The 72,089-nt window shown below is 38.8% G+C and overlaps 5 protein-coding genes and 3 pseudogenes across 5 annotated transcripts; all 8 read left to right on the forward strand.

The window, feature by feature from the left end:
- The first annotated feature begins 19,644 nt into the window (after positions 1-19,644).
- LOC104420847 lies at positions 19,645-21,215 on the forward strand (annotated as a pseudogene).
- A 3,262-nt stretch (positions 21,216-24,477) lies between these two features.
- Positions 24,478-27,861, forward strand: LOC104419893 (ABC transporter G family member 1). Its single transcript, XM_010031722.3, has 8 exons — positions 24,478-24,920; positions 25,212-25,291; positions 25,495-25,965; positions 26,056-26,142; positions 26,248-26,373; positions 26,469-26,663; positions 26,790-26,876; positions 26,984-27,861. The coding sequence occupies exons 1-8, from the start codon at positions 24,593-24,595 to the stop codon at positions 27,665-27,667; spliced, it is 2,058 nt and encodes a 685-aa protein (XP_010030024.1). The 5' UTR covers positions 24,478-24,592; the 3' UTR covers positions 27,668-27,861.
- Positions 27,862-29,475: 1,614 nt separating this feature from the next.
- LOC104419895 (polyadenylate-binding protein 2) lies at positions 29,476-33,080 on the forward strand. The gene is made up of 6 exons (XM_010031725.3): positions 29,476-29,636; positions 29,797-29,899; positions 31,054-31,124; positions 31,771-31,962; positions 32,188-32,312; positions 32,401-33,080. Exons 1-6 carry the CDS (start codon positions 29,589-29,591, stop codon positions 32,447-32,449), a joined length of 588 nt encoding a protein of 195 aa, XP_010030027.1. The 5' UTR covers positions 29,476-29,588; the 3' UTR covers positions 32,450-33,080.
- Positions 33,081-39,784: 6,704 nt separating this feature from the next.
- On the forward strand, positions 39,785-41,203 carry LOC104430578 (annotated as a pseudogene).
- A 3,260-nt stretch (positions 41,204-44,463) lies between these two features.
- LOC104419896 (7-deoxyloganetin glucosyltransferase) lies at positions 44,464-47,898 on the forward strand. The gene is given in 4 exon segments (XM_039301693.1): positions 44,464-44,841; positions 44,844-45,009; positions 46,713-47,573; positions 47,576-47,898. Coding segments are annotated over 4 exon segments (1,446 nt in total). The 5' UTR covers positions 44,464-44,490; the 3' UTR covers positions 47,644-47,898.
- Positions 47,899-54,530: 6,632 nt separating this feature from the next.
- Positions 54,531-60,963, forward strand: LOC104420849 (7-deoxyloganetin glucosyltransferase). The gene is given in 6 exon segments (XM_039302638.1): positions 54,531-54,904; positions 55,611-55,615; positions 59,479-59,573; positions 59,575-59,623; positions 59,846-60,604; positions 60,950-60,963. Coding segments are annotated over 6 exon segments (1,296 nt in total).
- Positions 60,964-62,320: 1,357 nt separating this feature from the next.
- Positions 62,321-64,392, forward strand: LOC104428560 (annotated as a pseudogene).
- Positions 64,393-68,284: 3,892 nt separating this feature from the next.
- Positions 68,285-70,493, forward strand: LOC104428558 (7-deoxyloganetin glucosyltransferase). The gene is made up of 2 exons (XM_010041527.3): positions 68,285-69,072; positions 69,293-70,493. The coding sequence occupies exons 1-2, from the start codon at positions 68,547-68,549 to the stop codon at positions 70,228-70,230; spliced, it is 1,464 nt and encodes a 487-aa protein (XP_010039829.2). The 5' UTR covers positions 68,285-68,546; the 3' UTR covers positions 70,231-70,493.
- Positions 70,494-72,089: the final 1,596 nt, after the last annotated feature.

Consider the following 72,089-nt stretch of genomic DNA (forward strand, 5'->3'; position numbering starts at 1 on the left):
GGTCCTCAAGGAAAAATGGATCATCGTGTTGTTTGATGTGTGTTCATGGGATACCCCTCTCTACAAAATGGTTATAGGGTTATGGAAATATCCATGGGTCAATTCTTTGTTAGCTGAGATGTTGTTTTCCATGAAGATATATTTCCGTTCTAGGAATCGAAAAGTTCATCTTAAACACTTAGATCGGAGCCTAATCATCGGCAATTCTTGTCAAAAGGGGATTTATTTACAACTTCACAAGATTTTTTTTTGGTGCCATTGGGGCACATAATCCCAAAATACTTCGATCCAGTAGTTGAGTCACTAGCACTGGTCAATGAAATGGACGATTCACCAATTTCGTCTCTAGAGCAAATTATAAGTGAATACTTTTAAGCATCATCTCCATAGCAAATTGTCAAGCCACCTCTATTGAGAAAACTCCTACCAGGTTTTAAAGTTGACAAAACTTTCTTGTTCTTATTCTTATTTTGAAGAATAGTAGATTTTTGAAGTCAAATCGCAGACTCTTGTCAAAGTCTATTCATTCCGGAAATCTTTCCCACTCTAACACAATGTAGACTGAAATCAAGTCCAGAATGAAGATATAATCAAACTCAGATTTATTGATCTTATGATAAGGATTCAATATGAACATAATAGAGATCTATTCTTTAATATCTAGCTTTCTAGCGAAGAATCTCACTTACCTTTTATAAATACATTGATGGAATCAACTACGAATTGATGAAATCAATCTTGAAGACAAGTTCCTTTTTTGGAAGCATCTACTTATGGAAAACCTAAATTTTGAATATATGAGCGACCATAATCAACGAATTTTCATCACAATCTTCAAATGGCTATAAGATTTCTTTAATTATTTTTGTCCAACGGATTGATGGGAAGAAATTCCTCTGGAGAATGCCAACGGCTAGTAAGGTGTGGAGGAGTATTTAAGGAGGTCATTCAGTCTATTTGAAGTGTGCATGAAAATTGAAATTCCAAAGTCTGAAGTCTTTCCAACCACTTGTTCTTCAACGACAACTCTTATAAATTATACTTAAGAGAGAAAATCACAACAAGAGTGACTTAGTGTAGGAAAAAGAAATCTTCCACTGAGTATTTGCACTCGAAATATTGTAATTCTCTATTGATACTTTAGCGAATTTCAGCCAAAATGCTATCAGCGTGGGAGAGTAGACGTAAGCTTGATCTAAGCCGAACCACTATAAATTCTGTGTGCGATCTTCTCTTTCCTTAACTCTTTACAGCTTTATTCGTTGCAATTTCTTTTTAGGTTCCTCAAAAATCTATTCCATCTCTTATCTGATTCTGAATTTTCTCTAGAAGTCTAGTGGTGCTTTTAATCAGACTTTGACTCTTTTTCAACTTTGCTCACAACCTTTTTATTTCATATTTATTTGTCAAATTTTTTATTTAACACCTATTTACCCCCATCTAGGTAATAGTACTAGCATTTTTAATTGGTATCAGAGCTGAGTGGTCATTTTATTGAAGCGTTTTTACATCTGAGCTAAAGATCTTCTATGGTTAGTATCTTGTGTGACAGCCTGAATTTTCAAATTTTGTTTTTGATTAAATAAATAGGGCATTTCGTTGACGCGCCGATAGTGCTATTCTCTGAGTTGATCATTCACGAGATAACTAGACTAACTAGGGAAGTCGTTAAGGGATTTTAACGCGATAGACTTGAGAATTTGATCAGGAATTGACTGTTTGACTGTGTTGATCTGCGAGGTCATTATGGCACTGTCGAAATCGATTAGAGACCGGAGATAGGTCGATTTTATTGAGATATGTGATCAGAGTGTGGGTGATTCCACCTGATTGCAAAATACTCATTGATCGACATTAGACTGATTTTTCTATCATTTTGGTATCATTGAATCATCGAGTGTGGGTGATTCCACCTGATTGCAAAATTTTCGACATTTTTCTATCATTTTGGTATCCGTCTTATGAAGTGGAACGAATTAATGAAGACGAAGATCCAAGAGGTAAGAAATCCATTTCACGTAGGTTCGTAAAGTTGAATTGAATCATCGAGATTTTGGAGGACTCAAATTGCTTCATAAAGCTTGTTCAAGTGAATGGTGGAAAAGTTTCATTTGGAGGAAACAAGAAAGGAAGCATTAGGTTTTTGAACTCGTGAAAATTGGAAATCTCACAATAAGCAATGTCTCTCTAGTGGAAGGACTCAACTACAATCTTCTAAGCATTAGCCAATTGTGTGATAATGGTTTCAAGATCTCCTTTCAAGAAGGCATATGTTCTCGAATTAGCAAAGACTCAACTCAAGTCCTTCATAGGTCAAGGCATGGAAATATCTACCTCCTTGATGTAAAACCAAATGAAGCACAATGCCTAATCTCAATTCAAGATGAAGCAGTCTTATGGCACGTAAAGCTTGGCCATGTCAACATGAAACAATTAGCCAAAATCTCATCAAAGAAGCTTGTTCGAGGTCTACCTAAATTGCCATACCAAAAAGTCTGATTCATGCACTCCATGCATTCGGGAAACGGGTAAGAAATTCATTTAAGCAAATAAACCATGTTTCTACTAATCATGTTCTACAATTGCTTCATATGGATCTCTTCGGACCAACCAAAACCCAGAGCATTGGAGGTAAGAAATATTGCCTAGTAATTGTGGATGATTACTCCCGCTATACTTGGGTATATTTTCTTTTAAGTAAGTCGAAACCTTTTCGTATTTTGAAAAATTTGCCAAAAAGGTTCAAAATGAAAAGGATGTGCAATCTCAAGCATAAGAACAGATCATGGAAGTGAATTTGAAAATAAAGATTTACAAAATTTTGTGATAAATCTGGTTTTAATCATATGTTTTCCTCTCCATATACTCGAGCAAAACGGAGTTGTGGAAAGAAAGAATAGATCTCTTCAAGAAATGGCTAGAACACTTTTAATTGAAAGCAAAATTTCTTCACGATTTTAAAGTCATTTCAACAAAGATGCTATATTATAAATAGAGTCTTTTAAGACCTATTTTGAGAAAACCCCTATGAATTGTTCAAAGGTAAAGAGCCTATTGTTTCATACTTTCATGTGTTTGGTTGCAAATGCTTTGTTTTGAAAAATGCAAATGATCGAGTTGGTAAGTTTGAAGAAAGATCGGATGAAGGCATCTTCCTTGGATTTTCTACATCAAGCAAAGCCTACGAGTCTACAACAAGAAAAAGCCATTCAGTGGAGGAATCAACGAATGTTAAATTCCAAGACTCAATGCAAGATGAATCCAAATCCCGGACTCAATTATGAAGAATCTCGAACCTACCCGGCACCTTCCAATGCTTACAACTCAAGAAGCATCTCGGTCTCTGGAAGTCCAACATCAAGAAGCACATGAAGATTCAAACAAAGAAAGAGATCATCAACTAGGCAGAACAACCAAGAATGGAAGCATAAACCAGTCATCCTAAAGATCTCATTATTGGCGAAATCAATGAAGGAATCCGCACCGAGATCAAAAAGGCATGAAGAATCTAGTGTCAGTGGCTCTCATCTCCGAAATCGAACCAAAAAGCATAGAAGAAGCTTTATCCGATGAAAGTTGGATCGAAGCTATGCAAGAAGAACTCGAGACAATTCAACATCAATGATGTCCTGGGAATTGACATCTAAACCAAAAGGTAAACGTTATTGGAACCAAATGGGTATTCGGGAACAAGATGAATGAAGAAGGAAAAGTCGACGAAACAAAGCAAGACTCGTGGCCAAAGGATATACGCGAAAGAAGAAGGAATAGACTATGATGAGACTTACGCTCCCAAGTAGCAAGGTTAGAAGCTATTCGTCTATTACTTGCGTTTGCTTGTTATAAAATTTCAGGTTATTCCAAATGGATGTCAAAAGTGCATTCCTAAATGGATTCATCCATGAGGAAGTCTATGTGGAACAACCACCTGGGTTTGAAGACCCAAAGAAGCTAGACTCGTCTTCGGGACCGAAAAGGCCTTGTATGGTTTAAAGCAAGCACCTCGAGCTTGGTACGTAGACTAAGTAAGTTCTTATTACGAGAATGGTTTTGTCAAAGGTAAAGTAGATACTACTTTGTTTATCAAAAAGGAAAGCAAAAGCTTTTTACTTGTTCAAATATATGTGGACGATATTATTTTTGGATCATTTAATGAAAGTCTATGCAAGAAATTTTCTAAGTCTATGCAGGATGAGTTTGAAATAAGTATGATGGGAGAGTTAACATTCTTTCTTGGACTCCAAGTTAAACAAATGAAGGAAGGAACTTTTATTCATCAAGAAAAATATGCGAATGACCTTGTCAAAAGGTTTGGATTGGAAACGTGCAAAAAGACCGACATACCAATGTCATGTTCTCAGAAGATAGACAAGGATGAAGAAGGGAAGAAAGTAGATCAAAAGCAGACAGAGCATGATCGGCTCACTTTTATCTTACACGCTTCTAGACCTGATATTTTGTTGAGTGTTTGCATTTGTGCTAGGTTTCAATCAGATCCCGAGAGAATCCCATCTTTGTCCGTAAAACGTGTTATCAAATACGTTGCCTCATCTTCAAGCATCGGTCTCTCGGTATCCCAAGAAGGAGACTTTAATCTTCTAGGATACTCGATGCAGTATCTGGCGATTCTGGTTGCAGAGTCGATAGAAAAGCACCTCGGGAACTTGTCAAATACTTGGAAACGTAACGGTGTCTTGGTTTCGAGGAAGCAAAGCACTCGTAGCTCTTTGTGTGACAGTATGTAGCTCTTGGAAGTTGCTGTTCACAAATTCTATGGATAAAACAATGCTACAAGACTTTGGAATTGAAGACTCATGCACAAATCAGATGACAACACCGTGCGATCAATCTCACCAAAAATCCAATCCTTCATTCAAGAGCAAAGCATATTGAGATTCGACATCACTTTATTAGAGATCATATTCAAAATGGAGAAATCTCGATTCAATTTGTTGATTCAAAGAGTCAACTAGCGGATATATTCACAAAGCCTTTGGAGAAAAATCAATTCGACCTTATCCGTTCAAGACTCAACATTTTGAAGCCCGAAGAAGTTAAAAGTCTAGAGACTCACCAACTCGAGACTCTAATCTTTCGACTTTAAAATTCTCGACTCGTACATTCGTGGCTATAGACTCGTAAGTTGTATTTCATCTAAGAGGTACGAATTTTCATTTAGTTATTTTAACTCGAAAAGGTACGATCTTTTATTCATTATTCTATAATCCGAATGAAATTTGGAGATTTTTTTTAAAAGAATAATTTTGGCAGTTGTTGATTTTGAATAGAAGTGATCGTTCACTTTCCTTGCACCGATTGAACTTCCCTTTTCAAAACTCGAGTATATATATATATATATATATATATATATATATATATATATATATATATATATACAGTTTTCTTTTCTCCAATCTTCAAAACCCTAAAAGGCACTCTCCTCCCGATCTTGTTTCTACCGCTTGTTCGTCTTCGAGAAAGTGGTCATTTTTCTTGGGAAAGCAAGTGAAGGAATCTTCCAAATGACAAAGAAAGATGTCTTCTTCAAGGAAATCATCAAGAATCGCAAGCAGGGGACACAAAGAATGGAGAAGGGACCGACTCACTTCGATCTCACTGAGGAAGAAGACTTAACAAGTCAGCGACAAAGTCCGATTCGTTCTCATCCACGTCATTCATCGCCTCCTGCCCCACAAGGTGCAAGTCATGATCTGGAAGAAGAGATAATCGAGGATGCCGACCCAGTAAGAGTTCAAAAGCCCTCCTTTTTGTATAAACTTTATCGTGCGTTGAAAAGCACAGGTACTCCATTGAATTATATAGATGACTTCCTTAAGGACAAAAATTATGGGAATGAGTATCTTTTCTGAAGAAAATGGAGGAATGGGGAATTGCCCCGAAAGGAAAAGCAGAGGAAGCACTTGCGAACATTCCAAGTGATCCTCGTATGCCGGGAGACAAAATTTAATGAAGGGAACGATGATGACGGAGAATGTTCCTTGAATTTCAACAAAAATGGGAGTGGCAGCAAAGGTGAAAGGAAATCGGATGGATTTGTTCAAACTCCAAGGATCAAGAAAAGTATATTCCTGTGCTGTTGAAAAGAGGGGTGATAAACCCTAGAAGTGTCGATTTTGACTTCCTGGACGCCATCAACATTAACTTAAGAGAAAAGTTGAATTTATTTCAACTTGAGAATTTTTGCTCTGACTCTACGGACGGGTATGCTCATCTGATCGCTTATTTCTATTCAAATCTTAGCTTTCTGGATGCGAATAGAATATCATTTAGTGTACGAGACAAAGTCTACGTGGTAGATGTGAATATGTTGGCTGATATAGTTGGAGTTGAACGAGGACGCTATCTACCAATCAAAGTCTCACCGCTCGCACTACACCGGAACTCGGTCAAAGATAGGGACGCGAGAGAAGAAAGTTACCTATTCAGTAATGAATGCCATCAACATTGTGCTTCATAAGATTGTGATCAAGCTGTCTTAGACCAAAGTCTACGTCAAAGACTTCGTGTCTCTTTCAAGCAAAGTTGATGTACGCGATCAACACGGGACGAAAGTTCTCTCTACCGCACACTATTCTCTTCCATATGTACAGATCAATGTCAAAAGACAAAGGACAATTGCCTTATCCTCGGGTCTGGGTGACAAAAGATCTTCGACACATGAATATTGAACCGCCTCAATCTCTTTGTGTTCAACCGTGTGATAAGATGGTGGTAGGTTTGAAGATGTTAACGAAGATGCGTCTGCAAGAACTTTCCAAGGTAATGGAGAAATTCAGAGTGAAATCTCCTATTGATCGCTTCAAAGAGAAAAGGAAAGGAGGCCATTGGAGCCCCATCAAAAGGAAGAAAAGATCTCTCATCCTAGAGGATGAAGATGAAGAGGATGAAGATCCTACTATCCAAGCACCGACAAGAACCGCACGTTTCGTGTCTCAGCCGAGAGAATTTCAGAAGAACCAGAGAAGAAGAAGAGCGAGAGAGAAGGAGAAAGAAGCTGAAGAAGAGAAAGAAAAATCTGCTCTGCTGAATCTGAGAGAAGGAAATCTAGAGCATGATCATCACTCTTCCCTTCGGATGTCCTAGAGACAGGGGAGTTGGCGAGCAAGTAAAGTCTGCACCTCATGCCGCAAATAGTGAAGGTCCAAGACAATCTCCAGCAGACCTAGAAGAATTTCAGGCTTCTCAATTGGGTTCGAAGAAGGTGATACGTCGACACCAAATCTGCAAGACTATACGTAACGCCTTCATATACTCTTACCCATCTGAAAAAGCTCAAGCGTACAAAGATAGACAGATACCCTGCAGATTTTCATCGTGATCATGGATATTCTTTTGAAATGTGGCCAAATATATGCACTCGGAATGTGAAATTCAAGCCATGAAGAATGCTGGACAAGCATCTTCGTCAGCCCTAGAGGACAAGATGAAAGACCTTGCTCTGCAAATTCAAGCCAATGCCAAAGGAGAGGAGGTAGCTCATCTAAGAGAGGATTTCAAGAGGCTAGAAGGTGTAGTGCGCTCAATGGAGAATTCCAGATCGTGCGCATTCCAAGCGTGCATGACTTCTTTCTCACTCTCTTTTTAATGATGACAAAAAGGGAGAGAACCAATTTGAACAAACTATTTTAAAACTTTATTTGACTTTTGTGGTTATGTTTATTTTTGAGTATGACTTGAGAACTTGAACTTGAGTGTGAGACTGAATTGGCTGTGGATTTTGATGCTTGACTGGTTGCATTTATATCAAGTATTGTTATATGGTATTACTCATGAAAGACTAACCAATTTGTCTGTGGATGCAGAAACGGTTGTTTATTAATCTTTATGAGTTAGCTATATTGCTTGAGAAATGTTTTTGCAGGTCAAAGTTGTTCAAATCTACAAGAAAGTTTTGTCACCATCAAAAAGGGGAGATTGTTGGAGAAATCTTTCCAGAATATTTTGAAGTGACAAAACATTTCTATCAGCCTAGTCTGGATATCGATAGTTAAAGTCTCAAGACTTTGTAATCTCAAGACTCAAGACTCAAGACTCAAGATTATTCTCACCTACGCAGTTTTCTAATCCAAAGGGCGAAGGATATCCGAAGTCGAAGTATATGGTTGGGGATTCGATCCAAATCCTCCGGAATAGATCCCTTGGTTGGATAATCATTTCGGATTCTTTGATTCTTATCTAAGATCAATTGAAGATCTCGATGGTCGACGAAACATTCTTGGAATGTTCTATTCTTGGAAACCAAAATCCCGATTGTATGGGCGAACAGATTGATGGGCTATCATCGATTCCTTAAATAGCTCGGATGATCTTCTTAATTGATTCCGACCAACGGGTAGATTGGTGGAATTCCTTTGGTAAGTGCCAACGGCTATGATGGCATAAAGGAGTATAAAAGGAAGACGTTCTAGTTGTTTTAAGTGTGTGATCGAGAGAAAATTCCGAGTCTGAAGAACCTTGATTGTTAGTCGACATGGTTCGAGCGAAATTGTACACACAGAGAGTGTTTTTACTTTGTGATACCTTGAGCGAGTGTAGTAGATCATCTACATCAAGAAATCAAGGAAGATCAACACCGTAACATCTCTTTGTTCATAGTGGAATCCGGTCGCCAATGTGTCGAAGATGTACAGTGTGACTCGAGATAAATTGATCACAAGTCAATTGCACCAAAAATTCCTAAAAGTTATCCGGTAAATTATGTCACGCTAAAATCACATCAGATTGAAATTAACCGTAAATTTGAACTCGATTTCAGAAATGGAAAATTCTGTCATGTCACTATCTATTTTAGAAACGTCGACTCATCCTCCGAAGAATTTTTGGAGATTCCGAGATTTTTACGGAAAATTGATTCGGATGTCGCGGAAAATTAACAAAAATTCGGATCGGCTGAATTGAAGGGATTTTCGACTTGCAAACCAAGCTACTTGATGAAAGGGACTAGTAGAAAGTTTGTGGGACTTTTCTTCGGCAAATTTGGACATCGATTTGGAGAATTGAATGAAGAAATTGGAGCCAAAATTTAAGGAAATTCGGAGTTGGATTTTGGGGCAGCAAAATTGACTTCAATTTAGTTAATTGGTGGGAAATTATTGTTGGAAAGTATTAGGGGGACATATAGGATAATATTGAAGACCATTGGAGACAAACATTTAATTAGATGGCTAAGTTTCATTGACTTTTGTCCATCTCTTCTTGCGCACACCTTCTTTCCCCCACCGTCTGCTTTGCTTTGGCCTCATTTCCTTCGAGCATCCCATTCCCTCACGCCTCAACTCTTCTTCATCATCACCGGTTCTTGCTTCTGCTTTCATTTTTTATTTTCATTTCTCTCCAATTTCGCATCTCTCTGTCCACTGTCTACCCATTCCCCACTCACTGAAGCTTCACGATTTCTTCAGGGGTCAATTGACCACAAGTGGCCAACGCCAACAGCTCCGAAGCAGCCATGTTCCTCGGTTTTCCCTGCTCCCCACTTAGTCGAAGCCAATGAAGTTTTCTTTCCCCCAAATTGAGTCAACGTTCAACCCCTCACCCCTTCAGTCTCTCCTTCACCTATTTCCACCAGCTTGCCAACCCACATTCTCTGCCCCTCCTTGTGTCTTCCATGTGTGCAATCAATCGAAGCAGCTCACACGCAGCAGCTTCTTCAACGTTCCTCAAAGACCCAGCGAAGCCAAGTGTCTTCGTCTTCAGCAGCTTCCATCAACCACTCATGAGAAACCCATCCGCAAGTCAGCCCAAGCCAATGAACTTCGGGCCCAGCAAAGCCCATCTTCGAGCTTTCTTGTTCAGCCCACGATCAGCCAGCTGTGTCTTTGGCCCAACAACCCAAGAAGCCAGTGAAGCCTAGCAAATTTGGGTCCAATGAAGCCTAGCAAGTTTCTGTTTTTAGCAAGCCCAAGTGTTTAGCCCGTCGAGTCCAGCTTTGAGGCCCGCGACTTCAGCTCACCTCTAGTAAATTTTCGGCCCACTTGAAGTCCAAGAAGCAGGCCCAAACCCAAGTCTAAGCCTAGAAATTTCTGTGGGCTTGCAAGGCTTTTGGGCCCGGTCCAAGTGTCTGTCGACGCTGTTGAAAATTCGGAATTCGGCCGCCGTCGTGCCGCCGTTGCGTTGTTTCAATCTTTGCATTTAACAAGTGAGTTTCACTCACTAATCCTCGCTTAGTAGGTTAATTATGCTTAGGGGTTGATTAATTTAGGCTAAGATGGATTAGGTGGTTAGATTAGATTAAATTAGTTAATTTAATTAGTTGTTGATGCATGTTAGGTGGTTAGTTAGTGCCATTAGTGAGTAGATACGTTATATAATTTATTTAACGGACCTTGAAATTTTTTTGAGTCTGTTTTGACGTTCAATTAGGCATTACGGGCCCAAATTGGATTTATTGATATTTATTTATTAATTTCCATATTTATTTATTTATTTATTTATTTTTCAAAAATTCAACAGGATGGCCGGTGACCAGAATTTCAGTGGTGCTTTCTATTCATTTAATTGAGCACTGGATTATGAAAAATTGATTAGTGTCGGTATTCAATTGGGAATTGATCGTGAAAAGTTGTGAGTGGATCTAGAAAACGGCTGAAGTATGGCTGTTAGTTGGGCTGTGATTCACCATCGAATTTGGAGTCGGTCATGCCCATTGGGCCATGATTTGCCACCTATTAAAAGTTGTGCCCGTCGAGGCCATGATTCACCACCTGATAGAGGTCGTGCCTAATAGGGCCGTGATTTGCCACTTATCAAATGTTGCGTCCATCAGGGGTGAGCATGGTTCGGGTTGGTCCGGGCCACCCCCTAACCCTAGGACCAACCCGTACAGTTTCGGTCCTCAATTTTTAGGACCGATGAATGATCCTATTGAGCCTAGGACCAAGGATCGGACCGACCCAATGGGTTCAGTCCGGTTCTAGGGTCAACTCGGGGCTGATCGATAATTTTTTTCGTCTTATTTTTTATACTCACTAAAAAAGCAAATCTACAAATTCAAATTACACATCATTATGCAACTAAACTATAAATACCAATACATATTTAGCAAATTTAAGATGACACAATAATAGAAATTTCGTACTTGCTAACCGCTCATCGAGATATGGGACAAGATGGAAAGTTCTTGTAATCATCTATTTTTAATATTCATAACACCATATGCAAAAGTGTTTTCCTGCATTTGATCATGCAGAGTCCACTCAACCACAAAATGAGCTTCACACCACTTGACTAGCAAATCACCGTAGCAACTGTAGTACTATTCTACTCTTCAAAAACTTATACCATTTGACACAAATTGAAAAACAAAGTGCAGCTGAAATTCATTAGTAAAATACAATTAAACCATAAAAAGTTCAAAATACTTAATATAAACCATGAATATATAACTTCACATCTCGTTAATTCACTTGAACTTCTAAACACCCGAAAACAAAACAAACGACACATAATTAATACTCAACAAAAGTTTTAAATTGAAATTACCATTAGTGCTATTGATAGAACATCTCAATATAATATAATATAACAGACATTTTACTTAAGTTTGAATATATAAAAGAATTATAAATAATATAATATAATATAATATACAGGGTTGGTCCAGGGTTGGACCGACCCAAAACTCTTAGGACCGAGGACCAACCTGCATAGTGTTGGTCCTGGAATTTCAGGACCAAGGACCGACCCCTAGTCCCATTGGGAACCGGACCAGGACCGGCAGGGTTAGGCCGGTCCAGGGTCGGTCCAGGGTCGACCCTAGACCGTTAGACCCTGGACCGTTGCTCACCCTTAGCGCCCATTAGGCCGTGATTACCACCTAAAGATAGGATGTGTTCTTTGGATCGTGATTTGTAGCCAACAATTTGGTAGACTATGCTCATTGAGCCGTGAGTGAGAATTGAGATGGAATAGCTGAAATGACTAGAGAGTGGTCTTGATGACATGTAATCGACCGAGTCGATTGATCGTGAAATCGATCTGATTGATTGGATGATATGATTGTTAGTATCTGTTATTTGAATTGACTTGCAAGAAGGAACCGAGATCAAGGTAAGCCCTCTGACCCGTGGTTGTGCTTAGGCAACCCCTATGGGATATTTTCTTCCTAATCGGGTTTTAAGGGGTAGAACTCGTTGAAACGTTATCTCATTGATTATTGTATAACCATTTTCAAGTCCTTAGATGATGTTGGTGGAGGACCAAAAGTCCCAGAGTTTAGGGAAGTGAAGGAAACGAAATTGGCAAACTTGTTTGACTTGTTAGTCATAGGATAGTCCCTTTTGATTAAGCCGATATTTTTGTAAGTGACCCGATGTTGTAAATAAACATGTGTGTTTATAAAAGGTTACTTTTGGTTTGAAAAAATTATGACCCTACTTTCCTATCCCATTATTTTATTGTATGGGAATTTATATCTACTTCCGCATGTGTATATTAAAATCGAATGGGTCGGCAATGCGTCCTAGGACATCGCTATTATATTGACCAAGCAGGGATGGGCACGTGCTCAGAGGATCGGGGCGTGACATCTTGGCACCAAGGTTGGTTAAAGGGCAGAGCAATACCGGGCCACCTTATTTTGATGGAAAAGAATACAATGTGTGAAAGAATAAAATGAAGGCGCTATTGAGATTCAGAGATCCTTTGGAATGGGATGTTGTAGAATGAGGAATCAACCCAAAGGCAGCTTTAGTTTCAGACAAGGGAAAAGAAGTTTTAGATAAAGATGTTGAGGAATCTAGTCAAGCCGAAATTATCAAGAGACAAGCAATTGATGCAAAAGTTATTTATTCTTTATACCGCACCTTGTTTACTGAATATAACATAATTTCTTTGTGTGAAACAACTAAAGAAGTCTAGGATAGACTTCATGTTACTTATGAAGGAACATATCGTGTAAAAAAGATAAAAATAAATATCTTACTTGGCCAATATGAATCATTTAGAATGAAGCCTAGAGAGTCCGTTGGAGATATGTTTAGTCGATTTACAGAAATTGTAAATGAGTTGGCATATTAAGGCCAACCTATTTCTGCTGCAATTAAGGTCAACAAACTTCTGCGATGACTTTCAAAGGATTAGAACCACGTGAAAACATCAATTCGGGAGACATAAAGAATCATGGCTCTTTCTATTGAGGAACTGATACGCACTCTTCAATCATATGAAGTGGAACAGATCAATGATGAAGATGATCCAAAAGGTAAGAAGTCAATTGCGCTTAAGTCTAATGTTGATGATACAAACACAGACGATGATATGGACGATGAGGAGTTGGCTCTCATGATAAAGAAATTCAGGAAACTAAATAGGAAAAGAAGATTGAACTGGAAAAAGCAAAGCAAGCAAAATTCCTAGAAAAGATCGATGGAAAATGTTGAAACCAGCAAGGATATGATATGATTTGAGTGCAAGAAAAAGGGACACATCAAGCCTAACTGTCCCTTGCTTAAAATGAATAAAAGAAAGTATGAAAAATATAAAAAAGCTCTAAAAACATAAATCTGAAGTGACACAGAATGTGAGAAAAATGTAAAGGAGTTTGCAAATATTTGTCGATGGCTCACTCAAAATGAGACTTAGAATTAGAGTCAAAAACTAACATAGACTCAAAATCCGATAAGAAAATCGAGGTAAGTCATTTAGAAATCCCTATCAAAGTTTTTAAATATGTAGACAAACTTTGCTTGAATCTCAAATATTTTCTTAAAAAGATCTCCGTATTAAAAAAGGAAAATTCAAAACTCAAGCGATGGGATAATTCCTGGAGAGAAAAGCTTGAGAATCTGAAAAATGATTTTGATGATTTGAAAGAAAATACTTATTCCCTTTCAAAAGAAAATGAATGTTTGAAAAAAGAGATTTCAGATATTTTTACGAAGTTCTCCAAATGATCAAAAACTTTAGAGAAAATCCCTTCAGCTTAAATACCCTATTATAACAAATTTGGTTTGGGTCTCAGTAAAGAAAGCACTCTTTTGATCTATTCTTAAAGTCAATGAGAGATTTAGACAAAGACCTCTAAAATCTTCCTACAAAAATCATTTTCAAAATTTTTTTGTAAAATCTGTTGGCCGAAGTGCTCTTAAATGTTCTAAGTGTAACAATTCATAATATTTTGAGAATGAGTGTCCTAAAGTTTGGAGACTTGTAAAGAATGACTGGGGAAATGATGTTTTTAAGACTAACTCGTCAGGATTTAAAAAAAATTCGGTACCAAAGAAAGTTTGAGATTTCCCTTTTGACTGCAAGTTACCGTTAAAGGAAAAACAAATGATATTTGGACAGTGGCTATTCTAGACATATGATTGGAGAATCATGCAGTTTCGTAAGACTAGAATCATGCAGTTTCGTAAGACTAGAAAAACAAAAATGATGAAATGTTTCATTTGGTGGGAACAACAAAGGAAAAATGATTGGACATGGAACAACGAGGATTGGAAGTTTGATCATCAACAATGTTTCTCTAGTCAATGGTTTGAATTACAATCTTCTGAGCATAAGCCAGCTATGTGATATAGGGTTCAGAATCAATTTCCAAGAAGATGTTTGTTCTGGAGTTAGTCGAGATTTCTCTCAATCTTTCGCTAGGCGAAGACATGTCAATATCTATCTTCTGGATATAAGTTCAGAGAGTTCTCAATGTCTTATATCAATTCAAGATGAAACATATCTCCGGTATCACAAGCTTAGACATGTGCGTATGGAATACATTGCTAAACTATCGTCTAAGAAGCTGGTTCGTGGTCTTCCCAGAATGGTGTACTAGAAGTCTGAGTTGTGTACTCCATGTATTTTTGGAAAATAGGTCAAAAGCTCATTTAAACCTATAAATCAAGTTTCCACTAATCGTGTTTTGCAGCTTTTTCACATGGATCCTTTTGGACTAATTAGAACACAAAGCATTGATGGTAAAAAATAATGTTTGGTAGTTGTAGATGATTATTCAAGATTCACATGGGTCTTCTTCTTGGCAAATAAAATAAAAACTTTCTCATAATTTTCAAAGTTTGCTAAAAAGGTTTAGCATGAGAAATGTTATGCCATTTTAAGCATAATAACTTATCATGGGGGAGAATTTGAAAATCAAGGCTTTGCAAATTTTTGTGATGAGAATGGTCTACACTATGTTTTCTCCTCTCCATACACTCCTGAACAAAATGGAGTTATAGAAAGGAAAAATAGGTCTTTATAGGAGATGGCCAAAACTCTACTAATAGAAAATAAAGTCTCTTCTCATTTTTGGGCAGAAACAATCTCTATTGCCTATTATATAATTAACAGAGTATTTTTAAGGCCCATTATAGAGAAAACTTCCGAAGTTTATAAAAGCAAAAAGCCAAACATCTCTTATTTTCAGGTGTTTGGTTGCAAGTGTTTCATTTTGAAGAATGAAAGTAATCGGCCTGGGAAATTTGAAGAAAGATCAGATGAAGGCATACTTCTTGGTTACTCTACTTCAAGGAAAGATTATAGGGTTTTTAACAAGAATACACAAACTATCAAAGAAACCAAGAATGTCAGATTTCAAGAAAGTGTTTAGAACCAACAAGATCAGACTCAACTTGAAGAGTCTAAACTAGTTTCAAACTTAATAAAGTCCGATTCCCCCAATAAACCTCATTATTTTGGTGATTAAAGTTAAGCAAAAGAAAAGTCAGAAAAAAAAAAAACTGACGTTTAGCAAACTCTTGCAGAAAGTGACAAATCCAACGATAACTGGAAATACAAATCAAACTATCCCAAAGAGCTCATTATTGACAATATAAAAGAAGGGATTTGTATATGATCTAAAGTAAAAGGAGACTCAAGTGCCCTAACTTTTATTTTTGAAAGCTAAATAAAAGTAGTGTAGGAAGAACTTAGACAATTCAGAATGAATGACATCTAGGAGTTAGTTCCAAAACGAAAAGGAAAATCTGTGATTGGAGCAAAGTGGGTGTTCAGAAACAAGATGGATGAAAAGAGTAAAGTAATAAGGAACAAACCAAGACTTGTTGCAAAAATATATACGCATGAGGATGGAATAGACTATGATGAAACATATGCACATGTAGCCTGGTTAGAAGCCATAAGATTATTATTAGCATATGCATGTTTCCATAATTTTAGGTTATTCCAGATCGATGTCAAGAGTGTTTTCCTAAATGGGTTCATATAAGAAGAAGTCTATGTGGAACAACCACTAGGATTCGAAGATCCTAGAAAACCAGACTTTGTCTACAGACTGAAGAAGGCTTTATATGGTCTGAAACAGGCACCTTAAGCTTGGTATGAAATATTGAGTAAGTTTCTGATAAGCAATGGTTTCAAGAAAGGAATGGTTGACACAACTTTGTTTATCAAAAGAGAAGAAAAAAGATTTTCTACTTGTACAAATATATGTAGATGATATAATTTTTGGGTCTTCTAATGAAAGTCTATGCAAGAAATTTTCAAAAATTTATGCAGGAATAATTTGAAATGAGCATGACGAGTGAGTTAACATTATTTCTCGGTCTACAAATCAAACAATAAAAAAAATGAATTTTCATTTATCAAGAGAAATATGCTAGAGAGGTAATCAAGAAGTTTGGGATGGAAAACTGCAAGAAGACTAAAACTCCCATGTCAAGTTCTTCAAAAGTTGATAAGGATGAAGATGAAAAGAAAGTTGACCAAAAGACATACATGAGCATGATTGGTTCTCTTCTCTACCTTACTGCTTATCGACCTAATATTTCATTCTGTGTATGTATGTGTGCTAGATTCCAAGCTGTCCTTAAAGATTCTCATCTTAGTGCTGTCAAATTTATTATCAAGTATATTGCAACAAATCCAAAGTTAGGTCTGTGGTATCCAAAATGTGGAGACTTTACATTACTTGGATACTTAGATGTTGATCTGCCTGGTTGTAAAGTTGAAAGGAAAAGTACGTTAGGAACGTGCCAACTCTTGGGACAAATGTTAGTGTCCTGGTTCTAAAAAAAAGCAAAACACTGTGGCACTCTCAACGGCAGAAGTAGAATATGTTACTCTTGGAAATTACTGTTTACTGATTCTTTGGATCAGGCAACAACTAAGGGACTTTGGAATAGAAACCTTGCATTGAAATCAGATGTGACAACACAAGTGCAATCAATCTCACCAAAAATCCTATTCTCCATTCAAGGGCAAATTATATTGAAATTCGCCATCATTTCATAGGAGACCATGTATAAAATGGTGAAATCAATGTTCAATTCATTGATTAGAATAATCAACTGGCAGATATCTTCACCAAGCCATTACGAAAGGATTATTCGAGTTCATTCATGAAAAGCTGAATATTACTCTTGCATCTAGCTAAAGTTTATGGACGGACAGACTCATCGGTTCAACGTATGGTATAAACATTCTTTTGAAAGTCTTCTAGATTCAGGTAGTTATAATTTAAATTTTGGTGCATAAGTTTCTTTTCTTCTTGAACAAATATAATTATTTATAAATTATTAATGGCCTTTTATATTTTTGGAAATTATTATATCTTTGTTAATTTTTTGGAATTAATATTTAAAAAAATTATTGACAATTACTTTTTTAATTTTTTAAAAATGGAAGTTTCTTTTTCTGTGCCTATTCGGTTTCCCTGGTTCATTTTCTTTAAATAAAATTTTTGATCTTTTTTTTCCCGATAACCAAACTCTCGCAAATCCTAATCTTTTTCTCAAACACTTGCTTCTCTTGATCTTCTTTCACATTCCTTACAACATTTCTTACTCGATCACTCACGAATATGTCATCAAAATCCTCCAAGTCCGTTTCGATGTTTTATTAGAGGAAATCCTCTCACATTGCTAGTCGTGGGCCTTGGTTTGTCTCTAAAGATTCAACGCATTTTTATCTCACCAGGATGAATCGCCTCGAAGCTCAAATCTACAATCAGTGGAGGAAGAGGTTACTCAAAAAGTGACACCTATTTTAGTAAGAAAGCCCGAGGCACTTCTCGAACATTATGAGTTTTTAAAAAAGGGGGGAAGTCCCATGGATTTCATAAGTTCGTTCTTAAAAGAAAATGGCTATGGGAATGAAATCTTGTTCTTGAGAGCCATGGAAAATTTAGGGCTAGTAGAGGTTGGAAGAGCGGAAATGGAATTTTCAAACTTTCCTATTGATTCTCACTTTGACACAAAGGATCAGACTAAGAGCAAAAAGAAAGATGATGATGAGAGGGTGTTCAAAAATTTCCAACCCAAAATGGGTGTTGCTGCTGAAATTGCTGGAAAAAAAAAAAGAAGTTGTTTCGGTCAAAGGATTATAAGAAAGTCTACTCACATATGCTAAACAGAGGGGTCATCAATCGTCAAATTGTGAATTTTGATTTCCTGGATTCCATCAAGGTAAATTTGCGAGAAAAATTTGCCAAGTTTCACATGGAGAAGTTTTGTGTGGAGTCATCTGATGCTTATCCTGAATTAACTACTTACTTCTATTCCAACCTATATGTTCTATATCCCACTCATGTTCAATTTATTGTGAGTGATAAAGTGTTTGATGTTGATGTTGATTTGTTGGTTGATATTTAGGGAGTAGAAATGAGTGGATTCTTGCCCATTAATGTGTCTAACGAACAGGTCACCAAATTTCCAGTGAAGGACAGGATTCCTAAGGGAAACATTAATTACTCTAGGATGTATGCTTATAATATTTTACTCCACAAGATCATTATCAACTGCATCAGACCTAAGACTGCTTAAAAACCAATGTTTCCAAATTCGAAGCAAAAATGATGTGGGCCATCTGCAATGGTGTTGCTTTCTCACTCCCTCACACAATCTTACTACACATGTACAAAACCATCATGAAGGGAAAGAAATAACTTTCGTACACAGCATTGGTAACCAAATTTTTCAAACACTTTCAGATTCAACCGTTGTCCAACTTTTGCTCCAAAACCAATGTTCCCATGTAAATTTGTCATGCCCCGATCCTCGGGGACGCGGCCATCCTTCTCCAGGTCAATTTTAAAGTGCGATATCTCAGGACTAATTATCGTTGTCCCTTTTTTTTTATTACGCATGCAGAAGCAATTATAAATCCCCAGACAATAGAACAATGAGATAGAAAAGCATGCCATATTTTTCATGTTGAAATTCACAACCACACTTTTATTTACAGCACAACTCATAGTATATTTACAATACTATTCACAGCATACTTGGCCCACACCTATCTACACTAAGACAAGGTTCACAAAAGGGATGGGATCTCAATCCACATCCGGGTTGTACTCAAGATCCCTCTCTGGATCAACTTCTGCTTTAAAAATCTTTCTCCTCCTCAAGTTTCACATTAGTGCTCAATCACCCACATTTTGATCACCTATCTCAATCGAATCGATCTATCTCTGATTTCTGATCGATTTTTAAGTGTGCCGTAATGACCCTTGCAAATTAGCACGGTCGAGCAGTCGATTCCTAGTCGAATTCTCAAGTCTCTTGCGTTAAAATCCCTTAATAATTTTCCTAGATAGTCTAGTTATCTCTTGAGTGATCGACTCAGAGAATAGCATTATAGATACGTTGATGAAAGGCCCAATTTATTCGATTGAAATTAGATTTGAAAAATCAGGATGTCACAGGACTATCAACACTGATTTGATGAGGTATGAGGGTGAAGTTTTCCAAGCAATCAATTTCAATTTAAGAGCATCGCTATCTGGCTTAGCTTGATCACAGCTACAATTTTTCTTCATAACTAGGATGTTGAGCGAGGTTTTGGAGGAAAGCAAAGCACGGAGAAAGTGATTAAATTGCTGGTAAGCTCTTTTGTATCGTCTAATACCTATAGGCAAATTCAATTACAAATATCTGAGATATGTCGACAAGTTATATGATGAGCACTTTTATCAAATCTATAGAGAGAAGGTTGACTAGAATGTACTAGACAAAGGGGGCCAAGCTTGCTTCTTCACCCAATTCTGCTTCCTTACAAGAAGGTCTTTCATTAATATGCATGGGGTTCAGGATACTACTGGTTGCGTTTTACCACATACATCGCCTTAGGATTTGGTTTAGGCACAGTTTTCTATGACATCAGCTCTGATGATAGTTCGATTCAGGTAAACTCCATCACTGCACTCGAGATGATGGTTATGTTTCTAGTCTTTTTTTTTTTTACCAAGTTTCAATCAAATGGCGATTATGTTTAGTGATATTAATAGACTAAACAATGTAATTTGTTTGCTTAATTCAGGCCAGAGGTTCAATGCTAACGTTTGTTGCTTCATTCTTGATGATACTGGCAATCGGGGGTTTCTCTTCCTATGTAGAGGATGTGAAGGTGGGGAAATAGTAGTTTATGAGATTACACGACTTCATGATTCAAGTCTGACTTACCTCCCTTTTGATCCTTTTCTTTGCCTAGGTGATTGAGAGGGAAATATTAAATGGACATTGCAGAACAAGTGCTTTTGCTCTTAGGAATACCTTGTCATCCCTGCCCTTCTTGCTCATAATTTCCCCAATTCCTGGAGCCATCACTTACTATCTCGCGGGACTTCAGAGAAGCCTTGAGCACTTCACGTACTTCGCGTCCACTCTTTTTTCCTGTATGATGCTGGTAGAGAGCTTGATGATGATTATTGCCATTGTCGTGCCAAATTTCCTCATGAGACTAATAACAGGTGCAGAATCCAAGGATTAATGATAGTCGGTGGCGGTTTCTTTCGCTTGCCAAATGATCTTCCAAAGGTCTTATGTAGATATCCCCTCTATTACCTATTTCTCCACAGATATGCATAGCAAGGCCCGTACAAAAATGAATTCAAAGGGCTAACTCTTGGGAAATCCCTTAATCGGTGAAAGCGTTATTAGCGGCGAAGATATATTGAGGGACATGTGGCTAGTGGAAATGGGTTGCTCCAAGTAGGACTAATCTGGCCATTTTGTTGGGGATGGTGTTCCTGTATCGACTCATCTTCTTAGGTATTCTCAAGATGATCAAGAAATTCAAGCCCATCATTGGAGAAAATATGTTGGCCTTGCGCACGGTACAAACAGATAGGCTCCGTTTGGCAACCACTTTGCCAAGTACCTTTGAGCCCCTAAAGATGTTTAGGCTAAAGTGGGGGTGTTTGGCAAAAACATTTGAAGCCCCCTTTGGAGAAGGCCAGCCTTGTGAAGGTGAAAGCCCAAGGCGGGGCTACCCCCGCCTTGGGCATTTCAGCTTTCTCGTAACTGGGGGGGGTACTGTTCATTTTATTTTTTTTCCAAAATTATCCTTACGAACTTTTTGTTTTTCCGTTTTTTGCCATTGTGAGGAGTACTGTTCATCTTCTTCGTCGAGGGTGTCCGGCGGGTTTTGCTGGGTCGCGCGACCGCCGGCGAGGTCGCGCGACCCGGGGCGCTACCCTCGCCGAGGTCGCGTGACCTCGGGCGAGGGTTGCGTAGCCTCGGCGACGGCCGATCGGGGTCGCGCGACCCGGGCGCGGCCGTCACCGAGGTCCCCTGACCTCGGGCGCGGCCCTCGCCGAGGTCCCCCGACCTCGGCGAGGGTTGCGTAGCCTCGCGACGGCCAATCGGGGTTCTTGGAGGTCGAGGCGGCGCACGACCTCGCCGGCCCGCATCCGGGTCGCGGAGGTCGCGACGGCGTCGCACGACCTCGCCGACCCAGATCCGGGTCGCGGAGGTCGCGACGGCGTCGCGCGACCTCGCCGGCCCGATCCGAGGTCGCCGGAGGTCGCGACGGCGTCGCGCGACCTCGCCGGCCCAGATCGGGGTCGCCGGAGGTCGCCGAGGGTCGCCGCCGCCGCCGGATGCCGCCCGCCCTTTTGGTTTTCATTTTTTTTTTTTTTTATTTTTCTTTTGATATTTTTTTTTTTTCACAAAAGCCCTTGTCCCCCAAACACCATTTCGCTCAAAGGTACTTCACAAAGGGCTTTTAAATTACAATTTACCAAACACAATTTGCATTTTAGAAAACACATTCAACTCAAAGGCCTTTGCATTTTCCCAAAGACTTTCCCCAAAAGTCTTCCCAAACGCACCCATAGTCTCGGTAAATCCCTGCAGGAAGCAAAGTGTATCGCAACTTCATAAGTTCATGTCACAAGAAAAACAAGCAGATAGCATCTAAATCTGAGATTTTTTGAGAGAGTGAGATTATGTATGTATGATTTATGTTAAGCTCATTGTAAACATCCTGTAGAAGATCAAATATTGAACGAGAGCATTTCGTCCATAAGATCAAACGAGTAGTAGGTCAAAGCTGGTTTTATGCGAGAATTGTTGGTGGACAAGCTATGAATTGCTAGATTTTTTTTTTTTTTTTGGTCTGGAATTGCTAGAAATTTAATATGTTGAATGCCGACCGTTGCAGTTGAGCCTCGCCGATCCATTTATGAATATTTTTGCAATAAGTGCCGTCCCGACTCATTGGGGGTGTATGATAACCAAAATTTATATTCCGAAATAATTTTTCTATTCCGCACCTATTTTCGGAATAGAAATTTGTTTGATAAACCCACTCAGTTTTTCTATTTCTAGAATAGATTTATATTCCAGAAATTGATTTGGAAGAGAAAACATAAGTATAAATTTTATACTTCTGATTTTTGAAAGAGAAATCGAAATAATTTCTCCCATTAAACCCTAATTTCGGTGAGTCCTCCCTCATCTCCTCTATGTCTTTGCCTCCTCCTCCTCCGCCTCTCCTCATTTTATTAAAAATAAAAATAAATAAAAATAAATATATTCATTTTATTCAATTAAAAAATTAAAATAAATTTATTAAAAATAAATAAATTATTTTTATTTATCATTTTATTTTTAGTTTATTAAAAATAAATTTATTAAAAATAAATTATTTTTATTTTCCTTGAGTGTTTTGCCAAATAAATTTATTTTTATTTTTATTTTTTATTCATTTTAAAATAAATTTATTCGTAAAATAAAATAAAATAAAATAAAATAAAATAAAATAAAATAAATTTATTTTTAAGGATATTTTTATTTTATTTTTTATGATTTATTTTATTTTATTCTTTTTTTTTGTTACTAAATCATTTTTATTTTTTATATTAAAGGTCGTCGATCGTTGCCGCCGTCGTCCGAAAGAAATAAATTTTGTATTGTTATCAAACGAATTTCTATTTTTAGAGTAGAAATTTTGTGTCGTTATCAAACGATTATTTTTGCTTAGAAACTCTTCTAGAAATAGAAATAGAAAAATTTATTTCTGTTTCAAAAACTATTTCTGGAATATAATGGTTATTATGCGCGCGCTTAAGCTTCTCCGTCTGAATTGTCAAAGTTTGGTTGGCGTTACCTGGCGAAGAAATTAGTGGGTCACGTGCTGTCCTTCACATCAGACTGAACAGCGAAAAGGAAAATCGGGACGCAGATTTTTCCGTGTACAATTGTAACTCCTCAGTATTATAGAAACACACGGATGATCAAGCGATAATCGAGGCGACATCAAAGGAAAAAGCTGGGCCAGATCCAAGTCCAACTTTCTGACTTGAGCACCATGACTTTTTCTTATCGCCGGCAGCTTTTCTGAACATTGCTTCATAAGTTGACTAACGAAGCATTAACATAGAAGTTGATGAATCTGGGGAGAAGAATTATCGAAAGCTCCCATTTCTCATGCGATCGACGGATCTTGGGGTGAAGAAGATCATCTCTTCGAATACACAAACAATCATCTGACTTTCCCAGATTTTAGGAAATTTTTCATGATGAGATCAACCGAGCCGCCTATGACAACGGCTTCTGACTAGTTTCACGTTTTCATTATTCAGGAACTCTCTCGACCGATCATCCGGTTCAGAAGGAAGTGTCGGAATATCTTCTCCGAATCGAATCGAGTGAAGATTTTTCTCTTCTAAACGTATCAATCGTCTCTCTTGTCCTTCACCGGGACGAGGTAGGCGTGCCAGACTTCTAGTGGCAATGCGTTTCCGGACAGAAACAGCGTTTTCCACGCGGGCTAATGGCATTTAGCTTCAAGAAAGAACGAGGAATGTCGAGGGAGTGATGTCGTATCGTCTGCGTCCTTTTCTTTGATTTTTTTTATCTGCTAATGCAACCAAACGATGTCAATCGAGACGACTGCGATCTCCCTTGAGCTGGCCGCATGCGTCCACCATATCTTTTCACCGTCGTAGGAAATAAGTCGAATTTTGATAATTTCACGGATTTTGATAATTTCAAAAATTTACAACCACACACGTGCGTGCGAGTCACCATTGAATATTCAAATTATTGAGAATAAGAAATTTGGCCCGACGTTCTTTTTACCTATAGATGGCGGGTATTTTCTGGCGTTTCCTTGATGGGCTGCCGCTTGTTTCCATTCGCGTGTAAAGAAAATGAGTGACAAAAGAAAATGACCTTTGTAGCTGGACTATCCAGACTTGGCTTCTCGACCACATGATTCCAATGAGTTAGCAAGATATCTACCTCCTCAGTCACGAGAAACACAGTACGTCCTCGAAACGCCAACGTGGTCATGTAATTGTGTCAGCGTCATTCACTTATAAAACCCTCCCTTCGTCGCATGTCTTCACAACTCGTAGCCTTTCGTAGATCCATTCCTTTCTACTTACTTGGCCATGCATTCTACAGAGATCAGCCATAGCATGGAAATAGAAGCAGCATCTGCCAGGATAAAAACGGGAATGGATACGACAAGCGCCGATCGAGACTATCATTGCAGAGTTCATGAGGTTGAACTCCAAACTCATGATCCTGATGAACCAAAAGAGCCAAGAAATGATGTTACTCTGACATGGGAGGATGTGTGGGTGATGGTGTCCAACAAGAGCAAAGGGGTGAAACCGATACTTCAAGGCGTCACCGGTTATGCCCGGCCAGGAGAGCTGTTGGCCATCATGGGGCCTTCTGGTTGTGGCAAGTCCACTCTCCTTGACGCACTTGCTGGTAAATTGATTACTAGCAATTTCCGGCTAAGCCATTTTGCATGAGACAAAAGCAACCTTGTAAAAACATTCCTATGACAAGAACAGACAGAAACAATAACATACTGACTTCAGTGCATGTATAGTCTGCATCGCTAATCACCAACAACAATTTATTCAGGTGTACCTCTGTTGTTAACTAATTAAAAGAGAACATTCGATTTGTGAGTTTAGTTTATGTTCAAGACCACAGTCGTCTGCCTAAGGGGCTTCCATTTTTCGTGCATTTCAACTTTTCGAACTTGCGTGACAGGAAGATTGAGTTCAAACACAAGGCAAACAGGAGACATTCTAGTCAATGGCCACAAACAAGCTCTGGCTTATGGAACTTCAGTAAGTGTAGTATCTGAAAATATTTCTCTTTCATCCTCAAATCCTTCATTTCTCCAGTTTCAACGAAATAATTTGTAACTTCACATACATAATTGAACCTAAGTCAACTATCCTGTTTTTTGAGTTGATCTTATATTCAATGGTGAATGATCAGGAGCTGTCTTCTCATCACTTATCAGGGTTCTATATTCTTATGAATTCAGGCTTATGTGATGCAAGACGACGTGTTGATAGCAACGCTAACTGTGAGAGAAGCTGTTTACTACACAGCTCAGCTGCAGTTGCCAGACTACATACCAATATCTGAGAAGAGGGAAAGAGCAGAAACGGCAATAAAGGAAATGGGACTGCAAGATGCCATGGACACAAGAATTGGAGGCTGGGGGACCAAAGGACTAAGTGGTGGTCAGAAGAGAAGAGTTAGCATTTGCCTGGAAATTGTCACCCGCCCGAAGCTTCTCTTCCTTGACGAACCTACCAGTGGACTCGACAGCGCGGCATCCTATTATGTCATGAGCAGAATTGCCAGCTTGGGCCAAAGAGATGGAATCAGAAGACTTATAATTGCATCAATTCATCAGCCCAGTAGTGAAGTATTCCAGCTTTTCCACAATCTTTGCCTTCTCTCTTCAGGTAGAACAGTGTACTTTGGACCTGCTTCTGCAGCTACGGAGGTGAGCATTTACATGTATTCACTAATTTGGAGGTAATTTAAACATCTATATCTATACTTCAGTTTGACCTCTTGCTTTCCATTGTTGCAGTTTTTCGCGTTGAATGGTTACCCCTGCCCGTCTCTCCAAAATCCATCAGATCACTTCTTGAAAACCATAAATAAGGATTTTGATGTGGTGAGAGCCTATCCTTCAATAAAATGCCTTCAATTTTTATGTCCTATCTGTTGGGAAATAATTATTACTAGTAGCTATAAGAATCTTGTGACTTAACTTTGCCAGGATATTGAACAAGGTGCAACCGGAAAAATTTCCACGGAGGAAGTGATCAACACTCTTGTAAAATCATACAGATCATCTCCAAACTGTAAAGTAGTTCTGGGAGAAGTAGCCAAAATTAATAAACAAGTACGTGTTTCGGTAATAAGACATATTCTGGCTATGCTTCACATAAAATACGCTTTAGAATGATCCCCCATCGCTTTTCCTCCAACTGTTCTCAGGGTCACGGAGCACCAGCGAAAGGGGGAAGCCATGCAAATTTTTTGACACAGTGTCTTGTTCTAACTAGAAGATCTTCAGTGAACATGTCCCGTGATCGAGGCTACTACTGGTTGCGTTTAGCCGTTTATATAATTGTGGCCTTCGGTCTCGGAACCATATACAATAACATTGGATCTACTTATAGCTCAATTCAGGTATATGCTAAGTAGAGGGTCTACATATTTGTACTCTCCAGATGGTGGGGAAAACCGAAAGTATATACATAGTGTTTAATCTCTGGGAAGAGGAGAATTCACAATTTTTGTCATTGACATTTACAGGCTAGAGGATCATTCCTTGTTTTCGTTGCTTCATTCCTGACTTTCATGGCGATAGGTGGCTTTCCTTCTTTTGTGGAGGACATGAAGGTCTTATTCTTGACTCCAAATAATGCTCATCCATACATATGTAAAACACCCACTTTAACTAATACTTATTTTCCCATCTCAATCTTCTCGGCTTTGAACTGTTTCAGGTATTTGCACGAGAAAGATTGAACGGGCACTATGGAACTGGGTCATTCATGATCGCGAACACGCTCTCCTCCGTACCATATCTGTTGCTGATCTCCCTGATCCCCGGAGCAATTGCATACTATCTCACGGGACTCCAGAGAGGATGGGAACACTTCTTGTTCTTTGTCGCAGTGTTGTTCACTTGCATGATGTTGGTGGAGAGCCTGATGATGACAGTGGCGAGCATCGTACCGACTTTCCTAATGGGCATCATCACGGGGGCGGGAATCCAGGCACTAATGATCTTAGGAGGAGGATTCTTCAGGCTACCGAATGATCTCCCACTCGTAATCTGGAAATACCCTTTGTACTACATTGCCTTTCACAGATATGCTTATGAGGGATTGTTCAAGAATGAGTTCAAGGGACTGAAGTTTCCTAGTCAACCTGGACACAAGGCATCTTTTATCAGTGGCGAGGAGGCCCTGACAAAGTTCTGGCAGATGGACATGGAGTACTCCAAGTGGTTTGATCTTGTAGTTTTGATTGGGATGGTGATTCTGTATAGAGTCATGTTCTTGGCCATTGTCAAGGGCACTGAAGTGGTCAAGCCTGCCATAGTTGGTTGCACTTCTTTGACCCCCGAGCAAACCAAACAGGTCCTGGTGAATCCTTCTGATAACACTGTACTCGGTGATGATTAATTTATTGCCAGCATGATGACAAGTGATTAGTAGGGTTGCTAATCCCCTATATAGAGGAAAGCATGAGAGCGTGTTAATTAACAGAAACAACCATGTAAATTTTACCTATGAAAGCCAAACGTGCTTAGATGGCTATTTGATGCAGTACTATCCCTACAAGTTGGTGCTACAGAATGAGATTGAGAGTTGTGACATCATGCTTCGCAATTTTAAGTTTTGATTGTTTGAAAGAAAACTGTTTTCGGAGAATTTATTTTCGGACTTTCCGATATTTGAATGATGAAAAACTAATTGATCTATAAAAAACTTTTTCTGTGGATTGAAAACAAAAAGCTTAGATTAGGGGAAAATGACTTCCCTTCTTGCAGGAAGGAAATCACTTTTCCTAAACTACTAAATAAATGAAAACTAACAATTTTTCTTTAAAATGATTTTCGCGGAAAATATTCTCCTATATCATGAATTTTGCAGTGAAATAAACGTATCTAAGTGTCACTTGAAAGTATGTCTATAAATGTAAAACTCGAGTTCACGTGTTCCTCCAACTTGAGTTGCGGAAGGTCATTGATGATCATATGCTGAAACCTAAAAATAGAAAATTAATTATGTGGAAAAAAAAAGTTTCCCTTTGACTTCGTTTTTTTTCATAAAAAATTTCACATTTTATGAGAAATGTTTTTCAACAAGTCATTTTCTTGAAAAATATTTTTTAGTATTTGATCAAATTTGAAAATGAATTGAAATTCATTTTTTGTCGTTTAGAAAGAAAAATCCGCTAATAAACATGTACTATTCTAGTGTTAATGATTTGAGTATGGGTAATTGGGGGATGGGGGCATGGGCATTGACATTCAAGTCCAACACCAGTGGATCTTGGGGACCCGAGCATGGGCATCGATGAGCCAAGCATGGGCACCTTGGTGATGATCGTGCCTAGGTCCACAAAAGCCAGGCTAGGGTCCAACCTTGGTTCACGGAGGTCAGGCCCAAGACCCTAGCATGGGAGTTGGGCCTTAATGAACTTGCGCGTGGGCACCACGGTCTCAAGCTTGGCATTGATATACCTAGGCCCAGGCACAGGATCATGGGTCTAGCTTCTATGAAACCAAGCACGAGTATTGGGGATATGGGCATGGATATTGGGGTTGTTGATTTGACCTCTTTGTATTTAGGCCTAGTCTTGGTGGACTTAAACTCGCTACCAAGGACCCTATGAACAAGTGTTGGAACTCTCATTCCTAAATATAAAGTCTCTAGTCTAAGTACTCATGTCTAGTCATATATATATATTTTTAAAGAGAAAATTATTTTTTGAATCTAGGCATAAATTTTCTGTTGATTAGGAAAAGATTTACCATTAACTTATTTTCGTAAACAATCTAAATGCCAAAAACTGAGAAAAATTTTCTTAGAAAAAAATTCGTAAACAAATAGTGGCACAATTTGAAACAGAAAAATAAATTGAAATTGCGCTTTTGACTCAAGAAATTTAAATAATGGTATAAGTAAAATATATTTCATATCTCAGAGGCCTTTTGGATTCGCTTCATATATACTTTGCGCTTTGATAATTTGAAATGCCAACATTGACATTGGTAAACAATTTAGGTACTCAAATGTGATTTTGGTCACGTTGCTCAAGAGTCAAAAGTAAGAAAGGGAGCGAGTGACAAAATTTAAGGAAAGAAGGAAGAAAGTTTTGGAAACGGAAAATGAAATAACAGAGGCTGACGTGGAGGACATATCGTAGGGCTCGGGCCATCAGCACGCACCGGCCGAAAAGGAAAAGGAAAAAGCCCATAAGTCGCGGCTCGGCTCGCCTCTTCCATCGTCTCTCTTCCCTCCCGACGAGAACCGGGCTGGCGCTGTCCCAGAGAGGGAGAGAGAGAGAGAAAGAGAGAGAGAGAGGGACGGCGGCCCGATGAAGGAAGGGGACGTCGAGATGTCTCCGGCCGACTCCGGCGAAGCGGTACGGATTTTCTTCCCTTGCGTTCTGTTGCACTCCGATCTCCCGCGTCGCGCGGCCAATCTGTTTTCGGTTCGGTTCGGTTCGGTTTTCTCGCGACGGCTCGAGCTTTTTACGTGATCGGTGCCCTAGCTGAATCGATTCGCGGTTGTGAATGGCGCAGGAGCTGGACGACATGAAGAAGCGACTGAAGGAGATGGAGGACGAAGCCGCCGCTCTGCGCGAGATGCAGGCCAAAGTCGAGAGAGAGATGGGTTCCGTCCAAGGTCCTTCCTTTCGGGCTTTCCTTTCATGGGTTTACGGCCGTTTCGTTCGCTGTGTGATTCTCGTGTTTTTAATACGTGTCATTCATCTCGCGGTAGTGGAAAAATGACCTGTCTTGAGTGGAATTTTGAATTGTACCATTGTTGGGATTGGATCCTGTCCGGAGAGGGTGTATTCAGAGAGTCTGACTTATGGTACTGGGGTTCATGCATCATGCGGAAGACAGAAAGCGGCTGCGAATACTTGCATTTCGTTCTTCGCTTGCTTTTTGTTGATTTATGTCATAATTCGAAACTTTGGTGAATTTATCAATTTATCCAGGATCTATGTCCATTAAAGTTATCTGCTTCGCAAGCCTAATGCATACAATGCATGGTCCACTACAGATTCAAATTTGGGGATTTTCTTGAATTTGATGGAAAAGGCTGTTATCTTTCCCATGTGGATTGCCAATTATTACTGAAAGAAGGTGAACATGTTGATGACTGTTAGTAGAATGTTCACTTTCCTGACTGATCGATAGATGTAAAGGTGGTTGGCTGGTGCTAAAGAGGAATAATTTTGCAATTATACATGCACGAGCTGTAGGCCTAGTACAGTCGCTGGTGTTAGATTTTCTCTCGTTTCTTCTGGATATGATGATCTTTGTTTACCTTTAAAGGTTGAGTAGGTGTGTCACCTTGTATTGTTCTGTGATATTGGGTTTTGAGTGGGTGAGGCAGGACATATTTGACCTCAGGTCTTAGCAGCGGCAAAACTATTAGTGATGGTTCATTATTGCCTATGTAGTCATCTCACACTAGCTGCTGTCTAATACGATGGTACTACTTATAGTGCTAAAGCAAGTTGAACTTTTTACCTCATCTTTGGCAGTGTGTCTACTACGATTCTTTTAATTGGTTGTTGTGCTTGCAAATGTAGTTCTTGGTTTTTAATTAGTTCTAGGACTAATTGTTATGGTGCATTACTGCATTGATCTCACAAGAAGAGATTCTTTGATAAAACAAAATTATTGACAGTGCAAATGCAAGTTGATTTTTCAATCTTGGTAGTATTCTACTACGATGAGTTTTTTTCTTACTGGTTGTCGTACTTGTGAAACGTAGTTTGTGATTCCCTATCCAACTTCCCTCTTCTTTGTTTCTTTTGCAACTAGATCCTGCTAATGCAGCTGCAAGTCAAGCAAATAAAGAAGAAATTGATTCTCGATCAATCTTCGTGGGCAATGTGAGCTCTTCTTATTGATTCTTATTGGTTGCATTGTTTGAATTCCCTTTGTTAATACATGCGTTTGCACTTGCTACTTAAGGGCCTACAGCTTACCTCCACTGATGTTGAGATTGCTGTCTACCTTCTTTTAATCTGCTTTATTAATAAGAACTGTCAATTGAGCATATTCTTCGGTGTTGTTAAATGCAAATGTTCACTGCTGCCTAAAAGAGGAAGGATAAAGGGGGAAACTATAAATACATCTAAATCAGCCAATTGAGATTGAACAGTTTTACATTTGTCTCGATACAGCCGTTTTGCATATCAGTCATGGTGTCACACTTCACCAAGGGAGGGAAAGAGTTTGTTTGTGGTGGTCAAATTCTCTATTCAACAGTGTGGGCTTCTATTTCCTAGGAAATTGATCACCAACCTCCCCATCATGGATACTTTTGAGTAGTATCTGTTTGCTCCTGATGAGATTGTCTGAAACACGTTTAGAAGTTCAAATTGATTTCACTGGTCTCTGATTCGCTAGCGGAGCAGTATGTTTTGTCTATTGATATGACTTGTGCAAAGTAACCTGGCTATTTGATTAATTGATCCACATATTGCTTAAAAAGTTGAGCCTGAGCTTACATCTGGCAATGTCTTCTTATTGCAGGTCGACTACTCATGTACTCCTGAGGAAGTGCAGCAGCATTTTCAATCGTGTGGGACTGTGAATAGAGTCACCATACGTACTGACAAGTATGGCCAACCAAAGGGATATGCTTATGTAGAATTCCTTGAGCCGGAGGCTGTTCAAGAGGCTCTCCTTCTGAATGAATCTGAACTTCATGGTCGTCAATTAAAGGTGCAGAAATTCTGTTTTGGTTGTCTCCTCTTCTATGCATTTTATCTTTGGTTTTGGGGGGGAGGGCGGTTTCTACAGAAACAAGACACACATGGGTGCACTACAAATAGTGAAGGCCATTACAGTCAACCCCTTTTATTGGGTCCTTGAGGCTGATTTTTTACCAATTTATTTCTTTTTTCCCCTGTGAACTTCAGTGAAAGAGTTAAATGGTTTTCATTATAGGTAACTGCAAAACGAACCAATGTACCTGGGATGAAGCAATATCGTCCTCGTCGGCCTAACCCTTTCATGGGAGGCCGGTTCAGGGGTCCTTACATGCCTCCATTTTATCCTCCGTATGGATATGGGTATACTGCTTATATCTCTGCATGTTTTTAATGGGTCACGCACTCCACTATAGATACTAAATGTTTTGCAAATATCTTATCTCTGCAGGAAAATTCCAAGGTTTAGAACGTCAATGCGATACAGTCCCTACTACTGAATGTATGTTTCTTGAGGGGTTGAATTTTACATTGTGTAGAGACTAGACAGAAGCTGCTCCAGTGACTTTTATGTCTTTTTAATGTGATGATTATGTTTGATCTTTGAGGAAGAAGCTGAAGGGCATCAGCATGCATGACTCGTGTCTTCATCTTGCGAGATGTGCACTTCGAGTGCAATTAAAGGTGCTTGAGAGTGGAGAAACAATGTTCTGTTATATCCGATGATAGTTCAGCTGATGAGATTTGCTTATTGCCATCACTCCGCCTCCCTGAACGATTAGATGATTATGCTGAAGTTAAAATGCTTCTTTGCGCAACTGCGTTTCTTCTCTCATACATGTTTCTCTTCCAATTTGAGTCTCGTAAATGCGGAAACTTCAAGACTGAGATCTCCCCTTCCTTTTCAATCATCCTGGGAACAGGGGGATTGTTGGTGTGTCTATACTAGTCCTCCAGGCCAGGGTACAGTACCTCCGTCCGGGTCATGAACTGTCAGGGAATCCGTTCATGTTGTTAAATAATACAAAGTGTTGTCAATTGTAACAGTTTAACGGAGCGGTTTTGATGTTGTAAATCGATGTGAGGTGGTTTAGATCACAAGTCACTTTCTTTTCAAGTTATATTTAGAGATGCCGTTATGTTGATTTATGATTGTTTTACCGAGCGTTTTCAAGCCAGGGGGTCATAGATGGGGTCGAAATCATTGTACAGCAGGATCCTATTTACAGCCAGTCATGCATATCTTTCTTATGAGTGCCATTGTTAGGAGCATAATGTGCTCAATTAAGAGATGGATTTGTTGAATTGTGGCAACTTTCGCAGTTGCGTATCTTTACATTGATATGGTTTAGGTCCTATTTGTAATGTTTCTATTTCTCCTAAATTCTATTCTTTTGTTTCTCGGAAAAAAAAAAAAATGAAAATAAAAATAGAAATTCATTTAGTAATGCCAATTAATTTTTTTATTCTTCGGAATATAAAAGTAGTCGGGGAATAAATTTGGAATAGAGATAAGAAGTAGAAAAAAGTAACTTATTATTCTCGAGGAGATAAGGAAGAATAAGAAAAAAATAAAAAAATTTTACATGAGAAAAAAAAATTATGAATCATATTAAATGCTTTTTTTTTTTTTTTTTTCCATTCCAAGAATAAAAAATTTGTATAATTACCAAAGACATTTTTTCTAAGAAATTATTCCGGAGAATAGAAATAGAAAATTACTATTTCTAAAGAGAGATTATTTCCCATAATATAAGCGTTACTAGATGGACCCTAAATGGGCATGTCCAGCTAATTCTATCCAAGTTGACTGGCCTTCCGAAGATATTATGGGGTGTGTTGGTCTCGCCAGTTTGCAGAAACGTCTTATACAAATGAATCTCTATAGCGGGAAGCCAAGAAATTAAAGATGCTGAGAATGTCTAATTTGTATGGTTCGGACTAATAACGTTTGTAAGCCCTATTTTGACCAAAATGAAGGTGGGATCTCCTTGATGGACTACGAGACAATAATCTCATCCTCAGCTCTACAAGATATACGACCGAAAAAAGAAAAGAAAAAAGAGCTCTACAAGATGATTGAGGACTCCATAATGTACGACGATAGTTTCGGGAGAGATTCGAGAATTATAATGCACATGCACGGTCCTGGAGTATGGACTATGGATGGGGGCAAGAGAACGAGATGAGGACGTGAATTGATGGAAGGCCGCTTTGTTGATTGGAGACTGCAGATAGTGGTGGCAGGGAAATTATTACAAAAACTTAATCATATTATATAAATATCAATTCAATTATAAATATTTTAATTTAGTTAATCTAGTTCAAAACCTTTTAATAACTACTAGTGATTTCGCTTAGGTTTAGCCAGAAATACTAGTGTGGATGTTAGCCATCCTATGTACATTATCGGCACTAGTAAGAACAATTTTTATAATTTTTAAGAATATCTTGAATTTTTTTTTTATTTTGTTAGATTTTTCATTGTGACTAGCTAGGATCGTAGCTCTCAACCAAGCCCTCGCCAAATCTAGGAGAGGATCATCTTGCTCCATGGTCAACAAGGGTGTCAGCCACCCTTGCCGGTTATAGTGGAAAAAAAGAAGGGAAAAATTGAAAAATCGATAAAAAAATTCAGAAAAATTTTAGAATGGAAAAAATTGTGCATGTGAAAACTTGTCGTCACCAGCTATGCCAAATAGGACCATTAGCATCAGTGTTAGTGATTTTTTTGCCAAAATTGCCAGAAGGATTATATTGGTAATTGATCAAAATGTTTATGAATAAAATGACTAAATTAAAAAGTTTAAAATTAAATTGATACTCATATAATAAATTTAAGATTTTTTTTTAAAATAATTATCCCAAGAGTGCAGTGTAGCTTACATCCTCCATCCAGTGACTAAGTGACAATCAACTAATGACCACTCATTTTATGATGAAACTGGTTCAACCAGTCACCCAATTTTTTTTTTTTTTTTTTTTACTCGAAGCTTAAATTAAGAGATAAAATCCTAAGAGGACGCACACAATCAATTTTCATGAATATGATAAAAAATAAATTAGATACTAAAATATAAATAATTACAAGAAAACAAATATTATCACGTATCAAAAAGAAATCATCAATGTCATTATATAGATCTATTAAATTTAAAAGATGAAAAACACTTGAGACGTTGGCTTTCTAATTAATAATAAAACCATTGTTAGCTTCTCAGTCCTTTTGCCAAAATCAAATTGTTTTAGAGGGACTCTCTAGTGAGCCAAAATTAAGACCAATGAACATGATTATGCGTAAAACGAATGAAGTAAAGAAAAGAACAAAATAAGAATAATGAATTAGTAGAGAAGAAAATTTACCCCATTGATCTAAATCTTGTAGACAAAGATGTGTTAGGCCTAAAATGAGACGCAGATACCTAGAGTGCCAAAACTTGGCATGGAGGGACATTTAAGTATTAAAAATTAAGAAAAATACACTTAAGTATCAAAATGTGAATGAAATGGATTGGTTAACTACCAATGGCAAGAAAATCCTATCAAAATACTAACATGGTATTTTTTCGACAAGACATGATGCGACTACATAAGTCGAAAATAACGTCATTTTGCATGTTGACATGGCTAGATAAGCAAAAAAACGACGTCGTTTTAAATTGGATTTGAATTTTAATATACACTAATTAAATTAAATTTACAACCAAATTATTTTAACAAAAAAAGGAAGAAGAAGAAGTTGTAGAAGGCATTGAGCAAGGGCTATGCAAGTCCTCATTGCCGCCTCCCTACCGTCGCCGGCACTTGCGCTTGCATAGCCCTCGCCCAATGCCTTCTACATATTAAAATTCAAATAAAAGGCAAAACGATGTTGTTTAGGCTTTTCTTTTTGCTGACTCAACTCTCCAGCAAGTCATGTAAATGAGTTATATTATTAAACAAAAGTCATGTAGAATTTTCGAGAGCCTTCGCTGGACTTGGCACTCATATGTCTCAATTTTCAAAAAAAGTAACAATTATGTGTATCTCTTATAACTTTTGTCACTTAAATGTCCCCATGCCAAGTTTTGGCACTTCTATTTTTGCCGGCCTAAAACATTACTTCATCTTTTAAATTTAATAGATCTATATAATGATATTCACAATTTCTTTTTAGTAGGTGATAATATTTTTTGCTTGATACCATGAATGGACATAGGTTTAGAATCAGAGAAGATTGAGTTAGTTTTTTGTAAGTATGCCTTCCCACAATAGGCGAACCTCTTGTTCAAGCCCTTCAAGAATAACCTTTCAGTAGAAAACTACTATGATTTTTAGTTCAGGTTGGAGAAGAAGAAGTGTTTAGAAAGATATTAAAAGTTTTAATAAAACACTTAGTTTACTTCAAAGACTCTACTTAACACATATCTAATTTATTTCTATCATATTCATGAAAATTGTTTATGGGGGCTCTCTTAGGATTTTATTTCTCAATTTACACTTGTAATAAAAAAAAACATATAAATAAAAAAATAAAAATTGGGTGAGAGGGAACCGGTTGAAAAAGTCAACCGGTTTTCTCACAAAATGAATGGTCCTAATGCTAACTGTCACTCCGTCACTTGATGGAGACGGTCAAATAAGCATTTTCTCAAATGAAAGATATTAGGCAATCTATATTCATGAGTGTGGCTTAGCTAACCATCCTCCTTATTAGGCAACATATATTCATGAATGCGGCTTAGCTGACCGTCTCCATCAAGTGAGAGTGACGGTCAACTAAAGATCGCTCATTTTTGTGATGAAACTAGTTGACTTTTTCAATTGGTTTCATCTCACCCATTTTCTTTTAAAGATTATTCTTTTTATTGCAAACTTAAATTGGGAGATAAAATCCTAAGAGGACTTACATGATCATTTTTCCTGAATATAATTAAAAAAAAATTAGATACTAAAATATAAATATCACAAGTAAAAAAATATCATCACCTATTAAAAAGAAATCATTTTGTTATTATATAAATCTATTAAATTTAAAAGATGAAAAAACACTTGAGGCATTGGCTTTGTAATTAATAACAAAATCACTTTTGGCTTCTCAATCCTTTCGCCAAAATGAGATTACTTTAGAAAAACTCTCTAGTGACTTAAAATTAAGATAAACGAAATCAATTATGCATAAAACAAATGAAGCAAAGAAAAGAACAAAAATAAAAATAAAGAATTAGTAGAGAAGAAAATTTACCCAATTGATCAAATCTTGTAAATGAAGATGTGTTAGGCCTAAAATGAGATGCGGACGCGTAGAGTGCCAAAACTTGGTACAAAATGACATTTAAGTGCAAAAATTCAATAAATGTACACTTTAGTGCCAAAATCGGAATAAATGGATAAATTAATAAGTGTCATTGGTGAGAAAATTAAACCAAAATGCTGCCACAACGTTTTTACGGTGAGACATTATGTGGTTACATAAGTCGAAAATGACATCATTTTATATGTTGACATGACTAAATATGCCCAAAAGGACATCGTTTTGCCTCGAATTTGAATTTGAATTTGAATTTTAATATTAATTAAATTAAATTAAATTTACCACCACATAATTTTAACAAAAAAATGGAAGAAGAAGAAGTTGCTAAAGGCATTGGGGGAGGGTTATGCAAGCCCTCGCCACCGCTTCCCCACCGTCGTGGCCCTTGGTCTTGCATAGCCCTTGCCCAATGCCTTCGCAACTTTTTTTTTCTTTTTAAATTTTTAAATGTAATTTAAATAATATTTATATTTAAATTCACATAAGAGGCAAAATGATGGCAATTTGGCTCTTTTTTTTTTTTTTTTTTTGGTCAGTCCTACTCTATTCCTACTCTACACTCATTCGCAAACTTGTGCCCTGCCTCTTGCAGGGCGTGGGAGTCGCAACCCACTCTCGAAACTTACGCGTCCCTACCCCATCCTCCCTTGAGAAGGTGGGGATTTGAACCCCTCACCTCCCCCTTCCATGTTGGAAGGGTGGCCACTGGGGTGAACCCCCAGTGGTTTTTGGCTCTTATTTGCTGACTTAACTATTTGGCGAGTCATGTAAGCAAGTTAAATTATTAAAAAATTATCATGTAGGATTTCTGGAAGCCTTTGCCGGACTTGACACTCAAATATCTCAATTTTTTTTTTTTTAAAGTGACACTTATGTGTATCTTTTGTAACTTTTGATATTAAAGTGTCTTCTGTGCCAAGTTTTGGCACTTTTGCCATACTTTTATTGGCCTAAAATATTACAAAATCAATCTTAGTCTCAAGTATTTTTTCATCTTTTAAATTTAATAGATCTATATAATGATATTAACGATTTCTATTTAGTAGGTGATAATGTTTTTTACTTGTAATATTTATATTTTGATATCTAATTTTTTTTTTTATATTGTATTCATGAAATTGATTGTGTGGGCTCTTTTAGGATTTTATTTCTCAAATTACGCTTGCGATAATAAACATAAATATAAGAAAAAAAAATTGGGTGTGAGGAAACCAATTGAAAAAGTCAACTAGTTTCCTAACAAAATGAGTGGTCCTATCGCTGGCCGTCACTTCGTCACTTGATGGAGACGGTCAACTAAAGCATTTTTCTTAAATAAAAGATATTGGGTAATATATATTCATGAGTGCGGCTTAGCCGACCATCTTTCATCCAGCGAAGGAGTGATAGTCAACTAATGACCGCTCATGTTGTGATGAAATCAGCTGACCTCTTCATCTGGTTTCATCTCAGCTTTTTTTTTTAATAAATGTTTTAATGTTTTATTTTTATTGTGAGCTTAGATTGAGAGATAAAATCCTAAGAGGGCCCACATAATCAATTTCATGAATATGATGAAAAAAAAATTAATTACTAAAATATAAATAATTACAAATAAAAAAATATCATCACCTATTAAAAAAACATTAATGTCATTATATAGATCTTTTAATTTAAAAGATGAAAAAACACTTGAGTCGTTGGTTTTGTAATTAATAACAACTCATTGTTGGCTTCTCAGTCATTTCGCTATAATCAAATTGCTTTAAAAAGACTCTTCAGTGACTTTAAATTAAGACTTTTGATATCGATTATGCATAAAATGTACGAAAGTAAAGAAAAGAAGAGAATAAGAATAAGGAATTAGTAGAGAAGAAAATTTACCCAATTGTTCCAAATCTTGTAAATGAAGATCATTAGGCCTAAAACGAGACATAGACACCTGGAGTGCCAAACCTTGGCATGGGAAAACACTTAAGTGCCAAAAATTAGGAAATGTATACTTGAGTACTAAAATCGAAGCAAAATGGATAAGTTAAGTGCTAAGGATGAGAAAATACAGGCAAAATACTAACATGACATTTCTTTGACGAGACATAATGTGGCTACATAAGTAAAAAAATGACGTTATTTTGCATGCTGACATGATTAGATAAGCAAAAAATGATGTCATTTTGCCTTGGATTTGAACTTTAATATAAAAATTAATTAAATTTTACACCTTAATTTTTAAATATAATATAATAAATATTTATATTAAATTCAAATAAGAGGCAAAATAAGGTTGTTTTAGCTATTCTTTGTTGGCTCAACTAACTGGCGAGCCACGTAAGATTTTCGTGAGCCTTCGCCAGACTTAGCACTCAAATGTCTTAATTGTTAAAAAAAATAAACATGACATGTATACTTTTCGTAACTTTTGACATCAAGTTAGCACTTCTCCTGTACTTCTATCGGCCTAAAATATCACAAAATCAATCTTAGTCTCAAGGGTTTTTTCAGCATTTAAATTTAATAGATTTATCTACCCTTTGTTTGTGGTATAAATCTTTGTTTTATGATGATGACAGACCCAACCTACTTGTCGAATGGACATCTTGAGACCACAGTGAGCTGGACTTTAGGCACGAAAAGCATTCGCCTGAGAGACTTCCCCACCTTCATCCGAACACTAGACCACCAAGATATCATGCTCGATTTCGCCATCCAAGAAGTCGAGAGATCTTCCAGGGCTTCTGCAGTCATCCTCAACACCTTCGACACCCTCGAGCACGACGTCCTGGAGTCTCTCTCCTCTGTCTTTCCCCACATCTACACCATCGAGCCGCTCTAGCTCCTTGCTGACCAGATCCAAGACGAAGCCCTGAGAATGGTAGTAGGGAACTTATGGAGAGAGGAGCCTGGGTGCTTGCCATGGCTGGACTCGAAGGAGCCCGGCTCCATGGTGTATGTGAACTTCCGCAGCGTCACGGTCATGACGGCTGGCCAACTGGCCGAGTTTGTGAAGGGATTGGCTAACAGCCGGAAGCCGTTCCTGTGGATCATAAGGCCAGACCTCGTGGCGGGTGAGTTGGCTGTGTTGCTGCCCAAGTTCATGGAAGACATCACGGGCCGAGGGATGCTGGCGAGCTGGTGCTAGCAGGAGGAGATCCCGAAGCACCGGGCGATTGGGGGTTTCCTGACTGTTAAAATATAAATGTGTGCGGAAGAATGGTATAGTTTATATTTGATAGGGGATGGACAAGGGACAATATGTGATAGTTGGAGGATATAAGACACGGGATATGGGGGAAAATAGTTTCTTTAGTTTATGAAAGTAATTTTACAATGGTTGAAGGAAGTATTGGTGAGGAGCTTCATGATATGGAATATATTCTCATGCTCCTCTCACCCTCTTACATTTGTTGAACTTACATGCCTATTTATAGAGACTAAATACAACATTCTAGAATAATGGGGAATGTTATCCACTTAGGCTTATTCTAGGAAATTCTAGATTGTAGTTTTTCTAGAGACTTCTCTTACATGTTGGACATTTCTTATTTCTTCTAGAAAATGTTTTCTTCTTTCTTCTAGAAAATTCATCTAGGGAATTCTAGAGAATTCTAGAAGTTTAGCAACTCTAGGAAATTCTAGAAAATGGATCACAATTTCCAACACTGACGCATAGTGGGTGGAACTCGACACTCGAGAGCCTCTGTGGCGGTATGCCGGTGATATGTTGGCCATTCTTTGCGGAGCAGCGACTAACTGCCAGTATAGCTGCACGGAGTGGGGGATCGGGATGGAGATCGACAATGACGTGAAGAGGGACGGAGTGGAAGGATTGGTGAGGGAGTTGATGGAGGGAGAGAAGGGGACGGAGATGAGGAAGAAGGCCATGGAATTGAAGGCGAAGGCCGAGGAAGCAATTATGGCCGGTGGGACTTCGTACAATAACGTGCACAAGCCCATCTCCGAATTACTCTCGTCCATTGATTGAACCCTATAGATGGCTGAAGGTTTTTGGCCAGTTGGTCGATCAATTAGTAAATTGCTCCTCGGAGAATCTAAGTTAGATTTTGGAGAGGTCTAGCGAGCTTTGGTGTTGCATGCAATTTGTTAGTGTCTTGCCCACTGATCAATTTGATTGTTGAATGCAAGATCCAAGTTAGATGTTGAGTCTCGTAATTGCGGACGCTTCAAGACTAAGATCTCCCCTTCCTTCTCAATCATCCTTGGTAGGGGGTGGGGGCTGGGGATTGTTGGTGCGTCTGTACTAGTCCTCCAAGCTAGGGTACAGTACCTCAGGGTCGTGAACCATCGGGAAAAACCATTCACGTTGTTACATAATTCAAAGTGTTGTCAATTGTAACAGTTTAACGAGCGGTTTTCATGTTGTTGTAAATGAATATGAGGTGGATTAGATCACATGCCATTATGTTGATTTATGATTTTTTAATGAGTGTTTTCAAGCAAGGGGAATCATTAGACGTGATCGAAATCATTGTACAATGAGATCCATTTACAGCTAGTCATGTTGATTTATGATTGTTTAACGAGTGTTTTCAAGCCAAAGGAATCACAAACGTGGTCGAAATCATTGTACAACAAGATCCTAATTACGACCAGCCATGTGTACCTTTCTTACGAGTGCCATTGCTAGGAGTATAATCATAATGTGCTCGATTAAGAGATGGATTTGTTGAATCTTGCAACTTTCGTAGTTGTGCATCTTTACACTGACTTGGTTTAATGGGCACGTCCAGCTAGTTCTATCCAAGTTGACTGGCCTGCCGAAGATATTATGAGCCCCCTCGCGTTGGCCTCGCTAGTTTGCAGAAACGTCTTATACAAATGAATCTCTATAGCAGGAAGTCAAGAAATTAAAGATGCTGAGAATGTCTAATTTGTATGTTTCGGACGAATGACGTTTGTAAGCCCTATTTTGACCAAAATGAAGGTGGGATCTCCTTGCTGGACTAGAAGACAATAATCTCATACTCAGCTCTACAAGATATTCGACAAAAAAAAAAAAAAAAAAAAAAAAAAGAGCTCTTCAAGATAATTGAGGACCCCATAATGTCCGACGATAGTTTCGGGAGAGATTCGAGAATTATAATGCACATGCGCCGTCCTGGAGTATGGATGGAGAAAAAAGAACGAGACGAGGAGGTGAGTTGATGGAAGGTCGCTTTGTTGATTGGAGACCGCAGGTGTTGGCAACACGTATCTAAAAAACCTCAACTTTATTATATAAATGTGAACTCAATCATAAATATTTTAATTTGGTCAATTAGTTCAAAACTTTTTTATAATTACCAATCATTTTACTTAGTTGTAATTATTAATATGGATGTCAGCCGTCCTATGTACATTGTGGCACTAGCGTGAACAATTTTTTATAATATTTTAAACAAATCTTGAATTTTTTATTATTACATTTTCATTGTGGCTAGCTAGGATCGCGGCTCTCAACTAGGTCCTTGCAAAATATAGGAGAGGGCCATCTTGCTCCATGGTCTACAAGGTCCTTGTAATTATTAATATGGATGTCAGCCGTCTTGTGTACATTGTGGCACTAGCGTGAACGATTTTTTATAATATTTTAAACAAATCTTGAATTTTTTATTATTACATTTTTCATTGTGGCTAGCTAGGATCGCGGCTCTCAACTAGGTCCTTGCAAAATATAGGAGAGGGCCATCTTGCTCCATGGTCTACAAGGGTGTTGGCCACCCTCGCTGGCAATAGTGGGAAAGAAAAGAAAGAAAAAAAGGGAAAAAAATTGATAGTTAAAATTCAGAAAAATTTTAGAATAAAAAAAATTGTTCATGTGAAAACTCGGTGTCGCCAGCTATGCCAAATAGGATGGTCGGCATCGGCCTCAGTGATTTTTGAACAAAATTATTGGAAGGATTATATTGGTAATTGGTCAAAATTTATCAATAAAATAACTAAATTAAAAGGTTCATAATTAAATTGACACTCGCACAATAAATTTAAGATTTTTTTATAATTATCCTAGTATAGGCACCATCAGGTACTTGACCAATTTGCCTCCACGTATCAAACAGGATTAACTTAAGTTTGGGCCGCATGGCAAGTGCAATTAGGCCATTTTATTCCCCTTCTCTTTCAACCCAAGTTGCCAAACTTGTACTTAGGTTTCGAAATTCGCCGCTTAAGCTTCCTTCTTTAAAACATTTATTTCGCCTTAGTGTAAGATGGAGCATTTGAGACAACAACATGAACTTAGATTACACAAACTATGTATTGTGTTATCAATTACGTATTTTCCAGAAAGGATATTCCTTTGCTTTCAAATTCCGTTGTGGTATGTGTTAGATTAGGTTTCCTCACAAATCGAATTTTAGATAATATATTCATTGCGGAAGAGCTAGCATGTACTTGTCTTCTCTTGTAATACTTACACGTACCCAACTATTTGTAATTTAGTCTTTGTACATATAGTTGAATGAACTGTGTTCAAGCCAACATTAGGTGTGCTACTAAAGGCCGAGGCCAATTTTTCAAGTGATACTACTCCGAAGAACACGTGCTTTCCTCATTTCGCATGATAAGTTTTTTTTTTTTTTTTTTTTTTTTAGTATTCACCCGTCTTTTGACCAACCCCACACATAAGGAGAGATATAAAAGCACACATAAACTGGGAAAATTACTATAAGAATCCTAAAAATTTTAGCTAATTTAATCCTGAATCCTTTCGGTCCATCCAATCAAATTTGACTGCCGATTCATCCAATCAAATTTGACTGCCAGAGCCAGAGGAAGAAGTAGGGAAGATGAGAAAAGAAAAGAATAAAAAGGAAAAACAGATTAAAAAATTAATAAATATTTTTTAAAAATATTATTAAAAAATTATAGGGCGGCGTCCATGTTAGTGTTGACCAACTAAATTTAGTCAAATGGATTGAATTTATATAATTACAAAAAGGTTTACGACTCAATTGACAAAAAAATAAGTTTATGATCATATTTGCATAATTGCACTCGGTCTAGGACTTTTTGATAATTTTTCCCATTAAGCTAGTCTCATAAAATTATAAAGTAAGTACTATAATTAAATCTTAAAGTGTTTAATTCAGCAGTATATCAGAACCCGCAACATCACGTAGATCGTAAAATACCAATTTCATCGATGAATCTGTCTGTACAAGTAGCATTATTCGCTTATAAAAAGAGTCGGAGGCTCTTCTTCCACGAAAACAACACAGAGAGAGAGAGAGAGAGAGAGAGAGAGAGAGAGAGAGAGAGAGAGAGAGAGAGATGGTTCATCCTCAAGCGGGAGAGAAGCCTCATGCAGTATGCATCCCATTCCCAGCACAGGGCCACATAAACCCCATGCTCAAACTGGCCAAGCTCCTTCACCACAAGGGCTTCCACATCACCTTCGTCAACACCGAACACAACCACAAGCGCTTGCTCCGGTCGCAGGGGCCCCACTCCCTCGACGGACTGCCCCACTTCCGCTTCGACATGATCCCCGATGGCCTCCCGCCCTCGGACGCCGACTCCACCCAGGACATCCCCTCGCTCTGTGCTTCTCTATCTGAACACGGGCTATCGGCGTTTAGGAGTCTTCTCCTGAAGCTCCGAGAGCAATCCCAAGACGGTGTGGTGCCCCGGTCACGTGTATCGTGTCCGACGGCGGGATGGCGTTCACTGTGGATGCTGCCGAGGAGTTGAAGATTCCTGAAGTTGTGTTTTGGACGCCCAGTGCTTGCGGGGTGTTTGGCTGCACTAAGTATCGTCGTCTTGTCGAGGATGGTTTTACGCCCCTGAAAGGTCCGCACTCCATGTTATATTTGTCAAAGAAGGATTAAATTATTTTAGTTTTTTTTTTAAAACTTTTTTCACCAAAAAATATTTGCCGCTACATATTTTGGAATTTGGACGTTTCTCAGTTCCCTACGTACTTCTTTTGCTTAGCTTTTTGTTTCTTCCCGTCCTTCGTTTACATTTCGAAAGAAGACTAATTTTATTTTTCATACATGGCATGAGCATAAAAGAGAAAAAATATTTCATTTTAGTTAATTTAGTCATAAACCTCTTAATAATTTATTAATTTAGTTCTTCATGTCAATTTTGATTGAGAGAAATGCAAAGACACTAAATCTTTTAGAAAGATGTTTACTATAAATGATCCGGCAAGACCACGTTTGGGGGGGATATAGGTCGATCACTTTGGTTTAGGTCATTGAGATAGCTAGTACGAGTACCTAGAGGGGGTGAATAGGTATACACAAAAAAATTTCTCGATGTTTGCACGATATTTAAACAATTAGAGACTTTGCAACAATTGAAAATTCAATCACAAGACTGAGTAAGGGAAAGAGAGAATTGAACACTCAGTTTATAGTGGTTCAGCTTGATTCAAGCCTACGTCCACTCTTCTGCACTGACAGCCGATTGGCTGGATTCCACTATGATCAAAGAGTTGTTACAGTGTTGATCTTCCTTGATTTCTAGGTGTAGATGATCTACCACACTTGCTCAAGCGTCACCAAGTATAAACACTCTCGGTATACAATTTCGCTTTCAGTCTCAACTAATAATCAAAGGATCTTCAGACTCTGGAATTTTTCTATCGATCACACTCTTAAAACAACTAGAACGTCTTCCTTTTATACTCCTTCATGCCATCATAGCCGTTGGCACTTACCAAAGGAATTCCTCCAATCTACCCGTTGGACGGAATCAATCAAGAAGATCATCCGAGCTATATAAGGAATCGATGATAGCCCATCAATCTGTTCGCCCATACAATCGGGATCTCGGTTTCCAAGAATAGAATAATCCAAGATTATTTTGTCGACCATCGGATCTTCAATCGTTCTTAGATAAGATATAAAGAATCCGAAATGATTATCCAACCAAAGAATCTATCCCAGAGGATAGGATCAAATCCTCAATCATAAACCTCGACTTTGGATTTCCTTCAACACTGGATTAGAAAGACTGTCAGTGAGAATAACTTTGAGTCTTGAGTCTTGAGTCTTGAGTCTTGAGTCTTGAGATAACAAAGTCTTGAGACTATAAAATCTTGAGACTTTAACTATCGATATCCAGACTTAGACTGATAGAAATGTTTTGTCAGCTTCAAAATATTCTGGAAAGATTTCTCCAACAGTCATCGGATGCGATACTGCATATACTAATGGGCAAATTTTAATAAGAAATTATAGTATATTTAACGTAGTGCTAGGATACAAGTTACATACAAATACTAGTTTACAACGTCACTATTTTTGTGTCCGAACAACGAAAAAAAACATAGCTCATATAATCACCCCCCACCCCAAAAGATATAAGAACACTTCGCGATTTTGTATACAAATCTTACCTACGGTTTGGACCCCTAGCATGATTGCTAGGGAAATTGAAAGGTGATTCTGTGATAAACTGCAGATCTATATTTGAACAGTATTCTTGATAGTTCTATCTACCCTTTGTTCGTGGCGTAACTCTTTGTTTTATGATGATGACAGACCCAACCTACTTGTCGAATGGATATTTGGAGACCACGGTGAGCTGGACTTCAGGCATGAAAAGCATTCGCCTGAGAGACATCCCCACCTTCATCCGAACCCTAGACCACCAAGATATCATGCTCAACTTCGTCATCCAAGAAGTCGAGAGATCTTCCAGGGCTTCCGCAGTCATCCTCAACACCTTCGACACCCTTGAGCACGATGTCCTGGAGTCTCTATCCTCCGTCTTTCCCCACATCTACACCATTGGGCCGCTCCAGCTCCTTGCCGACCAGATCCAAGACGAAGCCCTGAGATTGGTAGGGGGGAACTTATGGAGAGAGGAGCCCGAATGCTTGTCATGGCTTGACTCGAAGGAGCCTGGCTCGGTGGTGTACGTGAACTTCGGCAGCATCACGGTCATAACAGCTGGCCAGCTGACTGAGTTTGCATGGGGACTGGCTAACAGCCAGAAGCCATTCCTGTGGATCATAAGGCCGGATCTTGTGGCGACCGAGTCGGCTGTGTTGCCACCCGAGTTCGTGGAAGAAATCGCAGGCCGAGGGATGCTGGCACGCTGGTGCCGGCAGGAGGAGGTCCTGAAGCACCGGGCGATTGGAGGTTTCCTGACGCATAGCGGATGGAACTCGACACTCGAGAGCCTCTGCGGTGGCGTGCCGGTGATATGCTGGCCGTTCTTTGGGGACCAGCAGACTAACTGCCGGTATAGCTGCACGGAGTGGGGGATCGGGATGGAGATCGACAATGACGTGAAGAGGGACGAAGTGGAAGGATTGGTGAGGGAGTTGATGGAGGGAGAGAAGGGGAAGGAGATGAGGAAGAAGGCCATGGAGTGGAAGGCGAAGGCGGAGGAAGCAATTATGCCGGTGGGACTTCCTACAATAACGTGGACAAGCTCATCTCCGAAGTACTCTCGGAAATTGATTGACTACTATAGATGGCTGAAGGTTTTTGGCTAGTTGGTCGATCAATTAATAAATTGCTCCTTGGAGAATCTAAGTTAGATTTTGGAGAGGTCTAGCGAGCTTTGGTGTTGTATGCAATGTGTTAGTGTCTTGCCCACCGATCAATTTGATTGTTGAATGCAAGACCCAAGTTAGATGTTGGAGTTCAGACTTGGCCTGTGCGCTATACATGCATGCATGGCCGTGTGCAAATAATTAAGTCTTTGTTATCTTCACTCGCTCTGGATATAATAGAACTATAATAGAACTTGTTCAGTTCATGAAGCTTGTGCTCCATACATAGCATTTACCACTACTACTTTGGATTAAGAAAAGATATTAAAGACATAAAATATCAATCATGCTATTCCTTAAGTGATAATGCGATTTAAGACCTCCATGATAGAAAAGGTTTGTACATTCCAACCAAAAGTAGGGCTGCTCATGCAAATTTTAAAACCATATAGAATGTAGATGGATCTCAAGTGTAATTTCTTTCACTTCCAATGCTTCCATTTGTCGTTGTTTTACCGATTTTTGTGGGAAAAAGGAAATGGGAGGACATAATTTTACAAACAATCCATTTTCTACGGATTAGAAGGTTTTGAAGCAAACAATTAAACTCGTAATTATTTTGAGAAAGATATACGTTGTATCTTAACGAGTGATATACATGAACTTTATCCTGTAGATAACAAATGCAGTGTCTCAAGTACATATACTTGTTCGCGCGATCTTTCACTTTTCTTGTATGTCAAATCATCCAAATATACTCACATCAAGCCATAACATGGCTCACCAAACTGAGAAAATTTATTAGTTGGACGAATCCATGCCACTCTCCATTTGATGATTTAAAAATATATATATTTAAATTAATTATCTAGACTGTTAAATAAATAAATCAATAAATAATATTTGCTTAGACATTAATTATTACCAGTAATGAAAATATTTTCTATGAAGTGATACGAATAATCATTTTAAGGAAAATGTTCTTCATATAATTTATTTTGTAGAAATAAATGGAACCCAAGTCACATAAATCATGTGACCAAAAGAAAAAAAAATCACATAAATTACCACATCATGTAGGTTCCAGTATACCCAACAAAATATTCAATGACCAATTAACAATGTGCATGCGTGAAAAATATTCTATGTTATGATCAGAACATCGAGTAGAAAGTATCTAATACACTTTTCTCCGTAGCTTCATTGATCATTAATTAATCCGGAAGTCCAATAGATTTGCATAATCCCTAAAGTTTGATACAACTCCCAAATTTCATAGTCATTCCCTTTCAAAGTTCCAATAAAATAAGAAGTAGATTGATAATTGCAAGACTAGTCCAATGGGTTGAAGTTGAGAAACGCAACGAGACAAAACTGCATAGACCTATTTAATTAGTAGCATCTCCAACGATCTCGCCTTTACAAAGACAAAGGAAACAAAACAAGAATCACAAAAGGCATATAAAACGCTATAGTTCAATTCATTCATCTTTGACTATTTTGCCATCTATCGTTTTCGTCTTTAATACGGCAATGTCAACTAAGGTTCTAATTTCATCACATAGTCGTCACACTCAATCTTTCGTGCTGTGATTTTAGGTATTCGATTAATTTGATTGAATACGAACCTCATTGATGTGAAATCTTAATTTCTCTTTCTTCTTTTCCATTTTTTACAAAGACGCGGTCTAAATAGTTTATCCTAGCTAACTATATCGCTAAGTACTATACTTAATATACGTACCATACCAATAAAAGGGTCTTGCAAATTGCACTCTTTTTTTTTCCCACTTAATTACTTAATAAGTGTGTTACGACGATATTTTCAAGGAAATGTAATCATGTTTTACTTCATTCTTTTCTTTTTATCCTTTTGTAGGCATCAGTCGTCTCTTTTTGTCTTCATATGCCAGTTTTTTTTTTTCCCAAGCAAATCTTCGTATGCCAACTTCGAAGCGCACTAATCAACGTCAGGTGAGCATGCCTAGTGGATTTCGTGTTATTTAATAGTTAGATATGCAATAATTTCCAGACATTAGCCGAAGAAAATATATATTTTGTTTCGTCCTTGCGTGGCACATGATTTGCCGGCCTCTTCGATGTTGATGCATATCCCATACATGCTATTATCTAAAAATTGTTCGGTCGGATCCAATCAATTGCGTTTGAAAGTAAAAAGAACCATCATAATGTTTCGATAATCAAAGAACCTTCATACTAGCCGACGATCATGGGAAACATTGTAAATTTGATAATATTTCCAGATTGGCAGTGCAGACACGTTTCTAATGCTTGACTCGTCCAAAGTACTATGTTTTTTCAGGTTAGGTGAGCGCCTAGTGGGCACTTGTCCTAAATATTGATTAGACCTATTCCCGGACTAGGGGAGGCGCGTATGGTCCATAAACTTGGAGAGTAATTAGAAAAATGAAAATGATAGGGCCTATCGTCCTACCCTCCATTTTCTGAACATGTATTGCAAACCCTCTGTCTATGGTAGAGAAATGGCGTTACTGGTCTTTCACCATGAGTGTGCATACACTCCTCAAAAAAGGAGCAAGCGGAAGAATTGCATAAGCACATTAAATCATATCGCGACTTACCCTCGTGGGGAGAGAATAGGTTTATGAGTATAACCTAAAGATCGGGCCTATAGCCCATGATCAAGCACGGGCTTTCTCAAGTCCATATCTCGTGCGACATTAGAGAATTCATAGGAATTTTGTAATAAATAGTCATCACTAGCCTATTGGGGTTGGTTAGATTACTTCCTACGCAACAAGAGAATCTAAATTCGAGGACTTGATTATACTAATTAACTAATTAGTATCATTTCGGTGTCTAATCTTGTTCATTTAAAAAAAATAGATGTTTTTGTTAGACAATCTGAATTGATTTTATATCTATCTACTAACATGTGTGATCACACGAGTACATAATCATTAAAATAACAATTAGCAGTCAATGAAAGCATTTAAATAAATTGCATGGAAGAGCAAAGATTTTACATCAAAGAAAATATAAATACTAATCCTAACTAGATTAAAGGAAACCAAAATTAATATACCAAAATTGCACAATAAAAGGTATTCGTTTGAGTAGAATTCTTAATTGAAAGACTTCCAGTTTTTTAGGAGAAAATAAATCAAGAGATTAATTTTAACCTTTTTGAAGATTTTCTTTTTCAATTTTTTTTAGAATTTTTTGGATTTTTTTTTTGGAAAAATTTAATATTTGAATTTTCCAAAACCTTTTGATTTTTAGTTTTTGGTGTCTTTCTAATCACTATTGAAATTTTTAGACTTTTCTGAATTTTGGAATTTTCTGAGGATTTTGAATTTTCCTTAATTTTCTTTTTCCATTATTTTTTTAAAAAACTCGAATTTTCAATAATTTCTTAAATTTTTTGCATTTTTTAATGTTCTTTGAAAGTTGTTGAATTTTCGAAAAATTTTGAATTTTTATTATTTTTCTAAATTTTTAATTTTTTGAAAATTTTTGAATTTTTGAATATATTTTTAATATTTAATATTATTATATTCGGAAAAACGGGTTTGGACTGGGTAAACCTGATCCGACCTGCTAGCCAGATCCAACAACTCCAACTTACCTTAAAAAGACAAAACCTATTTTAAAAAACCTTTTTGCTTTTTTTTTTTTAAATAATGATAATAATATTTTTTAATTAAAATTTTTAATTATTTTTTTGTCTTTTCCCTATTTTGTCTTTTCTACTGCACTTCTCCCTCCCCCTCGACGACTCCTCTGCACACCGGAAGCCAACATTTGCTTTCTTTTACTCTTTTTTTTTTTTTTAAACTTTTTGCTGCACTTTTATTTCTCTTGCTTTTTTCTTTTGTTTTTATTTTATTTGTCCCTTCCCTGTGCCCATCTTCTTCCTCGACAATCTTCCTCAACAAGCTCCCGCCCTCACCCAAGCTCCTACGTTTCTAGAGAAACCTCGTCCAAATCCCAAGCCGTCGCTGAGCTACTACCCTTCACCAGTCGTACACCTCAACCACCACTCGTTGGCCGACCTCCCCGTCAATTTCCTTTTGTCATCGGACGGCCATTATCAGCCACAAAGCATGAAACGCAAAACAATGTAAATGATGACCAGGGCGGTGGGCCGGTGGTAGCGAAACGACCGAACGACCAACGCTTGGGAAATGCTAATCACAAAAATGACATCTCAAAACAAATCAACCTATGGATATTCAGTTTTGGCCAAAAAGTAGGGGTGTTAAATGGGTGGGTCGAAACCACTGGGATTCGTCCCAGTGGCCACCCTTCCAACATGGAAGGGTGAGGAGAATGTGATGGGTTTAAATCCTCACATTTTCAAGAGGATGAGATGGGGACGAGTAAGTTTTAGGAGTGGGTTTCGACTCCCACGCCTTGCAAGAGGCATGACAAAAGTCTGAGAGTGAGTGTAAAGTAGGCATAAGTAGGACCGAAAAAAAAAAAAAAAAATGGGTGGGTCAAGTCAAGTATGGGTCGGATCGAAAATGAGTCAACTCATATTTAACTTATTTAACTTGTTTTGACCCATATTCTTGTAGTGTAAATCTAATGATCCATACCAAACTTGACTCATACTCGACCCATACCCGACTTGGCTCGTATTGCTAAAACCTACTTATTGTTAAAATATTTTTTTATGCAATACAAATTTAATGGAAAATTTTTATAATTCTTTTTAAAATATTTTTAAAAAATCGAATTTTTAATTTTTTTAAATATATATTTTAAAATAAAATTTTAATTATTTTTATTTTAAAAATATAATTTTTGTTATTTTTATTTTTTTAAATATCATTTTTAATAATAATTTTCTTCTTCTTCTTCTTCTTTCGGTGAGATTGAACTCATCGACCAAGGCCAAGGCCCCGCACGATGTTGGCCACGATGACAGCCGGCGTCGGCCCCGAGTGAGATTGAACTCGCCGATCCGGCAAGGCCGAGGCCCGCCCGATGTCGGTGAGACTTGAGTTCACCGGCGTCGGGTGAGGCTTGATCTCGCTAGATTTGGCGAGGTCGAGCCCACGGCCGCCCCCCCCGACGTTGGCGAGCTCAACCCTTGCCAATTATCAATGAGGCCGAGCCTCGCCGGCGTCGGGCGGGCCTCGGCCTCGCCGGATCCGGCAAGATTGAGCCCCACCCAACGCTGGCAAGCTCGAGCCTCGCCTTGACGTTGGCGACCTTCGAGGGAGTGGAGGAGACGGAGACGAGCCTCAAAGGCGGGCGGCGAAGGCGAGCCGCGGCGGTGAGTGGTGAAGGCGGCGAGTGGTGGAGGCGAGCGGCGGAGGACGAAGGTCGAAGGGCTGTCGCTCACTCAACAAATGTGAATATTTTTTAGGTTTTAAAAATGGGTCGAAAATGGGTTAGAACGTATGATCCATTTTGATCCATATAAAATTAAACTTAAAATGGGTTGAATGTGGGTTATGGCCCATTACAACTTCATAACCTACATTCGACCAATTTGTGAAAAATATGGGTGCAAAATGGGACCTCTACCAAAAAGGGCAAAAGCAAAACTAGATCTCGATGAAGCATTTCATCGAGTGGGTGGCATGCGATATCGAGTGAAGGGTTTCCGACTCAATTGAGACTCAAATTGGGGTCGGGATTCTTAGCAAACATCCAACAATGCCCAGCGACTTAGCTAAAGACCTACGGGGGCCGGAGTTCGTGTGAGCCTAATGGCCACGAACCCCAGCCCGACGTACCCAAGAGGGGTAGCAAGGCAAAAACGGAAGCTTACTAGTTCGAGCTTAAGGACTTCTACCAGGAGGGGTCGTTGGACGTAGCTCGCATGTGGCCAAGTGGTCAACCGAGGCTCCCTCTCGCTTTTCGTTCAGTCTCAGCTTTCACTATCTCGACTCGACTCCTCTCCTCTCTCGCGGTTCCCTCTCACTCACTTAAAACCCTCTTGAGCTCTTCCAATCTCTCTCTCTTGAACCCAAAAGAGCCCCTTCGCTTTTATGCTCGGCCAGCAAGCGCGCATGGCTCCTGCCACCGCCAGCAACCTTGTCGGCTTGACTCCGACCCTGGGATCATGCTGTGCAATCCGCTGCCTCCTATGCTCCCTTGGTTTCCTCTGGCTCGTACTTTGCTTTTCCTTCTTTCTACAGAGAGCATGAGGGAAAGAGAGAGGAAGAAGAGAAGAAGGTTGGGCCGGTGAAGGAAAGGAAAAAAGGAGGAGGCTGGCCAAGCCCAAGCCAATGGAAATGGATAAAGAGAAAATGAAAGAAGGCCGGACCAACCTAGCCTCGGCCTGGCGTCACTTTTTTTGTCTTTTTTTTTTTTTTTCGATTTTTTAAAAATAAATTTAATAATTGTTGATAGTTATGTAAATGCTCTTAATGTCTACGCGGATTTTAATAAAAACATACACGATACATTTTAATGAAAGTGCTTCTTTTTTTTTAGCGACTAATTCATAAATTTATACACGATTAAATTCTAAATAAAATTGTAAAATTTAGGTGTTAACAAACTATAGTCATATGATGTTGTTTCTCTGGCCACAAAAGCCGTATGTTCGTTGTACCAAGGAAAATAGTTCTCTGTATAAGGTCATAATTTGCAACGCCAAGGAGAACCAAAAAGAATGAAAAACGAAAAAGGATGGCCGGTGGATCTATCTACCGCGTTCATTTTTGACGACGCTCGTTTGTTCTCTTATTGCATGAGCATGAATGAATCAAGACGCGGGTTTATTTTACGAGCTTATACCGATACACACATGAAATGAAAGCCCCCTGACCCATCAACCCCATCTTCTGCGATTCTGTGGAGAGCCTGTCTTGTCTTCTCACGGAGAGAGAGAGGGAGGGAGGGAGGGAGGGAGATGGGTTCAGCAAGAGATAAGCATCATGCAGTGGTTATTCCCTACCCAGCACAGGGTCATATAAACCCTATTTTGAAGCTCGCCAAGATCCCCCACCACCGAGGCTTTCACATAACGTTCGTGCACACCGACTACAACTACAAGCGCTTGCTCAAGTCCAGAGGCCTGACCTCTCTCGATGGCTTGCCTAGGTTTCACTTTGAAACCATCGCCGATGGCCTGCCAACGAGTGATTCTGATGAAGATGTCACTCAGCACATCCCTTCTCTTTGTGATTCCACTTCCAAGAATTGCTTGGCTCCTTTCATGGACCTCCTCGGGAGGCTCAATGATAAGTCTGTCGATGATACTGAGGTTCCTAAGGTGAGTTGTGTGTTATAATTATGGTTATAATTATGGTTAATGGATCAACGGAAGCCAATAAATTAAGATACTTTTTTTTTTTTCTGTTCACGTATCTCTTTTTGGATTCATGAATTTTCTATACTTTTATGTTCACGTATCTATTGAATTCATGAATTTTCTAGATTCATGTATCATTTAGTTCATGTATTTATTGAGTTCATGAATCTCTTGAATTCATGTATCTTTGGATACATGAATCTCTTGGATTCACGTATCTCTTTATTCATGAATCTCGTGGATACACGCGTCTATTTAATTCATGTATCTCTTTAGTACATGAACTAAAAAGCTCTATAAAAAGATATGAGCATAGAGCTTCATAAGAGTTTTTTTGGTTTTGGTTTTTTCGACTTGATTCCAAAAAGGCTTCGATATACTTTTCTACTCTTCTGTTTTATCTGAGTGTGCTGGTTCAATTGAACGGTTCAACAGAGTCCTGTTTGCATAGTGCTAATCCAAACAGGTTCGATGTGTTGTATCTTGGGAGGTATAGTTCGTGAATCTGTGGAGCACCTTTGGCAGGAATTAATCGCCTTAAGGAAATTCGATTATCCGTACCTCACCTCCAATTTTATGTTATATCTTATTTTCTTCTTCTCCAAGATTTGTAAAGAGAAGAATATTATATAGCTATTATCGTCTTCTTTACATTGATGTTCTGATTGCAACAAACAGTTTGTGTATTCTGTGGATTAATTTCCAACAATCTTAAGGCGATTATCTCACTCACTATTTGTTGTTCTTGTCAGATTATTGAGATGGCTGAAAACAATCAAGTGCCATTCAATGTCCCAAATGATTTAGGAGATGTTCCTATGGTCGATTCGACCGTTGCTATGGAAGATGTTCAACCCTTAGGGCCTGAATTTGTAGCAGCCAATGCTACGGGCCCTTGGGCTAACACTAATTTTGGTGGTGCGGGTACAAGTCATACGACTGGTATGCCCGAGACTGTTTTTCAGAATAGTACAAGCTAAATGGCTTTTGGCTCAATTTCTGGAGGGATGGTTCAATGAACTTTGCCTAATGTGATGGCAATGCCTCCAGTTATAGCTAATAAGAAACCGGAGAAATTCACCGGAGTGGGCTTTAAAAGTGGCAGCAGAAGATGTTCTTCTATCTGACCATGCTCAATTTGACGAAATATTTATCGGAGGTGTGCCCGATAATTAGTCCAAATGAGCAAGATGTCACAACGCTCGGTGCGTTGGAGGCTTGGAAGCATGGGGACTTCTTATGCCGAAATTATATTTTTTAACTGTTTACTGAATTTTCTTTATAATGTTTATTGTAATATTGAATTTGCTAAACAATTATGGGAGTCCTTAGAGAAAAAAAATACAAAACTGAGGATGTTGGCACCAAGAAATGTGTGGTTGCCAAATTCTTGGACTACAAGATGGTAGATTCTAAATCTGTCATGAGTTAGGTTCAAGAATTGCAATTAATTCTGAGTGACATCTCGGCTGAGGGAATGATACTTAGTGAATCATTCCAAGTTGCGGCTATGATTGAGAAACTACCTCTGGGCTGGTCAGACTTCAAAAATTATTTGAAGCACAAACGGAAGGAGATGAGCCTTGAAGATCTCATTTCGCGCCTCGAATCGAGGAGGACAATAGAAGGAGTGCGAATCCTTCTTCTGAGCCAAAGGCCAATGTTGTGGAATCTTCCAAATCCAAGCAAGATAGAAAAAGGAAGATGTCTTTTCAAGGAAAAGGCAAGCAGAAGGAGCAGTTCCAGAAATTCCAAGGAACGTGTTTCATATGCAACAAGCCTAGCCATCGTGCTAAGGATTGCAAGAAGCGCCCGAAAAAAGGCAAGAACGAAGGTGCAGCCCAGCAATTGAATTTGATAGAGCATGACAATATTGAGAGACTGTTTGCTGTGGTAATGTCCGAAGCATCTCTGGTGTTGAATACTAATGGCTGGTGGTTAGACATAGGTGCCACAAATCACATCTGTGCAGATAAACACATTATCTCATCTTATGAGAAGGCTGAAGAAGATGAAAAGCTTTATATGGCTAACTCTGCATCAGAAAAGATTGCCGGAAGAGGAAAGGTGATCCTGAAGTTTACATTTGGCAAGGAGGTCGCCCTACTGAATGTGCCGCATGTACCGGAGATTCGGAAAAATCTAATTTCTGGCCCTATACTTGTCAAGAAGGGTTTCAAAGTTGTATTTGAATATGACAAGTTTGTACTTTCAAAATGAGGGATGTATGTGGGGAAATTGTACTTGTGTAATGATCTGTTTAAGGCCAATGTGGCTGTCATTGATGTAAACTCAAAGTATGTGTACCCAAAAACTATTAATAAAGAAAAGTCTTCAGTTTACACTGTTGTGTCTCATTTTCTATGGCATGGTAGATTAGGACATGTAAACTATACAGTGAAGATAATAGCAAACTTGGGGTTAATTCCAAGATTTGAGTTGGATGCCCGTTACAAGTGTGAGACTTGTGTTGAGGCCAAGTTTGCCAAGAAACCTTTCAAATCCATTGAAAGAACGAGTGAGCCTCTACAATTAATTTATAGTGATCTATGTGATTTAAAGTTTGTAGAAAGTAGAGGTGGAAATAAGTACTTCATCACATTTGTGGATGATTGTACTAGATTTTGCTATGTTTATTTACTAACTAGCAAAGATGAGACTATGAGCATGTTTGTCAAGTATAAAAATGAAGTTGAAAATCAACTTGATATACGAATCAAAGTGCTTAGGTCTGATAGAGGAGGATAATACAGTTCAATCAATTTGAAAGAGTTTTGTGCTAGTTTTGGAATAATTCTCCAAACGACTGCACCTTATACTCCACAACAAAATGGAGTTGCTGAACGATTGAACATGACACTAAAGGAGATGGCTAACACCATGCTTTTGAGTTCAGGTTTACCTCAGAACTTGTGGGGGGAGGCAGTTTTAACTGCAAATTATATTCTTAATGAAATACCTTACAAAAGGCTAGGTAAAACTCCATACGAGTTATGGAATGAAAAGTTACCATCCAACAATTTTCTAAAAGTGTGGGGGTGCATAATGTGATTTATAACGGTAAGTCTAGACATATTCGTCATAGATATAACACTGTAAGGCAGTTGCTCTCAAATGGAATCATTTCTTTAGACTTTGTAAAGTCAAAGGAAAATATTGCGGATCCACTGACAAAAGGTTTGTCGAAAGAGCATATAAACTACGCATCGAGGGGAATGGGTTTAAGAGCCTTAACCCAATAAAGAGATTCCAGGGTGGAAACCTAACCTATTTGATTGGTCCCATGGACTAGGTTCAATAGGACAACGCAAATTTTGGAAACTCTAGTGTAAGCATTGTCTCCCATTCCTATGATGCAACAGTGCTTTCCTACAGCATTATTAAGGGTACGCTATGCGTTTAATGATTCCTATAACTTGGAATATAACATCCAAGTAAGATATGGTAGGATATCTTTAATAGGAATGCACCTATATGCGTGGAGCTGGCCGACTCTATGAAAATCTTTAAAGGCTAGATTTTTTAAAGCACGCATGAATCCCGAGAGGTTCAGGGCCGAAAGAATTAACACAACCGAGAACCAATCTTGAATTGGAAATACTCCGCGTGAGGTTTATTGTCTAGGCTTACACAAACAACTGGCGATTCAAGGCTTAGTCCATCGACTGGTTAAGTAAGTCCGATAAGCTTTCACTAAAGAAGGTTCAAAGCGAAAGCTACCTATCTTGATGTAGTGTATTTCAACAGGCATGCTCAGATTCATTCGAGTAAAAAATGTTTTGTTGATCCATTAATGTGGGGGATTGTTGTAATTATGGTTATAATTATGGTTAATGGATCAACGGAAGCTAATAAATTAATATACGTTTTTTCTGTTCACGTATCTTTTTTTGGATTCATGAATTTTCTATACTTTTATGTTCACGTATCTATTGAATTCATGAACTTCCTAGATTCATGTATCGTTTAGTTCATGTATTTATTGAGTTCATGAATCTCTTGAATTCACGTATCTTTGGATACATGAATCTCTTGGATTCACATATCTCTTTATTCATGAATCTCGTGGATACACGCGTCTATTTAATTCATGTATCTCTTTAGTACATGAACTAAAAAACTCTATAAATAGATATGAGCATAGAGCTTCATAAGAGTTTTTTTGGTTTTGGTTTTTCCGACTCGATTCCAAAAAGGCTTTGATATACTTTTCTACTCTTCTGTTTTATCTGGGTGTGCTGGTTCAATTGAACGGTTCGACAGAGTCCTGTTTGCATAGTGCTAATCCAAATAGGTTCGAGGTGTTGTATCTTGGGAGGCATAGTTCGTGAATCTGCGGACCACCTTTGGCAGGAACTAATCGCCTTAAGGAGATTCGGTTATCCGTACCTCACCTCCAATTTTATGTTATATCTTATTTTCTTCTTCTCCAAGATTTGTAAAGAGAAGAATATTATATAGCTATTATCATCTTCTTTACATTGATGTTCTGATTACAACAAACAGTTTGTGTATTTGTGGATTAATTTCCAACACTATGTAATAGCGAACGGCGGCATGTCGTTTGCACTTGATGTTGCGGAGAAGCTTGGAGTGCCTGGTGTGCTGTTTTGGACTCCCAGTGCTTGTGGATCCTTTGGTGTATACTTAGTACCATATGCTCCGCAAAAAAGGGCTATTCCCCCTTAAAGGTTAGGGAAGTACATGATTTTCTTTACTCTGTATTAAGTTTAAAAGCAACCTATCTGCATGACATGAATCATCTTAAATTCTTGGCTAATTGATTGGAGTGTGTCCTTTAAGATTTTGAAAGTCGTCGTGATAACTGTGGTCTCAAACACAATTCTTTCAGTTGGTTTGTTTAATAAATTGTTATCGTTGATATTATGTTATATCCATGTGTTTCGATGCAGATGCAAGTTATCTAACAAATGGATTCCTAGACACCACCATAGACTGGATTCCTAGTATGAAAAACATTCGTCTGCGAGATCTTCCCAGCTTCATCAGGACAACCGATGGTAATGATATCATGATCAACTACATCATATGACGGTTGGAAAGAACACACAAAGCCTCAGCAGTCATCCTCAACACGTTCGACTGCTTAGAAAAGGATGTTCTAATGGCTTTCTCTTCCATATTTCCAAATCTTTACACAATGGGTCCGATTCACTTACTTCTCAATAAAATCGAAGACAACAACTCATGTCGCATAGGCTCAAATTTGTGGAAAGAAGATCCTGCTTGTTTGGGGTGGCTGGATTCAAAAGAACCCAATTCAGTGTTGTTCATAAATTTTGGGAGCATTGCCGTGGTAACGTCAGAGCAACTCATCGAGGTTTCATGGGGACTGGCTAACAGCCAAAAACCCTTTTTGTGGATAATAAGGCCCGACCTCGTCGCTGGTGACACGGTGGTTTTGCCCTCAGAGTTCCTAGCGGAAACGAAGGACAGAGGAATGTTGGTGTGTTGGCCGTTCTTTGCAGAGCAGCAGACTAACTGCCGGTATAGCTACACGGAGTGGGGGATCGGGATGGAGATCGACAATGACGTGAAGAGGGACGAAGTGGAAGGATTGGTGAGGGAGTTGATGGAAGGAGAGAAGGGGAAGGAGATGAGGAAGAAGGCCATGGAGTGGAAGGTGAAGGCCAAGGAAGCAATTATGCTCGGTGGGACTTCGTACTATTGTGATGGGACGAGCGATCGAACAAAATATAGACGGGAGAAGAAAAATAAATCAGACACCAGATTTACGTGGTTTAGTCGTAAAGACCTACATCCACGGGGAGAGCAGCAGGGAATTTCACTATAGATCAAGCGATACAAGGAGATTATACACTCAAGTCACTCAAACATTCTCTCGGTATTTCCCTAACCCTAATTTAATCCAAACCTAAGTCAGGGCACAAAATTATCACACAAGCTTAAAAAAAATGCTGAAAAAGAACTCATTTTCTTGATCGCGCTTTAGCTTGAAGACATGCGGCTCCTCCTTTTCTCTTGTATGGGTGTAGCAGCAACACCCTGAGAAGAAGACCTCTTTCGCCGGCTCCCTTCTGCGACTTCTACGTAGGGTTTCGGCCGTGTGTTTCAGAAGAAGGGAGAAGACCTACAAAAAATTCCTTTTATACGTGTGTGTGTATGTGCGTGCGCGCGCCCCCACGGTCAAAGGTTTGACCTTGGCCGCACCGATTGATTCCTTCTTCGGTGACGGACGCTGCAGGTAAAGAACCCCTCCCTTTGTTTTACTTTTGTCTTGGTTCGGACGTCCAAGTCCAAGTCCATGTTTGGACTTTCCTATTTCAAGCCAAACTTCCAAATACACCAATCTTTCTTTATTTTAATTTTAGATAATATATTGATTGCAAAAGAGCTAGCATGTACTTGTCTTCTCTTGTAATACTTACACGTACCCAACTATTCGTAATTTAGTCTTTGTACATATAGTTGAATGAACTGCATTCCAGCCAACATTAGGTGTGCTAATAAAGGCCGAGGCCAAATTTTCTGGTGATACTACTCCGAAGAACGCGTGCTTTCATCATTTCGCATGATATGTTTTTTTTTGGGTCCCTCTAGCATGATGGTCCGGTTAGCTAACGGTGGAGGGACCCAGCACAAAAGTTTTCTTTCTCTATCACAAGCATGTGGAAACTTGCCAAGCGAAGCACAAGCGTAGGAAAATGTGTGGTAGAGGATTCACCGTTTCTTTCATAAGCTAACGGTACGGTTAGCTAATCATTCCCCCCTCCCTTTTTTTTATTCACCCGTATTTTGACCAACCCCACATAAGAAGAGTGATATAAAAGCACACATAAAATGAGAAAATTACTAAAAAAAATCTTGAACATTTTGACTAATTTAATCCTAAATCTATCTGGTCCATCCAATCAAATTTGTCTCTAGAGCCGGAGGGAGGAAGAAGGAGGGAAGAGGGAAAAAAAGAATTAAAAAAAAAAGATTACAAAGTTAATAAAAAATTCAAAAAAATATTATTAAAAAATTATTGGGCAACTTCACATCGGTGTCGATTAGCTAAATTTGGTAAGATGGATTGAATTAATATAATTGCAAAAGGTATATGAATCAATTGGCCAAAAAATAACTTTATTACTAAATCTGTATAATTGCACTAAGTCTAGAAATTTTTTTGGTAATTTTTCCCACTAAGCTAGGCTCATAAAATTATAAATTAAGTAATGTAATTAAAAATTAAAAAGAATGTGTTTAATTCAGAAGTATATCAGAGCCCGCGACATCACATATATCGCAAGATACCAATTTCGTCGATGAATCTGACAGTACAAGTAGCATTATTCGCTTATAAAAAGAATCGGAGGCTCTTCTTCCACAAAAACAACACACAGAGAGAGAGAGAGAGAGAGATGGTTTATCCTCAAGCGGGAGAGAAGCCTCATGCAGTATGCATCCCATACCCAGCACAGGGCCACATAAACCCCATGCTCAAACTGGCCAAGCTCCTTCACCACAAGGGCTTCCACATCACCTTCGTCAACACCGAACACATCCACAAGCGCTTGCTCCGGTCGCAGGGGCCCCACTCCCTCGACGGACTGCCCCACTTCCGCTTTGACATGATCCCCGACGGCCTCCCGCCCTCGGACCCCGACTCCACCCAGGACATCCCCTCGCTCTGTGCTTCTCTATCTGAACACGGGCTATCGGCGTTTAGGAGTCTTCTCCTGAAGCTCCAAGAGCAATCCCAAGACGCTGTGGTGCCCCCGGTCACGTGTATCGTGTCCGACGGCGTGATGACGTTCACTGTGGATGCTGCCGAGGAGTTGAAGATTCCTGAAGTTGTGTTTTGGACGCCCAGTGCTTGCGGGCTGCTTGGCTACACTAAGTATCGTCGTCTTGTCGAGGATGGTTTTACGCCCCTGAAAGGTCCGCACTCCATGTTATATTTGTCAATGGAGGATTTAGGCTTTTTTTTTTTTTAATAACTTTTTTCACCAAAAAATATTTGCAGTTACATATTTTGGAATTTAGACGTTTCTCAGTTCCCTACGTTTGTTTCTTCCCGTCCTTCGTTTACATTTCGAAAGAAGACCAATTTTATTTCGTACATGGCATGAGCATAAAAGAGAATAAGATAAATGCATATCTTTTAGTAAGATGTTTACTATAAATGATCCGGCAAGACCACGTTAGGTGGTATATAGGTCGATCACTTTGGTTTAGGTCATCGGATGCAATACTGCATATACTAATGAACAAATTTAATAATAAATTATAGTATATTTAAAGTAGTGCTAGTACATACGAATACTAGTTTATAGTGTCACTATTTTTGTGTCCAAACAACAAAAAATATAGCTCATATAATTCCGAACACCTGAGATTTTGTATACAAATCTTAATTACTGTTTGGACCCCTAGCACGATTGCTAGGGAGACTGAAAGGCGATTCTGGGATAAACTGTAGATAGATATTTGAACAGTATTCTAGATAGTTCTATCTACCCTTTGTTCGTGGTGTAACTCTTTGTTTTATGATGATGGCAGATCCAACCTACTTGTCGAATGGATATCTGGAGACCACGGTGAGCTGGACTTTAGGCATGAAAAGCATTCGCCTGAGAGACTTCCCCACCTTCATCCGAACCCTAGACCACCAAGATATCTTGCTCAACTTCGTCATCCGAGAAGTCGAGAGATCTTTCAGGGCTTCCGCAGTCATCCTCAACACCTTCGACACCCTCGAGCACGACGTCCTGGAGTCTCTCTCCTCCGTCTTCCCCCACATCTACACCATTGGGCCGCTCCAGCTCCTTGCCGACCAGATCCAAGACGAAGCCCTGAGATTGGTAGGGGGAACTTATGGAGAGAGGAGCCCGGGTGCTTGCCATGGCTTGACTCGAAGGAGCCTGGCTCGGTGGTGTACGTGAACTTCGGCAGCATCATGGTCATGACCACTGGTCAGCTCACCGAGTTTGCGTGGGGACTGGCTAACAGCCAGAAACCATTCCTGTGGATCATAAGGCCGGACCTTGTGGTGAGCAAGTCGGCTGTGTTGCCGCCCGAGTTCGTGGAAGAAATTGCAGGCCGAGGGATGCTGGTGAGCTGGTGCTAGCAGGAGGAGGTCCTGAAGCACCGGGCGATTGGGGGTTTCCTGACACATAGCGGATGGAACTCGACACTTGAGAGCCTCTGCGGTGGCGTGCCGGTGATATGCTGGCCGTTCTTTGCGGAGCAGCAGACTAACTGCCGGTATAGCTGCACGGAGTGGGGGATTGGGATGGAGATCGACAATGACGTGAAGAGGGACGAAGTGGAAGGATTGGTGAGGGAGTTGATGGAGGGAGAGAAGGGGAAGGAGATGAGGAAGAAGGCCATGGAGTGGAAGGCGAAGGCCGAGGAAGCAATTATGCCCGGTGGGACTTCGTACAATAACGTGGACAAGCTCATCTCCGAAGTACTCTCGTCCATTGATTGACCACTATAGATGGCTGAAGGTTTTTGGCCAGTTGATTGATCAATTAATAAATTGCTCCTTGGAGAATATAGGTCAGATTTTGGAGAGGTCTAGGGAGCTTTGGTATTGTATGCAATGTGTTATTGTCTTGCCCACCGATCAATTTGATTGTTGAATGCAAGTTCCAAGTTAGATGTTGGAGTTCAGACTTGGCATATGCACATGCGTGCATGGCTGCGTGCAAATAATTAAGTCTTTGTTATCTTCAATCGCTCTGGATATAATAGAACTTGTTCAGTTCATCAAGCTTGTGCTCCATATATAGCATTTACCACTATTTTTTTTACTACTTTGGATGAAGAAAAGATATTAAAGATAAAAAAATATCAATCGTGCTATTCCTTAAGTGATAATGCGATTTAAGACCTCCATGATAGAAATGGTTTGTACGTTCCAACCAAAAGTAGGGCTGCTCATGCAAATTTTAGAACCATACAGAATGTAGATGGATCTCGAGTGTAATATCTTTCACTTCCAATTCTTCCATTTGTCGTTGTTTTACCGATTTTTGTGGGAGAAAGGAAATGGGAGGACATAATTTTACAAACAATCAATTTTCTACGGATTAGAAGGTTTTAAAGCAAACAATTAAACACGTAATAATTTTGAGAAACATATACATTGTACCTTAACGAGTGATATACATGAAGTTTATCCATCAGATAACAAATGCGGTGTCTCAAGTACATATACTTGTTTGTGCAATCTTTGACTTTTCTTGTATGTCATGCATCAAGCCATAACATGGCTCGTCAAATTGAGAAAAATTATTAGTTAGACGAATCCATGCCACTCTCCATTTGATGATTTAAAAAATATTTTTAAAAAAATTAATTATCTATACCACTTAGAAAAATAAATAATATATCTGCTTAGACATTAATTACCATTAGTAAAGAAAATATTTTTTATCAAGTGATACAAATAATCATTTTAAGGAAAATATTCTTCATATCATTTATTTTTGCAGAAATAAATTGAACCCAAGTCGCATAAATCATGTGACCAAAAAAAAAAAAATCACATAAATCACCACATCATTTAGCTTCCGGTATACCCAATAAAATATTCAATGACCAATTAACAATGTGCATGTGTGAAAAATATTTTTATGTTATGATCAGAACATCGAGAAGAAACTATCCGATGCACTTTTCTCCATAGCTTCATTTGATCATTAATCAATTTGGAAGTCCAATAGATTTGCATAATCCCTAAAGTTTGATAAGACTCCCAAATTTCATAGTCATTCCCTTTCAAGGTTCCAATAAAATAAGAAATGGATCGATAATCACAAGACTAGTCCAATGGGTTGAACCAAGCAAAGAGACAAAACTGTATAGACCTGTCTAATTAGCAACGCTTCCACGATACTTGTCTTTTACAAAGACAAAGGAAACAAAACAAGAATCACAAAAAGGAAAAAAAAGACACTATAGCTCAATTCATTCATCTTTGACTATTCTGCCGTCTATTGTTTTCATCTTTAATGCAGCAATCTCAACTAAGGCTTTGATTTTGTCACATAGTCGTTACACTCAATCTTTCATTTAGGTATTCGATTAATCTTGAATATGGACCACGGTGATGTGAAATCTTAAATTGTCTTTCTTCTTTTCCATTCTCTACAAAGACACAGTCTATCTTGTTTACCCTAGCTACCTATATTGCAAGTACTATACTTAATGTACGTACCATACCAATAAATGGTCTTGCAAATTGCACTCTTCTTTTCTTTTTCCCCACTTAGTTACTTAATAAGTGTGTTCCGACGATATTTTCAAGGAAATGTAATCATGTTTTACTTCATTCTTTTGTAGGCATCAGTCGGCTCTTTTTGTCTTCAAACGCCAATTTTTTTTTTTTTTTTTTAAAGCAAATCTTCTTATGCCGCCAACTTCGCATATCAAAGCGCCGTTAATGAAGAACTACTAACGTCAGGCGAGCATGCCTAGTGGATTTCATGCGTGTGCACCGATGGATAATCAAACATGGGAACTTGTCAATTTACCTCCGCATCGTAAGCCAATCGGATGCAAATGGGTTTACAAGATCAAATATCGAGCTGATGGTTCGGTTGAAAGATACAAAGCCAGGTTGGTAGCAAAAGGTTTCACACAGAAAGAAGGGTTTGATTATCATGAAACCTTTCTCTCCCGTGGCTAAAGATGTTTAGCAAGCTTATTGAGACCGGCCCCTACATCAGATGGATGTTCACAATGCCTTTCTTCATGGAGATCTAGATGAAGAGATTTATATGAACATTCCACAGGGTTTACGGAGACAGGGGGAGAATAAAGTATGTCGTCTTCGCAAATCCCTATATGGACTTAAGCAAGCATCCGAGACAATGGTATGCAAAATTTTTGAGTCCTTGATAGCTGCTGGTTTTCTGAGCAAATTTGATTATGCTGTTTTCACATGGACTAAAGGTACGTCATCTATATACCGATTATGGGCAATGATGAGATAGCCATCAAAAAGTTCAAGCAATTCCTGCATTCTACTTTTCATATAAAAATCTAGGTTTGCCAAAGTATTTTCTTGGAATAGAAATTGCTCGATCGACCAAGGAATATCCCTCAGCCGGAGGAAATTTGCCTTGGAAATCATATCAGGATTGTCGGGATGTAAGCCAGCTGTAATTCCATTGAGCAGAACATCAAGCTGACCACAGCAGATTATGATGCCGAGTCTCTCAAAAGGCTGATTTAAAGATCCAATGAGTTATCGAAACTAGTTGGGAAGCTCATATATTTGTGCTATTCGAACAGAAGAACAGGCGGATATTTTCACCAAACCTTTGTGTCAAAGTCAGCACGCGTATCTCCTAAGCAAGCTAGGTGTCTTGGATATCTACAAGCCACCAGCTTGAGGGGGAGTGTTGGAAGATACGCAAGAAGATTCCAATGTATCATTCAAAGATCAATTATGTATCGTATCTAATTGGATACAAATTGTAATATATTTAGTTACTTGTTTTATACACTCTTTTGTACTATAACAATTTTTTTTGGTCGAATTCCCGCCAACTTCGAAGTGCTATTTAATAGTTAGATATGCAATAATTTCCAGACATTGGCCGAAGTATTTTGTTTCGTCCTTGCGTGGCACATGATTTGCCGGCCTCTTCGATGTTGATGCATATCCATGTCATGCTATCATCTAAAAATTGTTCGGTTGGATCCAATCAATTGCGTTTTGAAAGTAAAAAGAACCATCATAATGTTTCGATAATCAAAGAACCATCATACTAGCCGACGACCATGGGAAACATTGTAAATTTGATAGGATTTCCAGATTGGCGGTGCAAACACGTTTCTGATGCTTCATTTGTCCAAAGTACTATGTTTTTTTAAGGTTAGGTGAGCGCCTAGCGAGCCCTCATCCTAAATATTGATTAGACCTATTCCCAGACTAGGGGAGGCGCGTATGGTCCCTAAACATGGAGAAAATATTGGCTGGTTCCGGACCACCAGGCCTGGAACACCCAATATTTTCTCCTTCCTAAGAGAGGGAACGAAGGAAAGAGAATATAATATAAATAATTGTGTGCGGATCACGAGAGAGAGTAGGAGCTAGTGTGTGCGGGCTAGTGAGAGAGAAATGAAATTATTCTTGTGCATAAATTCGTTTGATTGTGAGCCGCCCCCCCACCCAAAACACCTCCACGTGTCGCTTCCTGAGTGGTTGGAGACCACGCTTACTTGGCAGTCCGGAGCTAGCAGAAGAATTGCATAAGCACATTAAACCATAGTCACATGATGTCGTTTCTCTGGCCACAAAAGCCGTATGTTCATCGTACCAAGGAAAATAGTTCTCCGTATAAGGTCAGAATTTGGAACGCCAAGGAGAACCACAAAGAATGAAAAACGAGAAAGGATGGCCGGTGGATCTATCTACCGCGTTCATTTTTGACGACGCTTTTTTGTTCTCTTATTGCAGGAGCATGAATATATCAAGGCGCGGGTTTGTTTTACGAGCTTAGACCGACATACACGTGAAATGAAAGCCCACTGACCCATCAACCCCATCTTCTGCAATTCTGTGGAGAGCCTGTCTTGTCTTCTCACGGAGAGAGAGAGAGAGAGAGAGGGAGGGAAGGAGGGAGGGAGATGAGTTCTGAAGCAAGAGATAAGCCTCATGCAGTGGTCATTCCCTACCCAGCACAGGGTCACATAAACCCTATCATGAAGCTCGCCAAGATCCTCCACCACCGAGGCTTTCACATAACGTTCGTGCACACCGAGTACAACCACAAGCGCTTGCTCAAGTCCAGAGGCCTGAGCTCTCTCGATGGCTCGCCTAGGTTTCGCTTCGAAACCATCCCCGATGGCCTCCCACAGAGTGATTCCGATGAGGATGTCACTCAGCACATCCCTTCTCTCTGTGAGTCCACTTCCAAGAATTGCTTGGCTCCTTTCATGGACCTCCTCGGGAGGCTCAATGATAAGTCTGTCGATGATACTGAGGTTCCGAAGGTGAGCTGTGTGATAGCGGACGGCGGCATGTCCTTTGCACTTGATGCTGCAGAGAAGCTTGGAGTGCCTGGTGTGCTGTTTTGGACTCCCAGTGCTTGTGGGGCTTTGGTGTATACTCAGTACCATATGCTCCGCGAAAAGGGGCTATTCCCCCTTAAAGGTTAGGGAAGTATAGGATTTTATTTACTCTATATTAAGTTTAAAAGCACCCTATGTGCATGATATGAATCATCCTAAATTCCCGGCTGATTGATTGGAGTGTCCTTTAAAATTTTGAAAGTCGTTGTGATAACTGGGGTCTCAAACACAATTCTTTCAGTTGATTTGTTAAATATATTGTCATTGTTGATATGATGTTATATCCATGTGTTTCGATGCAGATGCAAGTTATCTAACGAATGGATTCCTAGACACCACCATAGACTGGATTCCTGGTATGAAAAAAATTCGTCTGCGAGATCTTCCCAGCTTCATCAGGACAAAAGATGGTAACGACATCATGGTCAACTACACCATACGACAGATCGAAAGAACAAACAAAGCCTCAGCAGTCATCCTCAACACGTTCGACTGCTTAGAAAAGGATGTTCTAATGGCTTTCTCTTCCATATTTCTAAATCTTTACACAATTGGTCCGATTCACTTACTTCTCAATAAAATCGAAGATGACAACTCGTGTCGCATAGGCTCAAATTTGTGGAAAGAAGATTTCGCTTGTTTGGGGTGGCTGGATTCAAAAGAACCGAATTCGGTGTTGTTTATAAATTTTGGGAGCATTGCCGTGGTAACGTCGGAGCAACTCATCGAGTTTTCATGGGGACTGGCTAACAGCCAAAAACCCTTTTTGTGGATAATAAGGCCCGACCTCGTCGCTGGTGACAAGGTGGTTTTGCCCTCAGAGTTCCTAGCGGAAACGAAGGACAGAGGAATGTTGGCGGGTTGGTGCCCGCAAGAGCGAGTGTTGAGGCATCCTTCGGTCGGGGGATTCTTGACGCATTGCGGGTGGAATTCGATGCTGGAGAGCATCTGCGGCGGAGTGCCGGTCCTGTGTTGCCCGTTCTTTGCAGAGCAGCAGACGAACTGCTTTTATAGCAAGAACGAATGGGGAATCGGGATGGAGATCGATAACAGTGTGAGAAGAGAGGAGGTCGAGAAGCTTGTGAGGGAGTTGATGGATGGAGAGAAGGGCAAGGCGATGAAGAAGAAGGCCGTGGAGTGGAAGAGGAAGGCCGAGGAAGCCACTGAGCTTGGTGGGTCTTCTTATGAAAACTTGGAGACGCTTTTGTCCCATGTTCTTGTGAAGAAGTTGAACGGGTGAAATCGAAGATGATCCTATGTCAACATAAGCACATGCTCTTATAAATTTAGCTAGTGGCTTTTTGACGGGTATATTACACCTGTTTTGTAATAATCAGTGCACTCCATGCAATGGCGACACCTCCGACTCTCTTCCTCCCGCACGAGACAAAGATGGACGAGGGGATGTAATCGACTACACGATTTGTCTGTACTTTCATGTCCATCATCTAAACTCAGATGGGCGGTCAAATTTTTAAGTTAAAACTACTAGTTGTGGTGGGATTTGTATTTCAAGGGTTACATAGGCTGTGTATCATATAAAAATTCCAGAAGGCCACTCTAGGAATGTCATTACCAATTAATGACAGCATTTTCGTTCTTTCGTTTCGGAACATGAGGATTGTGGATCCAATTCGTATAATGAGAAACTTAGATTTTATGTGGAGATAATAGCAATCCATTGCAGCTATTTCTCCTCCTAATAACCGGCTATATTGCTATCATGTCTCTAAGATACAGAAAAAATGGGGAATAAAATCTGGCCGCGGAATGTCGCTTCTCTTCATTATGGAGCCTTGTCCTTTTGCAAGTGCGCGCATGCTTATTATTTCCCATTCTAATATAAGGGACAAAGGTGGGTCTTGGAAATGTTGGACAGGCGCCAAAAGTATGACATATTGGAACGTTCTAAGTCCGGTCGATCGATAATTGAGGATCTAAGACACAGTTCACAATCCTTTTGTTATTTGTGGACCCCGTAGATGTGTGGTGAGTGCACTTGTCGACAAGATGTAGAGGGCGTGAAAAACAAGATGTTGAATTCAATGTAGAGGGCGTGAAAAACAAGATGTTGAATTCAATGGAGGATGGTCACTTTTTCAATTCAACCTTTGAATATAGGATTATTAAAACTATTGTATAATAAAACGATAATCACAATTTCATTACTAAATTTCACAAGTTGTCCGAAAGTAGAACAGACTTTTGAAGAATTTAACACGAGTGTTGTTCTTTTTAGGCGATTAGGTAATCAATCTTTTCTTTTTATTAAGAGATTATGTCTGAATATAAACAAGCATGGCTGGACTAAACTAATTTTTAAGGATGTACCAGTGGTTACGTAATTGGCGTTTTTAACTTTAATTTGCATATGTAAATATTGTCCACCGATGATTGACGGACAACGTTCGAACTTCCAAATCCATGAAAAAGATGGACACCGGATGCGTATCCTTTTAATTTACTTCCACACCCAATAGTCCATTGTGAACGTGAAAATATTCGGTGATTGCTTTTCACATCATCCCGTGTGGAGTGCCTTTTTTTTAGTTTAGCCAATCACCAATTGAGACATGTACTTGACGCGGAATCACAAAAAATCGAAATATGCTCATTGTTGTAAAATATTGCGTTGCAAATATATAATAGAGAAGAAATTGAGAAGAGAAAATCCTACACCAGAGATCGTAGAGAAAGTCAGATGAGAGAATTTTATTTCCAATATATGATTGTTATGATTGTGTTCTATCTTGTTGTACATCAAAACTAAACTCCTATTTACAGGAGAATGAGAATGTACTTATTATTAATATAAATGTATCAAATGATATATGTACTGAATAGGGGAGATGAATGTTCATTGTATAGGGAGATGTACTTAGAATGTATGATACAAATGTACCATAATAAGTACATTAAATAAGATGAATATAATGAATATTCATTCATGTGTTTCATAACACTCCCCCTTGAATATTCATTGTATTCATTACGAATGTACATCGAATGATACTGCCTCATTAAAAACCTTAAGCCGGAAAAACCCAATGGGACAAAAACAAAACAAAAGGGAAAAAGAGTGCAGAGCACAAATGTTAT

The sequence above is a fragment of the Eucalyptus grandis genome, chromosome 9 (assembly GCF_016545825.1).
Source record: "Eucalyptus grandis isolate ANBG69807.140 chromosome 9, ASM1654582v1, whole genome shotgun sequence".
In the NCBI taxonomy this organism is placed as follows: Eukaryota; Viridiplantae; Streptophyta; class Magnoliopsida; order Myrtales; family Myrtaceae; genus Eucalyptus; species Eucalyptus grandis.

Coding starts and splice junctions, on each gene's coding strand:
- LOC104428558 (XM_010041527.3), top strand. CDS start 68,547: ATGAGTTCTGAAGCAAGAGATAAGCCTCATGCAGTGGTCATTCCCTAC. Junction 69,073..69,292: donor GGGGCTATTCCCCCTTAAAG/GTTAGGGAAGTA, acceptor GTTTCGATGCAG/ATGCAAGTTATCTAACGAAT.
- LOC104419893 (XM_010031722.3), top strand. CDS start 24,593: ATGCATTCTACAGAGATCAGCCATAGCATGGAAATAGAAGCAGCATCT. Junction 25,292..25,494: donor CTCTGGCTTATGGAACTTCA/GTAAGTGTAGTA, acceptor TTATGAATTCAG/GCTTATGTGATGCAAGACGA. Junction 26,877..26,983: donor CTTTTGTGGAGGACATGAAG/GTCTTATTCTTG, acceptor GAACTGTTTCAG/GTATTTGCACGAGAAAGATT.
- LOC104419895 (XM_010031725.3), top strand. CDS start 29,589: ATGAAGGAAGGGGACGTCGAGATGTCTCCGGCCGACTCCGGCGAAGCG. Junction 29,637..29,796: donor CGGCCGACTCCGGCGAAGCG/GTACGGATTTTC, acceptor TGAATGGCGCAG/GAGCTGGACGACATGAAGAA. Junction 29,900..31,053: donor AGAGATGGGTTCCGTCCAAG/GTCCTTCCTTTC, acceptor TTTTGCAACTAG/ATCCTGCTAATGCAGCTGCA.